This window comes from Chelmon rostratus, chromosome 3 (assembly GCF_017976325.1).
Source record: "Chelmon rostratus isolate fCheRos1 chromosome 3, fCheRos1.pri, whole genome shotgun sequence".
NCBI lineage: Eukaryota > Metazoa > Chordata > Actinopteri > Chaetodontiformes > Chaetodontidae > Chelmon > Chelmon rostratus.
In genome coordinates, this window is record NC_055660.1 from 593,472 (window position 1) to 662,863 (window position 69,392).

Sequence of the window (69,392 nt, forward strand, 5' to 3'; positions counted from 1 at the left end):
CTGTGATTAACAACATCTTGCAGGGACGTTGTCACACAGAGGGCCCCCCCAAACTCCACACAAACATACTGTTGAGTTCGCTAAAATAGTCTGTGAATTTTTTATTATGTCCAAAACCTGTGTGAACTAAACCGTGCGTGAGGTGCATTCAGGGGGGAGTGAGGGTGGGCTCCAGCCCCAAGTGTTTTCTCACAAGCCCTGAATCTTTCAGCTGTTTAAAATAACTAACTTTTTGTAACTCCCCCTCTATCTTTGCTCTCCCCCTGTTCAAGCCTGCTGGCTCCTTTAGCTTTTTCTCTCTAAATATCATCTCATTGACCTCTAAGGGTTTATCACTCCCAGCTTCTTGCACTGACGACAGTTCCACTTTGTCACATATCAAACTCATTTTCTCAATGAATCCTGTTTGTTTGTGTTCATGTGCTTGTGATTTTTATTTCCCTGCGTCAGTTGAAAGACGTGTTTAAGTTTAAATCTGAACCATTCCCACATGTTCATGACATATCAAGCAAACGAGCTCCTGGACATCAGGTTCCAACCTGTTTACAGTCATTTATAATGTAATGTAATGGACTGTGGTTACAATTCCAGATATCATCTGTTGCTGTAATTTCTGGACTCGTGTTGCAGACAGATTCATCACTACACTTAAATTACTGCCATGTCCTGATTAATGAATTCATACAGCGAACAAAAGGACAAATAACTGTCTGTTTAAAAATCACCTCTCTCTCTCTCTCTCTCTCTCTCTCTATCTCTCTCTCTCGCTCTCTCTCTCACTCACTCTCTCTCTCTCTCTCTCTCTCTCTCTCTCTCTCTCTCTCGCTCTCTCTCGCTCTCTACCTGTGCGCATGCGTGATCGTGGAGGTGGGTGTCAGACGTCGTGAGTGTTTTTTCTAACTTCATTCTTTTTCTTTCTGTTTGGAGGTTTTTTTTTTGATGTGTTTGTCGGTGGTGGGTCGGTGGGGTCGGTTTGGTGGGGGGGGGGGTGGCAGTCAGTAAGGTGGAGCTGGTCAAGTTGATCCCGACTGTCGGCTGTTGGGTGGAGGAGGCCAGCTGTGCTGTTGGAGAGGGGGTGGGATTTCTTCCTCTCCTCTGACGGTTGAAAATGGTCTGGTGGTTGATGAAACTTTCCCCCCGTCCACCGGCTGGTGAACCCAGCAACGAAGATCATGATATCAAACGACCTCCCCACCCCCGTTCATAAAAAACGATGAGCTGGTGAAAGAGCGGTCGCGATCCGAGCAGCTGGTTTCCCCCATCAAGATGCTTCTGCTCGGCTGTAAATCACCAAAACTGAAGCACGTAGTCTGTCACAGGATACAGGTGTTCATGGTTCTCAAAGACAGCTGCAAAGACCTGAACCTGACCTTCAGGGTCGAAGGGTGCGGGGCGATGCGGCTCCGGGTCCGGCGGCCGGGCCGGCTGCTGTGTGGCCCGCGGGCCGGTCAGACTCGCTCGGTGTGTGTCAGTCTGCTGAGAAAAGACGGGAAACAGAGGCAGAAATGCAGGACAAGGAGCAGAGTGTAGATCAGGATCAAACTGAGACTGACAACACTGAAAAGAGAAGAAACGTTCAGACTAGTGAGAAATCAGAGAAAAAGAAAAGTAACAGAAATAAAGGAAACAGTTGTCAGGTGGTTGATAGTGTGATCAGTGAGGTGCTGATGGATGAACATATGTCAGATGATGTAAGTCTAACAAATAAACCTGGAAAAAGAAAAAACAGCAGTGACAAAGAACAGAGTGGAGCTCGAGCTAAAAGAGTGACAGAGGACCTGTCAGATAATGAGGAGGAATGTGAGTGGACGCCATCACAAGAGAATGAGTTCACTTTTTATCCTGCAGAAAAAGTGAGAAAGTTCCTGCAGGAAACTAAAGGCCAGAGAGCCGTTAAACCTGAACTTTACTTCCCTGATCTGAGAGGTGTCTCAGCTGAGGAAGGAGAGCGATGCGTTCAGGGAACAGGAGGTTTAGTGTCTCATTCTGCTTCATCTGCCAGACTCAAGCAGCTGACTGGAGAGGTTTTAACAGGACCGACCAGCAGGGCCGGTTTTTGCTGTGGGCAATGTGGGCGACCGCCCAGGGCGCAATCTCGCCAGTTTTCTAGTCTGCCGCTTATTTCCATGTCAAGTTAGTGGAGAGGGCGCCCTCACTGTCACGTCAACTTGCTGCTGAGAGTCATACAGGGTGTGTGTGTCTGTTCGGACGCCCGAAGGGGGGGGGGGGTCAACTTGCGACTGCAGAGGTTGGCCAGGGAGGGGGGGGTAGACTGATGCTGCCAGGCCACACAACACAAACTGCTTCCACATAAATTGTATTTCATCATTAACATAGACTCATATGTCTACACGTAACTGGAGAAACGGGCAAAAGAAGAAGGTCTGCAGATTTCTATGAGCGATGTGAGGGACGGTAGGCTATCGGCTAGTTATTAGCCTCTTGCTAATATATTGCTAAGCTACAGAAGACGACTGTATTTGATATTTAGCTTTGCTGAACTAGCAGCTATTAAAACTGAGGCATCATGTCACGCAGCTAATTTCACCCCCGGGCAACGAGTCTAGTTTGTGTTTGCAACACAACAAGCGCAAATTGACGCCACGTTCTGCGTTCACCTGAGTGTTCCAGCAACAACAAAACAAACAAAACAACAACAACACAGAAACACGTGAATTCATTGTATCCTGCTTTGTGTTTTAATGTTTGTACGTGTTCACGTCCTGGTTTACACACATACACTGTATTTGTACAAAGGGTAATTCACGTCACTGTCAAAGCAGAGTGATGTGGCGCCACCCTGTGGAATATTTACAATTAATCCAGATCAGACTTTAAAATCTAATCCACAGATGTCAAATAAGGTTATAATCAATATTTCAGAAAAATTCAAACTCATATTGGTGGGATATCTTCATTCATTCCTCCCAGTGGTTATTTCCAGGATGAAACGAGTTCAGGCCAGACTGCCTTCTTAAAACTGAGTAAATATAAAAATGAGCCAGGCCCCCCTCAAAGAGCCATAAATCCCATCTCTAACAGGGTGCTCTGGTGCTCTCTCTCTGGCATGTTGTCTTCGCTTGCCTTTGAAACTCAGGCAGGAACTCTCAGGTGTTTGTTTTCCAGGTTGGGCTTCAGCTGTTAAAATGTCGGCCTATGCAGATGATGTCATGATGATCACCAGCACTCAAAGGGACATTCTGGAAAAGAATGTGGGTGTTTTAACAGAATCTCCTCTGCTAAGGTGAACTGGGGAAAAAGTGAAGCTTGATGGTGGGAAATAAACTGCTGGACAGTTTAGTTTTACCAGGAGGGCTGACTGGGGGAAAAAAGAGGACCACTGGCCCGGGTATTGCTGAAGGAGTGCAGTGGTCTGGGCCTTCATGACTCGCTCTTCCTGATGGATTTGAGGAATCTGAAGTTCCAGGCTCTGCCTCCTTTCTACCGTGGCGTCTTCACTGTGTGGAAAAAGCTGGTAAAGGAAAGGACAGCAGAAAATGACTCTCTGCACTGGTTGCTGCAGGAACCAGTGGTGCATGGCGAACGGTTGGACACCCCCTCCTGGGCCGGGCCAGCTGTTACACACTTGTTCCGCAGAGCAGGGATCCTGACCTTTGGGTCTGTTGTGAACATTGCTGGACCTAAACTGGACAATGCAGCTGCTGTAGCAGCCGGCCTGGGAGTCAGATCTGTGAGGATCGTGAACAAGCAGTGGGTCTGCCTGCGTCTCTGTGCCACTGGATCAGAGACTTTCTCACCAACAGGCCTCAGGTGGTGAGAACAGGGAACACAACATCATCCCCTCTGGTCCTCAGCACGGGCACGCCACAGGGTTGTGTGCTCAGCCCGGCCCTCTTCACCATGTTTACTCACGACTGTGCTGCCATCCACCCCCCCAACACAGTCGAGAAGTTTGCTGACGACACTACAGTAGTGGGTCTCATCTCAGATAACAACGAGACCCACTACAGAGAGGAGATACACCAGCTCACCCAGTGGTGTTCAGCCAACAACCTGGTGCTGCAATGAAAATTTCATTGACATGTCAGATTCAATGACAATAAAGAATCTTCAGTTCTTGAAATTCTTGAACAAACTGCTGGAACACTGGAGACACCGTCTGACAGGACATGAGTGGACTCTGCTGAAGGACTACGGTGAAGGTGTGACTGTGCCTCACACTGATTGTAGGAGCCTAAATGCAGTTTATTAAGTAAGAATAATTTTTATTTAAAAATATGCAAATTTATAAGTAAGATAACTAATAAAGATAAATAATTTCATGATACAGAAAGATTTAAATATTATTATATATGTACATTTCATTTATAGTGGATGAGTAAGATAGGACTCTTATTGTGATATTTAGAAAACCCATCAGTTAACCTGGTTGCCATGGGAACGGGGTCAGCTCCGGGGTCAGCAGGAACAGAAAGGAGACTGGAGCGATATAGTGTTTTGACCTCTCTGGCTACCTCTCTGCACAGAATTTCTTTACGACGTGGAAAGTTATATTTGTGTATGTTTTCAACGTTTTGTAATGTTGCTCTAAGTTTGCAAGTAAACAGTTAAAATCAAGAAGTGGACTCGTGGATTTATTTTGAAGTGTTTTGGATACGAGGGCGTCTGACGAGCGTCAAGCTAAAGCTTCAGTAAGGACAGTAAGGACCTACATTTTCAGTCAAAAAACTTGCTCTACACGGATTATTGGATGCCGACACTGGACTGGATGATTAAGGACAACGATAACAGGACACCCCTGCACGGATGCCGAGGTTTGTCATTCGAAAGAAGACGACAACTGTGAGTTGAAACTGCTACGGATTGGCCGTGTTGTTAAGATTAAAAGACGTCTATCTGTTGAATGACGAAGCGGAGCGCATTGGAAAGCTAAACGCTCAACAGTTTGCCAACTAATGTGAAAGATTTAAACTAACATGGAAGAGCCAGAACAGAAACGAGCTGTAAAAATGACCGAAAGGGGCATGGAAGATCGTAAAACCAGGCTGTTGAATGCACGCAAAGGCAAGCTAGCTCAGCTTACAAGCATAACTAAGCAACTTGAGGAATTAATGACAGACGATGCGAGCGTCGACCTCGTTAAGAACAAGCTGCGTGTCGACTTCGGTGGTTTGCAGACCGAATTTACAGACATAAACTACAGTTTGCAGCAATATATGAGCGAGGAGGAATTCTTGGAAAACCAAGCTAAATATTTTGAGCCCAAACAAGCCTCAATGAATGATTTCTTTTGGAAATGTGAAAATTGGATGAAAGAAGTTATGAGACGTGCTGAACAGGAATGTGGTGCAGAGCAAACTGATAACAGATCAGTGTGCACTAAAAGGTCTAGTTCAAGACATTCAACCATAAGGTCAGCTTCATCAATGAAAATAAAAACAGAGCTGCAGCGTGCATCACTTCAAGCTAAGGCAGCAGCTGTAATGAAAAAATTAGCCATTAAACAGGAGGAGGTAGAGCTTCAGGCAGAGTTGAAAGGAAAGGAAGCTGCCATCAAGGCTAAGAAAGAAATGCACGAAATTCAAACAAAATTAGCTGAATCGGATGCAAAATTGGAAGTTTTACAAAAATATGAAGAGGAGCAGGATGGTGTGAGCAGCTGTGAGTCTGATGCTTTAGATGACAAAGGAGCAGTGAAAACCTCTCCACCTGTATTGCCACAACATGCTGCGCCAGCACTGAATTATTCCCAATGTGATTCATTTAATCACAGCTTGCCTGTTAGACCAAAAGTAAACTTAACTGATGCAAGAAAGAATGAAAATGATGCAGTGGTACTGGATAGCTTGTGCCAAGCCATGACACAACAGGCTAATGTCACAGAGTACTTAGTGAAGAATCACAAGGCATCTCTGCTTCCTGATCTCACTATTAAAACATTCAAAGGAGACCCACTGGAATATAAATCATTTATTAGATCCATTGAACATGGCATTGAAAGCCGTACTGAGGATGAGCGTGACCGTCTGCAGTTTTTGCTGCAGTACACAAGTGGACAGCCACACGAGTTAGTGAAGAGCTGCATTCACATGCCACCTTCAACAGGATATGCCAAAGCAAAGCAAATGTTGCAAGAATATTTCGGTGATGACTACAAGATTGCAGAGGCATACTTGAAGGAAGCCATGGACTGGCAGACAATCAAACCAGAAGATGGCGCTGCACTGCAGTCATTCGCATTGTTCTTGACTGGTTGCTCCAACACAATGGCAGATATTAGCTATATGGAGGATTTGGACAATGCAGCTTGCATTAAGGCATTAGCTAGCAAGCTACCCTACAAGCTGAAAGAATCCTGGAGAAAGTACGCCTGCGACCTGCAAGAAAAAACAAAGACAAGAGTTAAATTTAAGGACTTTGTTGAATTTGTGAACAAACAAGTCAAGTACTTACTACACCCTCTCTATGGGAACATTAAAGACAACACCACCAACACAAAAGATTCTGTTCGGCAGAAACCAAAGGCACAAGAGAAAGACATGGCTAAATCCAAGAAGGTTTTTACAACATCTGTTGCATCATCAGCAGAAAACAAAGACAAGAAGGAAAATGAAAGCTCAACATCTACCAAAACAAAATCAGTGGATGCCAATGGAAAACCATGTCTTTACTGCAGTGGAGAACATCACAGTCTCGCAGTCTGCAAAGGATTTAAGAAGAAGCCACATAAGGAAAAGCTTGAGTTTTTGAGAAGTAAAGGGCTGTGCTTTGCATGCTTGAAACATGGCCATATGAGTAGCAGCTGCACAGAGAAGGCTCAATGTCAAGTATGTGCTCGTCCACATCCGACGCTGCTGCACATCACGTTTAAAGAGTCAAAGGAAGAAACGACGAAAGGCAAAGAAGAGCAAGCTGTCACCAACGCTCTTGCTCAAGCATCTGAACTATGCAGTGTCACCGGGGCCGGTAAAGAAGATTGCTTCCTGTCCATAGTTCTGGTACAAGTCAAGGCACAGAAAGGAACCAAGATAGTGACCACGTACGCGTTTTTGGACTCAGGCAGCTCCGCCACTTTTGCTACGGAGTCACTAATAAATGAACTGAACCTGAATGGACGCCACACAAGCATCTCCTTGCGAACCATGGGGAATGAGTCTGTGGTGAACACGCGCATAGTGACAGGACTGGAAATCAGTAACCTGGAAGGTGACCAGTTTATTGAACTTTCAGAGGTGTATTCTCAGAAGGCCATTCCTGTGACGAGGGATAATATCCCGCGCCAAGAGGATGTCAGCAAGTGGCCTCACCTAAAGGAGGTGAAGCTTCCCGCTGTTGAAGCAGAAGTAGGGCTACTAATCGGAGCTAACATTCCCAAGGCCATGGAACCACTTCAGGTGGTGAGCAGCATGAATGACGGGCCATATGCTGTGAGAACAGCGTTACAGCGGCTGGACAGTCAACGGACCTCTTAAAGGAGGAAATGATGGACTGAGAGCTAGGTCACCGGCAGTAACAGCTAACCAAATCTCAGTAGCCAGGCTAGAAGAGCTTTGGCATCAGCAATTCAAGCTGGACTTTCCCGACGCGGGACAGAGTGAAGACATTGAAATGTCAAGAGAAGACCATCAGTTTATGAACATGGTGTCTCAGTCTGCACAACTGAAAGATGGTCACTACAGTGTTTGCCTTCCACTGAGAAACAAATTGCTGTGCATGCCAAACAACAGATCAGTAGCAGAGCAACGTGCACTAAACTTAAGAAAAAGATTCACTAAAGACGCAGACTATCATGCAGAGTATGTTGCATTTATGGAGGACATTGTCAAGAAAGGCTACGCAGTTCAAGTCAACAGTGCTGAATGCGAACCGACTGAAGGAAGAACATGGTATCTGCCCCATCATGGAGTCAGACACCCAGTCAAGCGCAAGCTGCGTGTTGTCTTTGATTGTGCAGCAAGTTTTGGAGGAACATCGCTGAATCAGCAACTTCTACAGGGACCAGACCTGACAAGTTCGCTGGTTGGGGTCCTCACGCGGTTCAGGCAAGAAAGCATTGCACTTATGGCAGACGTGGAAGCCATGTTTTACCAAGTGGCAGTGAAAGAAGAGGATACAAATCTACTCAGATTTCTCTGGTGGCCGGAAGGAAATCATGAGGAAGAGCTTGCCGAATTCAAGATGAAGGTGCACAACTTTGGTGCGACCTCATCGCCAAGTGTTGCAACCTACGCCATGCAGAAGTGTGCAGCCGATTTCGAGGATGAATTCGGGCATGAAGCCGCCACCACAGTGAAGAAAAACTTCTATGTAGATGACTGCCTCAAGTCAGTAGCTGATGAGGACACAGCAGTCACTCTGTGTTCCAACTTACGAGGCATGCTGGCAAGAGGTGGTTTTCGGCTAACCAAATGGGCAAGCAATAGCAGGAAGTTGCTCAACTCGATTCCTGACGATGAGCGAGCACAAGGATTTCAAGATCTCGACTTAAACATGGACAGTTTACCAATGGAGCGAGCGCTGGGTATCCAGTGGTGTGCTGAGACGGACCAGTTTAAGGTCAAGATCAAGCTCAAAGAGCGTCCGCACACCAGGAGAGGCCTGCTTTCCTTCCTGAGCTCCATCTTTGACCCTCTGGGATTCATAGCCCCAGTGGTACTGCCCGCCAAGAGAATTCTGCAAGGTCTGTGCCGGCAAAGGTACAGCTGGGATGACCGCCTATCAGAGGATGTCATAAAGGAATGGACAAAGTGGACGTCGGACTTGCAGCAGCTAGAGGGCTTTGGCATTGACAGATGCATCAAAATGGAGGCGTTTGGTACACTAGTCTTCGCTCAGCTACACCACTTTGCTGACGCAAGTGAAGACGCCTATGGAACAACAAGCTACCTTGTACTACGCTCCTCAGAAGGTGAGACGCAGTCCACTCTGATGATGGCAAAGGCACGGGTAGCGCCCTTGAAATCCCCGACCATACCAAGGATGGAGTTAACTGCGGCCTCGGTTGCAGTAAAGATGGACAAGCTGCTGAAGAAAGAGCTTGAAATGGAACTCCATGACTCAGTATATTGGACAGATAGCACAGTTGTGCTCAAGTACCTGAACAGTGAAAGCTCCAGATTCAAGACTTTCGTGGCCAATAGGGTGTCAGCCATCCTGCAGCACTCTCGAGCTTCACAGTGGAGGTATATCAATACCAGCCTGAATCCAGCAGATCATGTGTCCCGAGGTCAGTCTGTTGAAGCATTCTTGAAGTGCGAAAGCTGGCTTTCTGGACCAGATTTCCTTTGCTGCGAGGAAGACCAGTGGCCAAAGAATCCAGATCCTGGAATGATAAATGTGGATGACCCGGAGGTCAAAAGAATTCAGTCTCATGCCATACAAGTGCAAGACTTCAAGGACCCGCTGGATCAGCTGATGCTGTACTACTCATCCTGGATGAAGCTGAGGTGCACTGTAGCCTGGTACCTGAAATTGAAAGATCTGCTGAAAGAACTGAATGCAAGCAAAAACAAGGAACCAAGCTTGTCAAGCGAGGAAAGAACGGACAGATTTAAGAAAGAATACAAGGGAACCAGACTTACCTGTGAAGATTTGACGAAAGCAGAGACCGAAATTCTAAGATACGAACAAAAGAAAGGATTCCAAAAAGACCTGGAAATGCTAAAACAGCAACAAAGGGTGAAGAAAAGTAGTTCGCTTCACAAGCTGAACCCAGTGCTACCAGATGGACTCATAAGAGTGGGAGGTAGGCTGAGCCGCGCAGCGATGCCAGACGACTGCAAGCAGCAAGTTATCTTGCCAAAGGACTCGCATGTCACAAGGCTCATTCTTAGACACATTCATGATGTAACAGCACATGCAGGAAGGAATCACGTGCTGGCTCAGTTGCGGCAGAGATTCTGGATCCCTGGAGCAAATGGAGCCATCAGGAGAATGTTGTCTAAGTGTATCGTCTGCAAGAAGCTGCATGGCACAGCTGGCAAGCAACTTATGGCAGATTTACCAACATGCAGAGTTCTGCCTGACGATCCTCCATTCACGCGAGTTGGTGTTGACTACTTCGGCCCATTCCTGGTGAAAAGAGGAAGAGGACACGTAAAAAGATATGGTGTAATTTTTACGTGTCTCGCAGTTCGAGCAGTGCACTTGGAAGTTGCGTCCTCGCTTGACACTGATGCATGTCTGAACGCAATCAGAAGATTCATATCAAGAAGAGGACAAGTCCGAGAAATGTATTCAGACAACGGGACGAACTTCAGAGCAGCTGAAAGCGAGATGAGGAAAATGATAAGCGAGTGGAACACAAGCAAGATTGAAAGGCACCTGCAACAGAAAGGTGTACAGTGGCACTTTAACCCTCCGACAGGTTCCCACCACGGAGGAACCTGGGAGCGACTCATCCGCTCTGTGAGAATGGTTCTGAATGCCACAGTGAAGGAGCAGATAATGGATGAGGAAAGCTTCCATACCCTGTTGTGTGAAGCGGAGGCCATCATAAACAGTAGGCCCATTACCAAGGCGTCTTCTGACATCAATGATTTAGAGGCCTTAACCCCTAATCACCTTCTGTTACTGAAAGTCAAGCCTGAGTTGCCTCCAGGAGTGTTCAGCAAGGACGATCAGTACACGACCCGAAGATGGAAACAGGTCCAGTACCTCTCGGACATATTCTGGAAGCGCTGGTGCACGGAGTATCTCATGCAACTCCAAGAGCGCCAACGATGGTCAACGCTGGAGAGGAACTTCTGCGTCGGTGACGTGGTGCTGATTGTCGACGACACGTCTCCCAGAAACTCCTGGCCGCTTGGGAGGATCACAGAGGCTTTTACAGACCGGAGAGGTTTCGTTCGGCAGGTGAAGGTCAAGACCCAGACCAACGAGCTCTTGCGCCCAATAACCAAGCTGTGCCTGCTGCAAGAGTCGGAGATGGATTAATGGACTTTCACATATCCTTTTCGTTGGTGATAGAGTGATAAAGTTATGCACTTCAGTTAAGATGTTTAGTTTATTTAGTTTTGGCTTACTTTAGCTTTAAGTAAGATAATGCAAAGAGTGTGTTGTTAGGCTCCTTGTGATTTAAGTTTGAACAATTGTTTCAAGGCATTGATAACAATTAGGGGCCGGAAATGTAGGAGCCTAAATGCAGTTTATTAAGTAAGAATAATTTTTATTTAAAAATATGCAAATTTATAAGTAAGATAACTAATAAAGATAAATAATTTCATGATACAGAAAGATTTAAATATTATTATATATGTACATTTCATTTATAGTGGATGAGTAAGATAGGACTCTTATTGTGATATTTAGAAAACCCATCAGTTAACCTGGTTGCCATGGGAACGGGGTCAGCTCCGGGGTCAGCAGGAACAGAAAGGAGACTGGAGCGATATAGTTTTTTGACCTCTCTGGCTACCTCTCTGCACAGAATTTCTTTACGACGTGGAAAGTTATATTTGTGTATGTTTTCAACGTTTTGTAATGTTGCTCTAAGTTTGCAAGTAAACAGTTAAAATCAAGAAGTGGACTCGTGGATTTATTTTGAAGTGTTTTGGATACGAGGGAGTCGGACGAGCGTCAAGCTAAAGCTTCAGTAAGGACAGTAAGGACCTACACTGATCATCCGTTTCCTTGTTCAGGTGTTTGTCCCAGGTTTGATGGATGTGTTGGCTCTTTTTTGGTTGACAAAAATCATATTTTTTAAATAAGTAAGACACAAAAAGTAAAGATTTGTACAAGATGACGGAAAAATGTCTGAATAAAAGCAAATGATGGTGAAAGCCAGAATAATGTTTGACTTTAATTATTATAAAGAGATGAAAGATGTCGATCAGTTCAGTGAAAAGTGGACTCACAGTGATGTTTTGTGCTCTGTGAAAGAAAACCAGGTTTTCTTCTCTGAGGAGCTGAACTGATATATTTATTGATTTATTGATTTATTTATTTATTCATGTAGTTTGAGTTTTTATTCATTTATTTGTGTTTTGAGGATGTTTGTTGTGTTTTTTTGTTTGTCCTCTTCTTCTTTTTGTAAATAGCTCGTTAAAGAACTAATGGAATAAGTTCTCTGTCTGTCTCTCTCTCTCTCTCTGTCTCTGTCTGTCTCTGTCTCTCTCTCTGTCTCTCTCAGACTGATGGAGTGTTGGGATGCTGCTGTTTCTCACCTGAGCTGGACTCTGATTGTTGGGGGCGTGGCCTTCCTGCTGCACCAGAGGCGGGCACACACGCCGTATGGCCGCTACGTGCCGGCGGAGGGTCGCCGCTGTCCGGCCAGACTGGGCTGGTTCCTGCAGGAGGTCCCGGCCTTCCTGCTGCCACTGCTGCTGCTGCTCGCTGACGAAGCGAAGGCCGAGCCGGGGATGAGTGGACGCAGGACCGGGAGGACGCTACTGCTCTGCACCTTCATGCTACACTACTTCCACAGGTCAGAGGTCAATAACAAGAAAATAATAAAAGATGTAAACTACAGAGTAAACAGCACCATGTTTGAAGTACAAAGTCACATGAAATGTAGTACAAGTACCTTGACACTGAAGTGCTTAATTCCTTCATTTACGAGAAGCTTTGTCCAATGCAAAGTCAGCAACAACCAAAATCATGAGTAATAGTGTTTATTCAACAGCTGTAACCCGATAACAGCTGGTCTGGCTCGTTTATTGTCTTAGACTGTGTCACTTCACAGTTTATTTACCAGCCGCCATTTTATTTTAGTGTCCAAGTTCTGATCGAGTGTATAAAAGTTTTCCAGATAAACATTTTCTCTGAAATCACTATTTACAATATGTTGCTCTACATTTACTGCTGCTAATGTTGTGCCTCTACAGCTGTGATGTTAGCTTCCGTCTGTCTGTTAGCATGATATCATGACTTGGGACCTGTTAGCTTTAGCCACAGTCTGTTAGCGTGATATCATGACTTGGACCTGTTAGCTTTCGTCTGTCTGTTAGCATGATATCATGACTTAGGACCTGTTAGCTTTAGTCACAGTCTGTTAGCGTGATATCATGACTTGGGACCTGTTAGCTTTAGCCACAGTCTGTTAGCATGATATCATGACTTGGGACCTGTTAGCTTTAGCCACAGTCTGTTAGCGTGATATCATGACTTGGACCTGTTAGCTTTCGTCTGTCTGTTAGCATGATATCATGACTTAGGACCTGTTAGCTTTAGCCACAGTCTGTTAGCATGATATCATGACTTGGACCTGTTAGCTTTAGTCTGTCTGTTAGCATGATATCATGACTTAGGACCTGTTAGCTTTAGCCACAGTCTGTTAGCATGATATCATGACTTAGGACCTGTTAGCTTTAGCCACAGTCTGTTAGCGTGATATCATGACATAGGACCTGTTAGTTTTAGCCACAGTCTGTTAGCGTGATGTCATGACTTAGGACCTGTTAGCTTTAGCCACAGTCTGTTAGCGTGATATCATGACTTGGGACCTGTTAGCTTTAGCCTGTCTGTTAGCATGATATCATGACTTGGATCTGTTAGCTTTAGCCACAGTCTAAGGTGCATATTTAAGACTTGTTGATAGGATTCTGGTTTTAAAGTCAGCTAGAAACATCCAAAAATCAGCTGGAGAGTTTGCAGTCAACTCACGGCGCTAACATGGAAACAGAAAATCATCCACTGAGTAATAAATGAGTAAGAGACAATGGATGCTATGCTCTCTTCTGTGATGTTTTTCAGGTGGACTTTATATTTGTTCTGTAGTTGTCTGTATTCCTAAAAAGCAAGCAAAGCTTTTCCTGCAGCGTCCATCTCAGTTTTCCGACTTGTTGCGCTGGAACGAGGTCATCTCGGGTGTCTCCAGCTGTGACTGGTGATGTGTGGAGGGAGGGGGGGCCGGACAGCGGGCTCATTCAGATCGTCGTCGTGGAGCATGATGGTTTCCTGCAGCCGGTGACGTCCTGCGGGCCTCGCCGGCGCAGGCTGAAAACTTGTTCGACAAACAAAAATTAACTGTAGCCTGTAGACATTAAAAATCAGTTTAACAAAGCAGCATCGATCCAACCTGAGGAACATTCTCCATCATCAGACGAGTTCTCCAAACAAGCTCAAGACGTTTAAACGCTGTCCTGTTCATTTGACATCACTGACCAATGCTGAACAGTTAGATTACCAAAAACGTTAACATGAGTGAAAGTCAAGACCACAGGGGGGTCAGATGTCCATAAAACCGTCAGCGTTTCTCTGATGAACACGTCGGGTGGGCAGATCTGCCAGGCCGAGCCTATGTGGTACCGCGCTGGAAACCATGACCAGCCAAGTCCCGACAGTGTCTTTCATCAATGTTCACTGGTGCTGAACCCAGGAGCTCAACAGTGAAACGGTCAAAGTTCAAAGGAAAATTCAGTATACGTCAGTTTTCAGACAGGGTGAAATCCACAAGATCACACAGTCCAAGTCCAAAGAGGCTCAGGCAGGATTTCCAACATCCAAAAAACAGGCGAGCAGGTTCGGAACAGCCAGAGGCCAAACAGGGACCGCTGGACAGGTTGATACAAGCACATGAGACAATGTGGCAGGAACCCAGTGCAGTGGACCGGTTTAAATACTGAGAGACTGATGAGGGAACGAGCACCAGGTGAGGAGGTGGCCGGGGACACCAGGTGAGGAGGATGAGCTGACTGCATGTCATGACAGGGATCTGAAAAGACAGCAGAGTCACCTCCTCCAAAATAGATAGATAGATATACTTTATTTATCCCAAGCTGGGAAAACCAAATGAAAACAAACGGACAAATAAAACAGATGAGGGACGTGAGAACAGGTGTGGGGTTGGGTGGAGCAGCGAGGTGATGGGGCGGGCACCTGGTGGATAACCACAAGCTGATGTCTGTGTTAGAGAACAGCAGCAGCGTACAGATGACATGTTTATATCAAACATCAGGAACTTCCACTCAGTCACACCTGTTGTTCACCTGTACAACAGAAAACAGCAGGTACTCCCCCGTTGAACACATCTGCTTTACTTCCTGTGTCAACACTGGGGAGGACTATAATCCTCCCCACCACATTCTTCTTCTGTCACTGTAAATGTGCACAGTTTCTGTTCTTTACTCTTCGTAAACAAAGCTCCTTCATCCACGACTTGAGCGTCGGGTAAATCTGAACATCCACCTCTCAGAGAGGAAGAGATGAAGACGATGTCAGAACATCTTGATCTTGTTATTATTAACATCTAACTGACGGCGTCTCTCTGGACCAGGATCAGTTCCTTTCTTCATCCTGCTAGTCAGCTGATTTCCTCCAACTCAGTAACTGACTCCATGGATGAGCTGTGCATCCCTTCAGTGAGCCTCGCCTGGCACTGACAGGACTAACAGAGAACTGAATCCCTGCTTTCCAGGAAACAGAAAGTGGGAGTTTCATGGTGAAGGTGGTGTCGATGGCTAACAGACAAACAGGATGTAACTCGAGTCTTTTCTTTAGGACTTTCATCTACGGCTTCCTGACCAGAGGACGACCCGTCCCGCTGTCCATCGTCCTCTACGCCGCCATCTTCTGCTCGCTCAATGGCTTCCTGCAGGGACACCACCTGCTGCACTGCGCACAGTTTGAAGACACCTGGCTGACGGACGCTCGCATGGCTGCAGGTGCGTCATCACAGCAGGTTTACGATCCGACCGTCAGTTTGGATTATTTACATTTTCTAAAACATAGATGTACCCATGAGCCTCAGCATGAGTGTGGAAGTGAACTGGCTCAAACATCTGAGTGTTTGGTCCGTTAATGGTGAGCTGAAGCTGAAGAAGACGCTGTGTAGAAGTGACAGAATGTGCAGCTCTGTGATTGGCTGTTTCTTTTTATGTCCACAGGCTTCTCAGATATTTTGGACAGAGTTGTCACCTGAATTTATCCAGACTTGGTAGACATATGATCAGGACTCTAGACTGGGGGCTGACCAGTACAGCCATAGCTTCTTACTGGTGCTCAGAGTCCTGCTGCGGGGGAACTCATACGGATTTATTCCACATTTTCTTTTTCCACGCTGAGAGTCCTCAGTCATGCTAACAGACTCAACAGTGCTTTGAGCTAAATGCTAACATCAGCATGCTAGCATGCTCACAGCGGCAATGCTAACTGGCTGATGTTTAGTAGGTATAATGTTTACCATGTTCAGCCTCTTAGTTTAGCATGTTAGCATGTGTAACAGTGAGGAAGAATGGCACACCAACACAGGATTTGCTCTCGCTCTTGCACTGCCTTTGTTCTGGAGCTGGTAAAGAAAATTTAACACAAAGCACACAGTGGTCATCAACAGCGCAGCTGCAACATTTGAAAGCTGTGCAACAAAAATGACAAAAGTCATGAAACAGTACGAACATTACGGCCAGGAAAAAGCCGGCTGGTGCATGGCTAGCTAACTAGCATCAGCTACATTCAACCACGATGATACTCGTGAATAAAGTTAAAATATGTACACAGAAGTACCTCTAACTTTCACACTACACGCGAGTATTGTTTATAGTCATGTTGTATGTGACGGACAGTTGCAGAAACAATTGTAAAAATTAAACAAAGAATTAACAATCGCAACATCGCTCACATGCACCCACCTCCAGCCTGGATATATTTCCTATGCCAGTCAACGACAGTGCGCATGAGGAAACCCTATTTGTGCTGTTACACAATTAATCCACCAGGTGGCTCCAGAACTATGTACAGGGCAAGCGAATACATTTTGAAGAAAGTCATTATGGTTATTTTAAACTCTGTTACACATGCTGACAATAGACAATAATCAGTAAGCACAAAGTCCAGCTGAGGCTGATGGGAACGTCGTTAGTTCTGCAGGTATTTGTCATAAAATGTATTGGACATGTTCAAAAGTTGACCTGATGGTGGCGCTATATGAAAAGTATGTAAGACATGTACTGTAAGTCTCCAGTGAACTGGACTCCACCTGTGATAGTCTCACGTTGTTTGGAGGACGGATGGAGGGGTAGTGACGGTTCCTGTCGCTCCTCGGGAGAGACATGTTGGTTTATTCGTTTACAGTAAGAAGTTTGCATGTAGACACCAGCATGTTTACCAAGGATGAATTCTTTGTTTTCTTGGGTGTTAACAGCTGTTTCTCCGCTATCCACCATTAGTTTAATTGTTTTTGTGCAATGCATTGTGGGAGAATAGTGTCCATCAACATCCCACTGGAAACCTGCTCAGGCTGAATCTGGATTTGGGACAAAGAAAATGTTTGTCCTTGCTGAACATCTTCAGCGTCAGACTTTGACTGAGAGTAAATGGTGCATTTTGCACCATCAGACTTTCTGTTACTCAAAGTGTGGGAACCAGACGTACCGGCCGTTATTCATGTATGTATGTGTGTGTGTTATGCCTGCAGCACCCATGAGCAGCTGTGTGATATACTGTGTGACTACACCAGCTCCTGACCTCAGTGTCATGCTGCCATCTACTGTTGAAAAAGTGGCACAGCGAGTGCGTCACCATGGTTTAAACACCAGATTACTCATCTAAAAAAGATACGGAGGGAAGGAAACAGATGTCAACTGGACTTATTCAGCACAATAAAAGCAAACAAGAAGGGAGCACTCAGCAGAATGCAGACCTTCACCAGGTGTGTCCGCAGGCGTGAGGCCAGGTAACAGGGACTGCAGGCCGGTCTGTGTGCATCAGAGTGGTGGAATGAAGGGGATGATATGCAGGCTACATTAGCAAGGTGCAACCAGAGTAGACAGGCTATACGAAGACACAATGTCCAACAAAAGAATCCAGAAAACCAGCCTGGACCACCACGTACCAGTCCAGCAGGATCATAAATGTTGTGGATCATGTTGTTGATCATGTTGTTGATCATGTAGTGGATCATGTAGTGGATCATGTAGTGGATCATGTTGTTGATCATGTTGTGGATCATGTTGTTGATCATGTTGTGGATCATGTTGTTGATCATGCTGTGGATCATGTTGGATCATGTTGTGGATCATGCAGTGGATCGTGTAGTAGATCATGTTGGATCACGTAGTGGATCATGTTGTTGATCATGTTGTGGATCACGTTGTGGATCATGTTGTGGATCATGTTGTTGATCATGTTGTTGATCATGTAGTGGATCATGTAGTGGATCATGTTGGATCATGTAGTGGATCATGTTGGATCATGTTGGATCATGTTGTGGATCATGTAGTGGATCATGTAGTGGATCATGTTGGATCGTGTAGTGGATCATGTAGTGGATCATGTTGTTGATCATGTTGTGGATCATGTAGTGGATCATGTTGTGGATCATGTTGTGGATCATGTAGTGGATCATGTTGTGGATCATGTAGTGGATCATGTTGTTGATCATGTTGTGGATCATGTAGTGGATCATGTTGTGGATCATGTTGTAGATCATGTAGTGGATCATGTTGTGGATCATGTTGCAGCTGTAGGATGTTTTGAAACAGACGTTTCTGTCTAATGATTCCTGTTTGTTTGTCACTCAGGTTTTCTTCTGTTTGTGGTTGGAATGACCATCAACATCCACAGTGACCACATCCTGCGCAACCTGAGGAAAGCTGGAGAGACTGTCTACAGGATCCCCCATGGTACCACAGATCCTGATCCACACCAGATCATGATTCAGTCCAGATCCTTATTCAATCAAGATCCCAGTTCACACCAGATCTTGACCCATATCAGATGTCTGTTCAAATCAGATCCTGATTCATACCAACTTCTGACCAAAACCAGATGCTGATTCACATCAGATCCTAGTTCAATCCTATCCTGATCAACGTTTGATTCTCTTCGTGTTTCTCTCAGGGGGGATGTTTGACTTTGTGTCTGGAGCTAATTTCTTTGGGGAGATTGTGGAGTGGTGTGGCTACGCTGTAGCTGCTTGGTCTTTGCCCACCTTCGCCTTCGCTTTCTTCACCGTCTGCTCCATCGGGCCCAGAGCCTGCCAGCACCACAGGTACCTTTACAATCTGATTGGTTCCCAGCACGGCAGGTAGCCACTCATCTCTGGTTGTGTTAAACTGCACCTAAACTGAATTTATATAAACTGGAGGAGATAAACCCACAATCCTTTTTGCTTGATTTGGGTTTTTTTTACCTTTTTATTTCTGAAGGCAGGGCTGACATTATCTACTTTCTTAAATCAGTGATTGGACCTTTTATCTCATTATTTCCCAGAGAAGCAGGTAACATCTTCAGATTCCTTGTGTTCTCGTGTGTTCGGTTTACTGTCATATGACGAGAAAATCCTGATATTTGAAGATCTGAAACATTTTCCTTGCAAAATTACTGAAGCAATTAACCAGTTTTCAAAATGGTTGGCGATTTATTTTCTATTCTGATTAATTGTTTTGGCTCTACTGAATATGGACCTCAGCATGTCCTTCCTGTCTGTCTTGCAGAGACTACCAGCAGAGGTTTGAGGACTACCCTCGCTCCAGGAAAGCTCTCATTCCTTTCATACTGTGAGGATGGAAGAGTGTTTAACAGCTGATTAGCTTTAATTAAACGATGTATGACTCAACTTGGAGGAGCTCAAGAAGAATCTTCAGTGGGAGCTCATTAATAATAATTATGTTGTTCCTGTTTGTGCTCATGATGATCTCTGTAATAATTAAAGCCAACGTTCATAAACAGAAATTAAAAATGAAAACAAAGATGAAACATATAAGATGGCTCGTTTTTAAAATGTAATAAAAGGGTTAAACTGAAATGCTCATCAGGTGAATAATGCAGTCATACTCAGAGGCGTTCATCAACACGAAAACATAACAAAACGAGATGAAAAGTCAGAGCATCACCAAAGTTACTAGAATGAATCCAGAGCAGGAAGCTACGACATCTACCGCTACTGAAAGTGTGATTAGAATAAAGTGTCACATTTTCTGTAGTTAAATCTGAAACTTAAGTGGAAATAACAGAACAGGAACAAACAACAAACTGGACTGGACCACCAACACTGATGTCCTGTACAGGAAGGACCAAAGTCGTCTCCATCTGCTGAGAAGACTGAGGTCCTTTGGAGTCTGTAGGACATTACTGAGGACTTTCTATGACTCTGTGGTTGACTCTGCAGTCTGTTACTCAGTGGTCTGCTGGGGCTGTGGAAGCTCTGAGAGGGACAGAAAGAGACCTGGTTCTGTCCTGGACTGCCCTCTGGACACCACTGAGGATGTAGGTGAGAGGAGGATGTTAGCCAAGCTGACATCAATCATTGACAACCCCTCCCACCCCCTGCATGACACAGTGGGGGCCCTCAGCAGCTCCTTCAGTAACAGACTGCTGCATCCACCCTGTAAGAAGGAACCACAGGTCCTTCATCCCATCAGCTGTCAGAGTTCAGCTCCAGCATCAGTTCATGCAGCTCTGGGTCCATGTTCAGACTGATCATGTGTGATTTATGTTCACTTCAGCCTGCAGTCACAAACACCACCAGTGAAATGTTCGGACACACCGTCTGACTCAATGGTTTTTCTTTATTTCTGGTATTTTCAACATTGTAGACATCAAAACTATGAAGGAACACATATGGAATTACAGTTGAGGACAAAATGATTACCCCCCCTGTGAAATCTTAAGTTTCTTCGAGATTTTCCCAAGTGCCTTTAACCAGAGCAGCACATTTTTAACACAGCCTTTTTAGACATCCTACTTTTATTTTGGATGCTTACATTATTTTATTTTGCACACAGAAATGAAAATATTCCACAAAACACAAAAACTACCAGGTCAAAATGATTACCCCCCCCCCTCCCTCTCTGTCTCTGACACTTCTTTTGAGGAATCCCAGCCCATTCTTCTTTGGCAAGTCTCTCAAGTTCCTCCGGATGTGATGGTCTTCTGTCGGGACATTTTTCACCCCACATATTTTCAGTTGGATTGAAGTGAGGGCTTTGTGCAGGCCATTCGATTACATTCACCGTGGTCTTCTGGAGAGAGTTCTTCACCAAGAGAGATGTATGTTTAGGATCGTTGTCATGTTGGAAGATGAAGCGAGGACTCCTACCCAGTTTTACTGCTGACTGCTTCAGGTTTTCTTTCAAAATCTCCACATATTTTTCTTTATTCATGACTCCTTCCACCTTGACAAGATTGCAGTTCCAGACGCTCTGAAGCACCCCCACAGCATAACACTCCCACCACCGTGTTTCACTGTGGGGACGGTGTTCTTTGGGTTCAACGCCTGTCCCTTTTTTCTTCAACCGTACACAGTGTCTCTATGGCCAAAGAGCTCATATGCATATATATATATTTTTTCTATTGTGATACATATATATTTATCACTGTGCAATAGAGCAAACACTGTACTTATTTATCTGTACCCACCATGTGCATTTTTTTCAAAGCTATGTGCAATTCTCTTCAAATTTTTCCACTGGCAAAACGTTTTTTATAATTCTTTATACATATAGCCAATATATAGTCTGCTTCTATTTTGAATTTTTTATTCTGTTGTTATTCCTGATTTTCCCAGCCTCTCTGACAGCAGAAGACAAGCCTACCTGTTATCATAGAAAATTAAGGTTTTTTTAATCAAACTGGTCGTCGGGTGCAAACATTTACTTCATAAACACGAATACATGACTGACAAGTGAAAACAATAGAATCAAATGTTTAATCTACGCCCGTGCTTTTATTTTGTAGTATATCCATACAAACCGGATGCAAGAGCGACGCTGGGACGTTTTTTCTACGTAGCCTAGAACAGAATCGACGTACGCCAGATATCTTGCGTAAATATCCACAACAAACATGGCGGACGGTAAGTTAATTGTTGACCATTGATCTCGTTTTTCGCTGTTTTTACTGTAATTCTGCTTATTTTCTCCGCGTTTCCGGTTGATTTAATGATTTGATGGCTCAGTTCAAACCACAGAGATCGATTTTACCCGCTAATGTGGTTTATTAGCAGATACAGAACGTAAATATGATGCTAAGCTAATTTACCGCCGCTTTCAATGCGGTGCAGCTCGACCAACATCAGTGTGAAGATTTTAATGAAGAATAAACGTTATTGTTTCTTGTTTCCGTCACTAACATCGAATACTACTCAAAGGCGGACAGATGAACGGAACAAAATGGAGCGAAATTCATCAGTTGGTTTTGTGTTGTTATCGTCCTCTGTTAGCGGCCAAGACTCAAACTCGAATGAATAAACTTATTCGTCATTTTTCTTCTGCTAAGTTTACTAGTATAATTCATATATTCGTGTTACTCCGCTGCCCTGAAACGAGTTTCTTTGAACCAAATTCTGTTCAAACATCAGCGAATTTATCGGTTCCTTATTCATCGATGCTAATAACTGAAATAACAACGACATTAACACGATCAGTGTGCAGAAGTGAAATAAAGGTCATTTACAGATCGGTCTGATCTGCTGGTAAATACGGCATGATGTAGGTCAAACAGCAACATTTATTACAATCTGAACAAATCCTTCATGCTGCAGTTTTGGAGTTTCTTTTAACCAAACCTCATTTGAAAATCAGTCAATTTAAGGCCGTAAAGTTTAGGCTGATTCCCGTGATTCTGTACAGAGTTAGCAGGGGAATAAACGGTATCTGCTACTGAAAGGGTCGACAATGAATCTGTTCTGTGACAGCTTTGATAACCAGTTAAACACTCAAACACTTGAACCTTTGTTCTTTTGGGACTAATGCAGTACTCTGTCAGTCTCTCTGGCCTCTGGAAGAACTTCTCGTCCTCGTCACGTTGTTCATGTAGCAGCCGTTCATCTTCATCCTGAAGAGAAAATGTGAAAACACAAGTAAAAAAAACAAGGTGCTCGTTTGTCTTTCAGATCACACAGATGCAGATCAGTCCATGGAGGGACACACACCTGTGAGTAATACACAGTGACACACCGTAATACACAGTGATACACAGTAAAACTGCACCATGTACACAGTACCGTACTGTCATTAAAGGAGCAGTCCAACATTCAGATATCAGTTCATCTCTGTCCAGTAAGTGTTTAGCCTAGCTTAGCACAAAGACTGGGAGCAGAGGGAAAGCGTTAGCCTAGACGTTGTAATAAATCAGCAGCCAGGTTCAGGCTGGTTTCATCCTGTGAAGCTGGACTGATGCTTCGATTCAGCCAGAGATTAAACGATCAGTCGTTAATCTGACGGCTGTGAAAGCAGGCGAAGCTTTTCACTCAGTTTTTAAGACAAACTGTTTAAAGTTCAGATGTGACAGTAAATCACAGTAAAGCACGCTGTGATAAATGTTTTCACTGTTCTCTGATGTTGATTGTTGCTGAATGAAATGATTCTTTTGTAGAAGAGGAGTTTAAGTCTCTGATCGATCGATCGATCGATAAGAAGGTTTGCTGTGTTACACTCGGTGTTTGTGAACCTTTAAAGACACAAAGTCAAACACTCAAATCCTCCTGCAGGTGTCTGAAAACCCTCACGCAGAGTACGGCCTGACGGAAAACATCCAGGTAACACACACACACACACACAGAGTACACTGTGTCATGACACGGTTGACACTGACTCCCAGCATGCTTTGCTGCTGCTCCTCAGAGGACGGTGGAGAACGAGAAGGCGAGCGCAGAGAAGATCTCGAAGCAGAAGGTGGACCTACAGGCGCTGCCGACCAGAGCGTACCTGGACCAGACGGTGGTCCCGATCCTGCTGCAGGGCCTGTCGGTGCTCGCCAAGGAACGGTCAGACCCTCCACACACACACACACACACAACTTAATGAACAGTGAAGACACTGAAGGCAGGTTGGTGATCAGTAAATAGATGTGAGGCTGCGTGCTGCCTTACAGGCATCACTCAGGGTTTAAAAGCACTTTTCTCTCTCACCGTGTTTTCCAGTTTAGAAAATGATTTCATTTTTATTTGTACTTACATGAACATTAGAGGCCGTAAAGGACCAGGAGCAGATACATTATCATAAAGCATCAATGCTGCACCCTTGTCTGTCTCATGTTAGCATTAGCATTAGCAGCTGACTCGCTGCGTGGGCTCATTTTGAGACGAGAAGCTAAAACGACGTCGAGATGTTTTATCTAGAGGACGATTCAGATGTTTGACTGTCGACATCAATCCTGAACAGATTCGTTCCTTCTGACACAGAAAGATGGCCGACTGAAAGTAACGCTAGCTTAGCTTTTCTAAACGTGGTCCTGCGTGTTTTTATAGTTTGTCTCAGCTGTTTCTTTGACGCTTCCTGTGAACCATCAGACAACATTACTGACAGCTGAGCAACAGACGGATAAATCAACTTCCTAACTGATAGATCATCTCATTGGCTGCTGGGGGAAACTGTTTGACCAATCAGGAACTACAGTCTGTGATTCTGCAGCTCGTTGAATCAAACGTAATAAATCAGTAATGAGTTAATTTGTTCATCTTTTGTTATTTAGTTGTTAGTTGGTGACAGACACTCATCCCAGTTGTCGTTTTCAGATGCTTTTTAGTCTCGTGGTTGTTTTTGTTGACACAATGATGAATCCAGTGTTTTCTGCCGCTGGTCCAAACTTTGATTTTTCTCTTCCAGACCTCCGAACCCCATCGAGTATCTGGCAGCGTTCCTGCTGAAGAACAAATCCCAGTTTGAGGAGAGGAATTAAACGGAAAGCATTTCTCACAGTGGAAACTCGTTTCCGCTCGTTTTTGTTCATGAACTGCTCGACTGTTGTTTTTGTTTTTTTAATCCAGAATAAACATGTTGATGTCAAACAGGAGCTTTGGGATTTTATTCTGAAAGGATCATCCTGCACTGTTCGTCCTGTCAGAGATACAATTACTGTCTTTCTTTCTGACTGAGATGTTGCATGTTTAGATTAGCTTAGCACAAAGACTGGAGATGGGGGAAACTGCTAGCCTGACTCTACACCACCTAAATCACCAGTCACACAAACCCTCTTTGTATGTTTAGTGTGTGAGAAGAGAGACAGTTCCAAACTTAAATAACACCAACACCTTATGAGTTCACCGACTGTTGGTGGAGATCTGTACTGGAACTATTTCATGAAGACCAGTAATGTTTAAACCAAAGTGCTGATATTTACTGAATATCATTTCTGATGTTGATGACTGTGTGGCGCCCTCTGGTGGTTGAAGATTTAGATTAAGTAGATCAGCATCACAATCAAGCTGCACACTGATTTATAAATAAAACGGGCAACGTGATCGCCGGAGCGAGATTAATGTCGCCTGATTTTAGCAGTTTTCAGTTTCTTCAGCTGCTAAATGCAGACTGAACCAAAACCAGGACAGTTCATTCAAATGACCGGACATTGTTCAGCTCATTACAGCAGTTTAACAGTTTGACTTTATTGCACAGCATGAGAAATAAAACAGCAAGTATCAGTTCAAATACTGAATCAGCCCCCAGTTCACCCAAATCACCCCATCCCTCCTTACCCAGAATCCCCTGCAGGTGTTACCTGTTACCAGAGTCAGTTCCAATCAAAATCACCTGAAACACTGAGGAAGATCCACCTGAAACTCAGACCTGACAGCCGTCCTGCTGAAAGCCGATTGGCTGAACGTGGTCGTCGCTCCTGAAAAGCGTTTTTCCCTGCAGGGTCACTGAACACTGGAAAAGGTTCATTTGTGATTTGGCTGAAAGGAAACTTTAACTAGCAGAAATCTGTCTAAAACAGAAAAAAAGAAAATCAATAAATGTGATGATTATTTTCTTGATTAAACTAGAAAATGTCAGAAACAGTGAAAAACGAGACGAATTGAGCCCAAACAAAGACGCTTCATTTACTTTACTAAGCTTCATGAACAGAAGTTCTCATTATTAAATATCTGTCAGTCCAGTGATCAATTAATCAGCCAACCGCTGCAACTCCTGTAAACGGTTCTTTAAATCTCAGATTAATGTTCTTTAAACCGGGATCAGATCCGTTAACGATGCCGTTAACCGTTAACGAACATTCTGACGACACGTTTTATTCCTTTAGGTGTAACCAATGCTGGTTCTGTTTAAACCAGGGCTGAATTTCTTAGTTTAGACCCGGTTTAAGTTGAATTAAACCTTCATTAACTCTAATCTTAGTTTAAATGAGTCCTTGTTGGAGACGTCTGTCCTCCGTCTGCCTTTTTTAAAAAATAAGAAGCTTCTGTGAGAAAAATCCACCTTAAAAAACTGTAAAACATCCAACTGTGTTTCGAATAAAAACATCTCATCACCAACGTTAAATGTACAAACTGTTGATCCACTGAAGAAATGTTCAGCTTCATCTCACGCTCAACAGTTTGTCTTTTAACTTCCTGTCTGCACAGGAAGTGGGAATGTGTTGAGTAGTCTGACTCCTGCTGCTCTTCATCAGCTTTACCTGCATTTCATCGAACACGTGAGGTTTCAGCTGATATTTGTGTTTTTCTAACGTGTCAACAGAACAACATGTTTTAATGTGTTTTAATAAAATCTGACCAGCTCAGACGTCCTGAACTAAACTCTGAAACCTGCTTAGAAAACAACATCAATGTTGAAGTTTTCATGTTGATGTGGTTCAATAGTGTCACGTCGACCTCACAAACGTTTTACTGTTTCATGCTGTGATTATTAATTAATAGTTAATTATGTAGTTTGGAAGTTTATAAATCAGCTTAACAAATCAAAAAGCTTCGGGGTTAAACATTAATAATCTGCATCTGTACGGATCAGAACTCAACATGGAAACACAAAGCTGCTCTTCTGACGCAGGATTAGCTCGTTCAGCTAGCTGGAAGCTAGTTAACTCTGTAGCTAATCAACCACTTCACCTGTGGTGGATGTGGTGTCAGGTCACGTGACCTCATTCACGTGGATGCGTCTGTGTGAACCAATCAGGACCGATGCCTCCGACTTGTGTTTACTGAAGCCGGCAACACTGACAGGAAGTTAAAAGACAAAACAGGAAATGGAGTGAACAAAAACATCTGCTGCACGAGATAAATTGGCCCTGCAGAACCGGAGAATCTTTACAGGAATGTTTGACTGACAGGTGTGTCAACCAATCACACGCTGCGGATGTTACGCCCCCTCAGAAACCGAAACAGACATGATGAGTTACAGGTTCTAAGGCGGATCTTTACACTATTAGTCAGCAGGTGATCAGAAACACACCTGAGCAAAAACAGCCAGGTATCCTGCTGCCACCATCACCATCTGAACCCACGCAGCTTCTTCTGTCTGCATTACATCACTTCCTGTGGTTTGGTGAATGCACCACGTTCCCCAAACAGACTGAGAGACTCATAGAAGACCTGCACGTGAAGTAGTCTTTGTGCGTGCATCATCAGACGGCAGCGGTCCTGCAGGATCACGAGGAAGAGGAGGGGGCGTGGCTTTCTGTCAGATGTAAAACTGGTGAGCAGCCAGGTTGTCCATGAAGGGCTGAACCAGGAAGTCTGTGGAGAAGTAGAAGACCAAGCCGAAGGTGATGGAGATGGGCAGCGCCGGCAGAGCCTTCTTAAAGATGGCCAACAGCAGCAGAGTCAGGCACAGACCCTAGGACAGGTGCAGAACAGGTGTGTTACAGGTGTGTCTCATACAGAGAACGGGTGTGTCTCATACAGAGAACAGGTGTGTTTCATACAGAGAACAGGTGTGTCTCATACAGAGAACAGGTGTGTTTCATACAGAGAACAGGTGTGTTGCAGGTGTGCCTCATACAGAGAACAGGTGTGTTGCAGGTGTGTCTCATACAGAGAACAGGTGTGTTACAGGTGTGCCTCATACAGAGAACAGGTGTGTCTCATACAGAGAACAGGTGTGTTACAGGTGTGTCTCATACAGAGAACAGGTGTGTCTCATACAGAGAACGGGTGTGTCTCATACAGAGAACAGGTGTGTTTCATACAGAGAACAGGTGTGTTGCAGGTGTGCCTCATACAGAGAACAGGTGTGTTACAGGTGTGCCTCATACAGAGAACAGGTGTGTCTCATACAGAGAACAGGTGTGTTACAGGTGTGTCTCATACAGAGAACAGGTGTGTTGCAGGTGTGTCTCATACAGAGAACAGGTGTGTTGCAGGTGTGTCTCATACAGAGAACAGGTGTGTTACAGGTGTGCCTCATACAGAGAACAGGTGTGTCTCATACAGAGAACAGGTGTGTCTCATACAGAGAACAGGTGTGTTACAGGTAAATTCTGACAGACTTGAGGCCTGATTGTATTAAGTGTTTTCAGATTTGGGGGGTTTGTGTCTTCTCAGAGGTGCTGCTGCTGCAGGTTTTTGGGAACTTCAGACTCTGACGAGTTGACGTGGATTTCTTGTTACTGATGTAGTTTGAGGATTTTAGGAAGTTCCTTTAGATTTTGGGGATTGTTTGTGTGAATTCTTTCATTTGAGGAGTTACTGATGTTGATTTTGGAAACTTTCTCTTTTTGAAAGTTGCGTAGATTTTAGGAATCTGTGGGGTTTTTTAGGAGGTTGCTAATCGAGAGCAAACAGACATCAGAGCTTCGTCGGCAGCGGAGTCTCTTTCATGAAGGAGGTCTGACGACGTGCTGTGGGCTTAAAACTAGAACTCACGATAAGAATGGCGACGAAGCAGGCGAGCGTCGTGTTCCAGTCTCCGCCGGTCGCTGCAGCCTTTCCAACCAGAACGCTGTAAAAGATGAAATCGCCGAGGCCGAGCTTCACCCCTCCTGCAGACACACATTGAACGTCTCACAGAGACCAAACACTCAGCGCCGGACTTAAACTGCAGACTGATCTGAACTCACTGTCCTCCTCCAGGTCGTCTTCTGGAAACGGCCGGGACTGTCGACTCTCAGGCTCCGCCCCCCCGCTGCTCTGCTCCGCCTCCTCGTCTGAAAAATAAATGGCGGCAGGGCGACGTCATGAATACGATGAACTGATCGTAAACAGCAACACGGAGATAATTTCTTCACTTCAATAATTAACTCAATACATTTTATATCGTGGCTGATTCGCACTAAATGTTAAAATAATTTCATAGTGAAACCAGTGATTTATTCCACTGAGACTGTCAGAGTTTACTGATTTTTATTAATTTTGATGGTTTAATTTGACATTTAAAGACTAGTTTTGTCATTTAAAAAAAGAGTGAGTGAAGTGATCAATTACTGAAAACACTTCATATTGTAGATCATTAAAACAAACAAGGGGTGGACAAAATAAAAGAAATACATTCGAATCTAATGCAACAGCATAAACGACCGTTAGCTTTAATCATCAGATTGTGTCCACCCCCTCATTTCCCATGATTCCTTGCTTGTTATGTTGGACCTGTTTCCTGTCCGGAGTGCTGAGCGTCCATCGGACTCGCCATCCCCACCGTCCACATCATGGCAGCTGAACACAAACAAACAAATAAAAACAGGAAATATTTCTCTGTCACAGCCGAGCCGCAGCGTTCTCTGGATCAACTACAATAACTTCACTGATCCTCTGACTTCAATCCAGCGCCACCATCAGGTCAGCATAAAGAACTGATGACATCCAGCCTCAGCTGGACTCACTGCTAATTAGCTAATGTTAGCATGCTAACATGCCAAACTAATATGGTGAACATGGTTAACATTATGCCTGCTTAGCATCAGCACGTTAGCAGTGTGGTTGTGAGCATGTTAGCATGCTGATGTTAGTATTTAGCTCAGTACAGCCTCACAGAGCTGTTAGCATGACTGCTAACTCTTAATGTTGTTAAAAAACTTGCAGGTTAAAAAGAATTCTTAAACTCGATTGGTTCCTTTTATCAATCAATGCAGAAGTTGTCCAATGGACTGTTGAATGGACTCACAGGAGTAGATGAGGGCGGGGAAGATGGGCTCGTTGCGTTCCTGAGCCGTCTCCACCAACATCCTGAGAGGACCTTTAGGTGACAGGACAGCCACCAGGTCTGCAACAACACAAGCCACCAGAGCAAAGCATGATGGGAAACAAGCATCTGTGAGAGCCTGTAACTCAGGCTGAAGTATCGGTGTTATCAGCCGATACGTTCTCATCGTTGATAAATCAGTGCCAGCCGGTACGTTGGGAAAAGAAAATCTGTTCATTGAACTTACAACTAAATTTTAAAATTAATTTATTTCCTTTATTTCAGCTTCAGCACAGGAAGAGATGAATGTCTATAAACAACAACGGTCATGTGACAGACCTCATGCTAACTATGCTAATGCTAATTTCATACTGAAAGAAGGTTATCAGTGCTAGTGGAGAAGCTCAGTAGTGCTATTGCTAGCTCGACCTGACCCATCGGTCATGTGACATCATCGCTGACCTGTCCATGTCAAAATGAACACGGTTAGCGAGGCTGTCAGCAGGTAGCCCAGAGGTGCCTTCAGCAGCCGCCATCGCATGTCACATGACCTTCGCCTTCACATTGAGAAAGTTTTTGTTCTTAAAGGCTTAACTAACGAGCACGCCAAAGTTTGAATGTCCTGAAAACTGCGATGAAATACTCCTCCAGGTACGTCCATGATGTGTCGGAGCAGCCTCCAGCTCTCAGCGGCGACTCACCATAGATGGAGATGGCTCCCAGGATGACCCACGCCGACCACTCGGGCAGGTATTTGATGAAGACGAGGGCCATGAGGGCGCTGATGAGGATCAGGTAGGCCTGCTGCAGCTGGAGGGGGCCCTTCCAGTGGATACAGATCATCCCCACCGCCCCAAAGTTCCAGATGATCACCCCCACCGTCGGGTAGTCCACCGCCAGGTTGTACGTCTTAAACACTTCCCTGGGACAGAAGAAGAACAGCATGATGCACCTGCGTCGTTACACTCACTGAGTTCTGTTTGAGGCGAGAATGTCTGCGGTCGACGTATAAATAAAGTTATTACACAAAGTTAAATACCAGAGAGCAGGACTCACCCCAGGTACATGAAGCTGAACCAGAAGAGCAGCATGAGGGAGGACAGGATGAGCCAGCCGTGGATGAACTGAACAACCAAACACATCACATGTCACCACACCTGCTGAGGAGCCGGCGCCCTCTGGCAGCAGAAGGTTCAACTGCAGCTACACACAGGCTGCAGGTCAGACACGTTCAGGGTTCATCACCTCACAGGACGTTTGGCGTCGTTCGACGGTAAACAAAGAACTTTAACAGCTGATTTCAGCCTGCTGTGATTTTCAACAGTAAAAAATGTTTCAGCCGTCTGATGAAGATGTGAAGAGTTTTGTTAGTGATCGATTCGACACTGATGAAGAGTGTGTGAACTCTTCGTCATCTGTTCCTCTCACATCGAGACAAACGCTGAGTCAGTTTGAGCTCATTAATCAGCTGCTTTTTATCGCTGTGAATGTCTCAAGCTGTGTTTTATCAGGTTCAAGACTTGTCTCAGTGTCTCGACACAGAAGTTTGGCTTTGTTTAGCTGCTGCTGGTGTTTGGTCATGTGACTGTGGTCATGTGACTGTGGTCATGTGACTGTGTTGTGTGATGTTGAATTACTGACACATGCAGATGCTACTGGATGTTCACTGCTTCCATTAAAGCCGGCTGACCTTGTAGCAGCGATACTTGTAGAGGACGACCAGGAAGATGGTCATGACCACGATGACGCTGATCATGATGATGGTGTTGAGGACGGAGTTGAGGAGCCGGCGGCCGACAGACGGGGTGTTCTCCGTGAACGGCGTGTAGATCCTGCGGGGATAAACACTGTTAGCTGTGAGCGCAGCGGTCCGACATGTGACGGCTGAAGCGTGGACTCACAGCTGCTGGTCGGTCTTCTCGGTGTAGAAGCTGACCGACTTGATGGTGGCGACCACCACCACCATGCAGAGGGTGACGGGGATGAACAGCATGATGACGTGCTTGGCTCCGTACTTCAGAGTCAGCTCCTCGTCGTCTGCGTCCACCTCCGGGTCTGAGCCGCCGCCGCCGCCGCCGTCCACGGCAGCCGGACCCGCTCTCCTGCTTACCCCGGGCTGGACCAGCAGAGGGCGACATTCAGTGTCAGGGCACCAGGAAATACATCAGGCCAATCAGAACATTTCAAGCTTTAACCACTGAGGACAAACCGCCTTTTGTTTGGCGTCCTCTCTGACGGCTGACATGAGACGGCGCTGTGTAATAAATGAAAACCTTTACCCTTTTGGACGCCGTGTCGTTGGGGGGGTTGAGGTCTGGATCCGGTCTGTAGGATGGAACCACCGGATTCTCAGACGGGACCAACGCTGTTCTCTCGTTATAGGAGTCGTCGTCACTGTCGGAGGCGTTCATGGCTGCTCCACACAGCACCCACTACAAAAAACATCACACAGTGACCAGACCATGAGACATCAGGCCCCCGGTCACAGACACGAGAAAGACCCCGACCCCGACCCCGACCCCTCCTGTGTGAGCGAGACCCCTGACTGGGTTTCACCTCTCAGGCTACAAACAGCCCCCCGCCCCACTCTGTGATGGGCAGACGAATCTGCAGCCTGAGAGCAAACTCCTGAAAAGTTTTTGGATGAAGAAATCCATGAAATGTTTATCTTTCTCCAGTTTGAGCTAACATGCTTTTTAAGAAACTGAACGTTTGCAGCTGTGAAACACATGAAAACATCAAGCTGACATCTCCTCTCCTGCAGCCGACACCCACCCCTTCCACCCCCACCGCGAGATCCTGTGACCGTCTGCTGGTCAGTGATCAGCTGTTACAGCTCACAGATGATCCAGCAGGATTCATTCAGCTCATTATTAATATTCAGCTGTATGAAATGTAAGCAGCTTCACACGGCACAGCACGCTGAGGCTCATGGGATATGTAGTTGTTGAGGCTCTGCAGCTGATGATTGGTTTCATCATTGATGACTCCGCCTATCACATCAGAAATGTTTACGACACATTAACATTACACACACTGCTGTCCGGTTTCATCTGTAACGATGCATCGACTTTTATCACTGGTTTAGTGAGCAAAGAGGAGAAACCAGGTGAACAACCGTATCCATGGCAACCAGCAGCCTCCTCCATATTGGTTCTGAGGTACTTTACACAACTGCATACTTTTACTTCCCTTCTACTTCAGAAGGAAACGTTTGTTATTCTCCTGTAGCTCTAAAACAGCTTGTTACTGCAAAGATGATTACGATCAATAGAACACGACGATGACAGCGATCAATACAACATGATGACTTATTCTACACTAAACACACATTCATTCAAACGACCTTCAGCAGACTGTCCGGACGTATAAGCAAGTATCAGGACTTTTCCTTTTCACTCACGTTTGGTCAAAATACCAACTGTTTAAGTACAGGTGAAGAGGAGGCACCTGAAGGCCTCATGACTGAGTTCGGCCCCCAAAACCATTAAATCCGGCCCTGCAGCAGACTTTTAAACGTCACGCGAACAAAAGCCTCACCAGCCCACATTTACTGAGCTGAAACTTCATCATTTCTACAGGCCGAGCAGCGAACTGATTCACACTGAAGTCACATTTAATCCTCCGTGTGGACGCTGCACCTTCTGTCGGTCTGTCTGTCCAGGTGTCCCCAGACAACAGGAACGTGACTGCAGGTAAAAACACTTCAAACGAAGCCGTCAGTGTCACCTGAGCGGCCCAACGCGGAGACTTTACCTCGATTTAAGCCGCAGAAGACAGAAAACTGGGCCGCCCCGAAAGTAAACACCGACCGACAACCCGGAAGACGCCTGTCAGCTGACCCGCATACCACGTGATCGCCGTCCACGTCACGAGATCACGAGGCGTGCCGAGCTCCATTCATTTTACGTCCAGCGATGTGATCGAAACCGTTGTTCTTACAGTTCGTGTATAGAATCTGGACTCACTCTGTAATCTGATCGAACCCTCTGCTGTTTGATCGATAACCTCAGTGATCGACTGATCACCTCTGAAGCAGATCAGTGAACGCGCCTGCAGGTGCTTCAGCTCCAGCTGCTTCATTCAGCCCTGGTTTCCAGATTCAGGCGTTTCTTTGTACCGATGTGTGATTTGTCATGTACATGTACTGCACATATCAATAAGTAATGAATAAAAGTATTCTACTGCGACATTTTCTGTGCAGTATCATTAATGCTGGAGTCACTTTGTCCACCAGGTGCAATCTGTATAAAGTCTGTGAAATTCTACAGATTTTTGGCAGTATATTTTTATGGCAATTTTCTTATACTTCTTTGTGGCAATATATATATATTTTTTTTTTTTCAGCATATTTTTCCTCAGACATAAGCCCTTTTTCTAAAATGCACACATGTAGAGTCGCTTTTATTTTGTATTTTGTATTTCTCTACTTCTGTTGCTATTTTTTTTTTTCAGCTGCTATTACCTGCTGCTGTAATACCCAGATTTCCCCGCTGGGGATTAATAAAGTCTGTTTTATGTTATCCCACACCTGTTACACCTGATCAACTGCCCAAATCCTGATCTGATAGAATATGAAGCATCGCTGCAGATTAAACCAGCCAACAGGATAGAAAGTAGTTCAGATGAGCTCAACCTGAAACATCTACAGCAGTAAAATGCAGCATCTACATGACAGTGATTTAAGTGTATAAATGACTGTAAACAGGTTGGAACCTGATGTCCAGGAGCTCGTTTGCTTGATATGTCATGAACATGTGGGAATGGTTCAGATTTAAACTTAAACACGTCTTTCAACTGACGCAGGGAAATAAAAATCACAAGCACATGAACACAAACAAACAGGATTCATTGAGAAAATGAGTTTGATATGTGACAAAGTGGAACTGTCGTCAGTGCAAGAAGCTGGGAGTGATAAACCCTTAGAGGTCAATGAGATGATATTTAGAGAGAAAAAGCTAAAGGAGCCAGCAGGCTTGAACAGGGGGAGAGCAAAGATAGAGGGGGAGTTACAAAAAGTTAGTGTTTTTAAACAGCTGAAAGATTCAGGGCTTGTGAGAAAACACTTGGGGCTGGAGCCCACCCTCACTCCCCCCTGAATGCACCTCACGCACGGTTTAGTTCACACAGGTTTTGGACATAATAAAAAATTCACAGACTATTTTAGCGAACTCAACAGTATGTTTGTGTGGAGTTTGGGGGGGCCCTCTGTGTGACAACGTCCCTGCAAGATGTTGTTAATCACAGAGAATTAGAGGATGAAAGTCCTGAGAATCAGCTCTAACAGTCGTTAACCAGTGAAGGGATGTGAAATGGTCACCATTAGCTGAGCAAGTGTTGTTTATCACAGCGTGATAGATCTAAAATTTCCCACTGAGAAACTGAGCTTCTAAAGGCCACTTTAGTTTTACACTCTTATATATATAAATATACTTGTGTATAATGTGCACATATATAATTGATTCTATTTTGTATTCCTTTTTATCGTCTGTTTTTCTTTTCTCTGTGTCTCCTTCTGTATTCTTGCTGTTATCTCCACATAATTTCCCAGCGTGAGATCAATAAACACTGATGAACCTCACGGTCGGGTGACGTGTTGTTACCAGCCCAGTCGGCAGAATAAAATGTCGGAATTGTACGTTCCCGATTTGCTAAATTTCTACGTTTTATACATGTCACCTCAGTGACGTAGACCAGATTACCAGTACATGTGTATGAGGTGAGTTTCTACACTGTTCAAGCTGTGTTTGGGTCATTTTAAGCCCAAACCTCATCTTTTCTTAACCCTGCCCAGGTGGGTTTTGTGCCCAAACTGAACCAGACCTCAACCACAGCACTCTCACAACATCAGAATGGAAAGTGAAATGAAAAGTTTGAATGTAAAGTCATGTAAACATAATGTTTCAGTGTATGTGTGGTTTGCAGGGATGCACATTTACTGTGGCGACTGGGTTGGCTCTTTCATTAACATGAACACAGACACTGTTGTTCATTTTGACTCAGTCCCACACCCACCGTCCTGCTGCAACAAACAAGCTAGAACACCAAAAGGGGATTAATCCGCCGTTGAAAATAGTCTCCAACAAATACTCTACTCTGTTGTATATTTGTAATTTGAGAAGTAACCAGTAGCTGAAGCATCAGACAAATGTACTGCAGTGAGAAGTCAAATATGAGCCTCTGAGATGTATAGGAGTAGAAGTATAAAGCAGCACAAAATACTCAAGTAAAGTACGAGTACCTTGAATTTGTTTACTTGAGTGCAGCACTTGAGTAAAGGTAGTCTTAGTTACATTGCACCACACAGGACTCGTCACTGGTTTTTAACCATCGAGGGAGGGAAACCAGGGAAATCAACTGGGTTGGTTGAAAATGTTCATATTAGTCCAAAGAACAGGACCAAGCTTTCAGTCCATCCGACAGCATTTAGTAATATGAAATTCCCCACAGAGACGAACAGAAAAGTCTTTGTTGAACACACTGAAGGAATGTAAACTTCCTGAAGGACTCTTCTAAACAAGCAACATTCAATACAAGCAGCCGGTCTGGCAGCATCGTCTGAAGAGCAGCTATAGAATCAAACACTAGAGGGAGACATCGCAGCATCAACAGCCACCTCCTCCTCAGCCAGCCACCTCCTCCTCAGCCAGCCACCTCCTCCTCAGACAGCCACCTCCTCCTCAGCCAGCCACCTCCTCCTCAGACAGCCACCTCCTCCTCAGCCAGCCACCTCCTCCTCAGCCAGCCTCACAGCTGCATGAAATCATATACCACCCAGCTGTTTAAACAGGGCAAATCCTAACATTAGATTCCAGTCCCTGTGCCACTTCCTGCATGTTTTACAGTAGTTAAGGGTCACCACATAGATCTGAGGGGTCGTCATGATTAATGGGAAGAATTTCTGATACACAAAATGTTGATTTGTTGGACATTCGATGGTCTAATTTGACCTCTTCGGGCCTTGAACCCTTACTAAAATGCAACCATGTGAAATTTTTAGAGAAAAGTTTCAGAACCATCTGAAACACGACGAGGAGATACGACAATGAGCAGCTCCTGTAATTGACCATTTGTAGTGACGCCTTTTACCAGATCAGACTGCTCCTGTCCAAACAGGACTTGAGTCTTGTTTCTATCGATAATAAGTCATAAACAGTGTTTGATGACAGACAGCAGCACCTCAACTTCATAGCCACCATAATGTCTTACAGTTGTTTTTTCTCTGTATATCTTTATTTATTTTACACATTTTTGTTTTATATAGTCCTTTGTATTAAATGTATATAAATATATACTCAGCTTTTATTTTGTATTTTGTATTTCTCTATTTCTGTAGCCATTTTTTTTCCAACTCATATTACCTGCTACCTGCAATACCTGAATTCCCCCGGCTGGGGATGAATGAAGCCTTATCTTGTCTTATCCCATCATAGAGGCAGAGACATGCATTTATTTTTAATTGTTTGTTTATTTGTTTATTTCTGGTTGTTTATTTATTCTTTTGATTTTCTTTGAGGCCTAATTAATTAATTAATTAATTCTTGTTTTTTTTTGTCGGGGGAAACCTGAGCACCAGGAGTAAACCCACACTGCACACATATTAGAACAAATTGGAGGTCTGTCTGTGTGCTGTCCTCCTCCTTCTCCTCCTTTTCCTTCTTCTTCACCTCTTTCTTGTCTTCTTCACTTGTGGTGTTCTCCTCCGTTGTCTGTCTTGAAGAACCTGAAGCGACCCTTCTTCTCCTTCTTCAGGCAAAGGTCTTGCGGAGCATTTTTTTCATCCTCCATCTGGTTGAGTCTCATCTCCCAGCCTTGTTCTTTCTCAGCCAGCTTTTCTGTGAACTTCTTTTGCAGATTGTTGCATTTGATCTGCCAAGCTTTCTCACTCTCACTCTGGTGTTGCATGGTGACTCTCAGATGGACTTTCTTCTGTTGGTGCTTTGCTTCCAACACCAGAATGGTGGAGGGACAGTGGCGCTGCTGTTGTCTGACCTGAGACAAACAACCAGCAACCTCCTCCACCCTGCTCTTCCAAGAAGCCTTCTTCTTCTCCTCCTTCTTCTTCTCCTCCATTCCAGTCTTGAAGAAGTTGAGGAACCTGAAGCAACCCTTCTTCTTCTTCTCCTTCAGGTAAAGGTTTAGGAGAGCATTCGTCTCATCCTCCAGAGCATTCTTCTCATCCTTCATCTGGTTGAGTCTCAGTTCTTTCTCAGCCAGCTTTTCTGTGAACTTCTTTTGCACATTGTTGCATTTGATCTGCCAAGCTTTCTCACTCTCACTCAGGTGTTGCGTGGTGACTCTCTCGACTTCCTTCAGTCGCTTCTTTTCTTCTCTCACCTGCTTGACTGCAGTCTCCCAGCTCTGTTCTTTCTTGGCCAGCTCCTCTCTGAACTCCTCCTGCAGATCGTTATATTTGGTCTGCCAAGATTTGTCGTTCTGGAGAAGTTCAGCTCTGTTGTTGGACAGGTTGTCTGTGGCCTCTGTGAGCTTGAGAGAGAGAGAGTCTCTCTCTGTCTTGAGAGCCAGGATTTCCTCGTCTCTCTGCAAGAGCTTCTTCTCCACTCGGTTTACTGTCACCTGTAGTTTATTCTTCAGCGCGAAGTTCTTGTAGTTCTCCATTTTCATCCTGAAGAGCTCCGCGCTTTGCTCTTTGGCCTTCTCTGCCAGCTCCGTATTTGATTGGAGACTGTTCCCTTTGAACTCCAACTGTAGGTCGCTGTATTTGACCTGCCAATCTGTGTTGTTCTGGAGGTGCGTGTTGGCCATCAGACAGAGCTCCTCCAGTCGCTTCTTTTCTTCTTCCAGCTCTTTGACTCTCATCTCCCAGCTCTGTTCTTTCTTGGCCAGCTCCTCTGTGAACTCCTCCTGCAGATCGTTATATTTGGTCTCACAAGATTTGTCGTCCTGGAGAAGTTCAGCTCTGTTGCTGGACAGGTTGTCTGTGGCCTCTTTGAGCTTGAGCGAGAGAGAGTCTCTCTCTGTCTTGAGAGCCAGGATTTCCTCGTCTCTCTGGCAGAGCTTCGTCTCCACTTCATTCTGAAGCACAACGCTGTTGTCGTTCTCCAGCTTCATCCTGAAGAGCTCAGTGGAGATCTGAGACTCATGCTCTGTGATGGTCTCATAGATCCTCTTGTGTTCAGCTTCGAATTCCCTCTCTCTCGTCTCCCAGCTCTGTTCTTTCTTGGCCAGCTCCTCTCTGAACTCCTCCTGCAGATCGTTATATTTGGTCTCACAAGCTTTGTCGTTCTGGAGAAGTTCAGCTCTGTTGCTGGACAGGTTGTCTGTAGCCTCTGTGAGCTTGAGAGAGAGAGAGTCTCTCTCTGTCTTGAGAGCCAGGATTTCCTTGTCTCTCTGCAAGAGCTTCTTCTCCACTCGGTTTACTGTCACCTGCAGTTTATTCTTCAGCGCGAAGTTCTTGTAGTTCTCCATTTTCATCCTGAAGAGCTCCGCGCTTTGCTCTTTGGCCTTCTCTGCCAGCTCCGTATTTGATTGGAGACTGTTCCCTTTGAACTCCAACTGTAGGTCGCTGTATTTGACCTGCCAATCTGTGTTGTTCTGGAGGTGCGCGTTGGCCATCAGACAGAGCTCCTCCAGTCGCATCTTTTCTTCTTCCAGCTCTTTTACTCTCGTCTCCCAGCTCTGTTCTGTCTTGGCCAGCTCCTCTCTGAACTCCTCCTGCAGATCGTTATATTTGGTCTCACAAGCTTTGTCGTTCTGGAGAAGTTCAGCTCTGTTGGCGGACAGGTTGTCTGTGGCCTCTGCGAGCTTGAGAGAGAGAGAGTCTCTCTCTGTCTTGAGAGCCAGGATTTCCTCGTCTCTCTGCAAGAGCTTCTTCTCCACTCGGTTTACTGTCACCTGCAGTTTATTCTTCAGCGCGAAGTTCTTGTAGTTCTCCATTTTCATCCTGAAGAGCTCCACGCTTTGCTCTTTGGCCTTCTCTGCCAGCTCCGTATTTGATTGGTTCCCTTTGAAGTCCAACTGTAGGTCGCTGTATTTGACCTGCCAATCTGTGTTGTTCTGGAGGTGCGTGTTGGCCATCAGACAGAGCTCCTCCAGTCGCTTCTTTTCTTCTTCCAGCTCTTTGACTCTCATCTCCCAGCTCTGTTCTTTCTTGGCCAGCTCCTCTCTGAACTCCTCCTGCAGATCGTTGTCTGCAGTGGATGACATTTCTCTTAAGGACATCATACTTGTCTGTTGTACACTAGCTGTCTGTTGTGGACTGCCGTTGTCTGTTGTGGACATCATTTGTCTTGTCTTATGTAGTTGATCCTCTGTGACTGCGGTACGATACAATGTTCTTCTGTTGGTCTCTGAAATGAATTGACTGCTGTGCATCACTCCACAGGTGCATTCATAGCAGACTGGATCCAAGACACACGTTGTTGGCTTTGATCTTTAAGCCACGCCCCTTTTGGCTTTGATCGTTAAGCCACACCTTGTTGGCTTCGACCTTTAAGCCCCGCCCCCTTTGGCTTCGATCTTTAAGCCACGCCCTTGTTGGGTTTGATCTTCAAGACAAACTTGATTTTTGTTTTTTTTTTAATAACTTTATGAAGACCAAAAGACAAAAGCGCTGACAGTGACAGAACAACACAAGGAAGACAAAAACAACATTAATAACAGTGAATACACACAGGCCAGTTCACTGAATGTTGCAGCAAAGGTTGTCTTCATCTCCGTTTGCAGTTCAGCACCGGACAGCGCCGAGTCCGCGACTCTCTGCCCCCCTGCGGCACCAACAGCTCTGTGAACGAACAAATACGGTTGCAGTGTACTGATTAATCCAATCAGCCCGTATCAACATACACATGATAAAGCTGTGATACAGCTGTGCCTAAAACTGCCGCTGGTTAAACCGAGGCTACGTGACAGAGTCGAGACACATCTCCGCCATCTATTCCATGCACAGTTTGTGAACTTTCCACTTCACCGTTTTGAGGGTGGACCGACAGCCCTGCACAACTGAGCCACACAGTTCGTCTGCACGTACCAAAAAGCACCGGAGCGACAGTATAATAATCTAGTTATGGTTACTGATGAATTTGGGGTGATGTGTTCCTGTAATAATCATCTTACCTTGCGCATTTGTCCGCGCTGAACACCGCACACCTGCTGTCACATCATCCACCCGCCACTTCTTCTTCTGACGTTCATTCAATAAACAAAAAACAAAGTCCGTTTTATCGAGATAACAAGAAATTATCTTATTAGAACGAGATAATATCTCGTTATATCGAGAAAACGGCTTGTAAAAAAACAAAACAAAAACAAAAACCTGTCCGCTCCAGGAGGATGTCTCTTAGCTCCTCTAGCAATGTGAGGAGACGTTGGGTGTTGTCAGACCCAAGGACAGCATGCCGATGGACAAGCCCCTCCGAACCCATGGCTGCACAGAGAGTAATATTAAATTGGTTTAGAGGATTGGCTTTTGTGTTAAAGCATTTGAGAAAAACTGTAATGCAGCAGGAATATTAATCCACAAACATCAGATATGATCGAGAAACACTGACAGGAACAGTTTACTGCTGCAGCAACACTTTGACTTTAAGTTACATACTTTTACTTCAGTGAGGTTGAAATGCAGGACTTAAGCTTGTAGTGGAGTATTCCCACAGTGTTATATTTTTATTTATTTATTTTTGTTTGTACTTTTACTGCATTAAAGGATCTGAACAGTTCTTCCACCACTGGCTGCATGTCAGTGGCACCCTGAAACCTACCAGGACTCTAGACGTGAATCAAACAGTTTATTCATCAATTAGTCAAATAACAGAAAATTAATCAGCAATGTTGTCACTGGAGTCATTTTTAAAAGTCCTTTTCAAGAAAAAAATGCCAAAAATCGACATTCCAGCTTCTCACCTGTGAATATTTTCTGGTTTCACAGTTTTCTTTGACATATTTTACTGACGGAGATTCTTCAGTTTATTCACTGAACCTTTTAAAACGATTAAAGAAAATAACTGTCGGGCCTCCCGCGGCCTCAGCACAGGGTTTCTGAGGATCTAACAATGTGAACCAGAGAGGACTAGAACACAAATCCACAACAAAACAGCACAAACAACAACAAGACCGAGCCGCAGGCTGGAGGAGCCGACAGGTGACTTGATCCCGGGACGTGGTAAGATCCGGTCCAGCAGGTGGCGGCCGCGTGCTGCTCTGTGCTCCCTCATGACCGCGAAGAAGAAGCGGCGCGTTAATCTGAACCGAGCGGCTCTCTGGGCTGAACCGGACCGGTGTGCCGTGATATGGACGCGCATGAGTCCGTGGGGCCGAAGCGGCAGGAGGCGGACCGGCAGCTCCGCGGATTCGCTGAGCAGAGCTGCCGCCGGTGACGGTGCCGGTGCCGTGATGCTGGCCGTGCTTTCGTTCGTGTCCTACCCGCTGCTGGCCGTGTTGTCCCTGATCCGGTCGCTCCTCCGCTGGCTGTGGAGACGGACCGCGGCCGCTGTGAGATCCGGGCCCCGAGCCACTGCCGCCCCGCCGCTGCCGCTCCACGCCGCCAGGCTCGACAGCGGCCCGGGGCTCGGGAGCGGGAGCCCGGAGCGAGGCGAGCGGGTCAGGAGGCACCACGGCCGGGCCTTCGAGTTCATCTCTGCGGCGCTGAGGATCGATGAGGACGAGCGAGGTACCCGACGTTCATGGCAGCTTCCTAATTAGACCTTCGGTTGCTGTTCAACACTGATTTTCCTTTAGAAAACCGGTGATTTAAGCGCTGTTTCGCTCACTGAACATTGCGTCTGTTGTAAAGTTAATATTGAAATAGTCGCTGCTTCCTGGATGTGATTCATGCCGAGTGAAGAACTGACCCTTCGGGTTTATTGATCAGCACAGTCAGCGCGTCTTACGGCCGCCGTGCGCGCTGCTGACAGCACAGGTGGAACCGGAGGATTTCTGTATGGAGTTTGGTGTGAGAAGGTTTCTGGCTCTCCGGTGTCTGAGCACGCAGCAGCCGCGGTTTTGAGATCAGGAAACAGACCGTATCGATACTGATTGATCATTGATCGGCTGGAGGCTGCCGGCCTGTCAGCAGGGCTCCTGTGTGTAAACTGACAGGTTAAAGCAGAATGTTGTGTTTCAGGTGTATCTGTCCACAGGCCCCACAGTATTGGCAGGAGTTCCTCATATTAGAGGACTGTGAGTTTCTTTGTTAAACAGCTGTAAATGTTCCTCTGAACAGTTTGACTGTCAGTAATTGAGCCACAGTTATTAAATGTGAGGGTGGGGTCTGATTCTCTCTGGGTTTCAGCTGAGCTGCAGCAGTCAGTTAATGAGATGTGACAGCGGATCAGGATCCAGCAGATCAATACATCTGACCCGATCAGGCAGAGTGTCTGGCTGCCACAGACATACTGATGCCAGGCTAGCTGTTTCCACCTGTTTCCAGTTTTTATGCTAAGCTAAGCTAACTGGCTGCTGACTTCATATTTAGCCTTCGGACAGGGGTGAGGATGGTACTGATCTTATTCCGGTCTGTATTGGCCAGCCGTCGTGGCCTCTTCACAATAAAAGCCTCGCAGGAAACGGCTCATTAGCTGCTCATCGCTGTTCCCGCGCTCTTATTCTGGGATGTGAAGAGAAGATAAAACTGTTCATCTGCGAGTCGACTCAGTGACCAGTCGCAGCTTTGCTGTGTTCATTTCGGATGAGTGATGTCAGAGTGTGTGCTCATTTTCATTGGCTGACGTGTTGGCAGGTGACAAGCAGCAGGCGGTGGGCTGGTACCGGCGAGGGATCACAGAGCTGGAGAAAGGACTCGCCATCCAGATCTCAGGAAGCGGTGAGTTCAGTTTGGACTGCAGAGACAAACAAACGTCAGCAGGAAGGAGACATGAAACGAATCCAGAAGAACAAAAACTACATTTTCCACGTTCAGTGTCAAAAGATGTTGTTCTTCTGGGTTAGAACGTGTCACCCGGCTGCAGTCGCTGTCCGTCGTTTCACCTCCTCGTCTTCGTTTAGCTCCTCGTTTGTCCGAATGAAAAGCTGTGTTTTCTGCCCCCTACAGGAGAGAAATGTGAGCGCGACAGACGGCTGCAGAACAAGATGGCCGCCAACCTGCTCATGGCCAAAGGCCGGCTGCAGTCTTTAGGTAGGACCCCAGGTGTCAGCGTCCATGTCTGTCCCGTTTGTGTCTCTTTGTGGTTGTTTTGTGTCTTTTTATAGAATAAAATATGTCTCTTAGCAGATGTTCTGGAGCTTTCCATCATATCACATGATCTTCATCTGATGATGTTTCTCTTTTGTTGTGAAACTGTCGTACTGAGTCCTTTGAGGACTTCTGGTCCAGGCTCGGAGGTTCAGGCGGTCTCTCTGAACTACCTTGTCAGAGGTCTTTCTCTGAACCAGTTTTGGTTTCTGGCTCTTTTGTGACCTGTGTTTCTCTCTCTCTTTGCTCTTGTTGTTTTAGTCGCGGTGCTCTCAGGATCCAGGACTCAGACAGACCTCTCCACTGTCAGCACTAACCCCGCCTACCACACTGCCCACCTGTGCTCAGGTACGTCTGCGTGCTTCAGAGAGGGCCACAACACACAGCGCATCCACAGTGGTGCAAATCCGTCTGAAAGAAACCTGAAAATGAAACGTTCAGACTGATTAAAGTCACTTTTATACATAATTCAAGTCGTCGAAACTCTGAATAAACAGCAACAAACCAAAGTGTCTGAACATACAAACACTGACAACAACATCTACAGCAACATTTAAACGACCGTCTGTCCAAAGTCTGACACCAAACTGTCCTCACTGGAGACTTTCAGTGTGGATCCTCCAGACCAGCAGACAGCAGCTGTCCTGCCACTATCTGACAGGACACATGTGGACAGTGTACACCTGCACACCTTCGTCTGCTGTGAAAATGTGACTAAAGGTCAAAGAGATTCGGTTTTCTCATTTACTCGTAACTGTGTGTGTGTGTGTGTGTGTGTGTGTGTGTGTGTGGGGTCAGCAGGTGGCGCTGTCTCTAGAAAGAGAGACTGTTTAAATCCAGGACCATCCAGCAGACCGAAGCACTTCCCAAAGACATCCTCCTCCTCGGCGGGCCTCCATCGCTCACAGCGCCCCCCCGCCCTCAGTCACAGTAAGGTGTGTTTCATCGGTTCTGTCAGAGGGACTCGGGGCTCAGGTGAGTTTGTGGGTCCTCCTGTATCGTCACGCAGCGATCAAACCTTTCCCGTTGGACTCGTCCTGCAGGGCAGAACAAGTCGTCACAGTGTTAAAGTCAACTCCCCGACATCGACACCACAGAAGAAGAAAGACACAAAGACCCTGAAGAACGTCGACGGAAAGCTCGCCAACCTCATCCTCAACGATATCGTCGACAGGTGAGAGGCGCTAACGAGCTGCGAAATGTTTCGCTGATCCACTGAGCCGAGCCAGTACTAAGAGGGGGAGCGAAGGCGCTGCTGACCTCTGATTGGTTGGAGGGACTCCTCACCTGTCTAGCATGGAGCGACCACAGTCGCCTCCTCGATCCTGTCTGTGCTGAACACGACCTCTGCCAGCTGAAGTGAAGCTATGCTGTTATTGGTTGTTGGTATTGATTGTGTATCTGTTTTGGATTATCGGGTGTATTGATGGTGCGTTTCAGCGGCTCGTCCGTGAGGTTCGGAGACGTTGCCGGGCAGGATTTGGCGAAGCAGGCGCTGCAGGAGATCGTCATCCTGCCGGCGTTGAGGCCGGAGGTGAGTTCAGCAGCCGTCAGAGAAACGAAGCTTTTCTTTAGTTTAAATGTCTGCTGACAGTTTCTTCTTCTGCAGTTTTCCGTCTGTCAGCAGATTCTCTTCTTCTCTAGTTGTTTACAGGACTGCGTACTCCGGCCAGAGGACTTCTTCTGTTCGGTCCGCCCGGCAACGGCAAGACGATGCTGGTGAGTCTGAGAGACAAGAAGAAGAGATGATGATCTGTGTTTGTTTTCTGTTTTTTTCCTCTCACGTGTTAATTTCAGTGTTAATTTTCTGTTTTGTTTGATAAATTATGACTGAAAACAAATAAAACGGCTCATCATGAAGCTGAGTTACATGAATCACACGTCAGGTTCAGTCCTGAAAACAGTCAGATGATGTGACTGTGACGGGAATGCTAATGTCAGCATGCTAACAAGCACACGGTGACAATGCTAACATGCTAATTTTTAACATGTAAATTGCTCACCATCTTAGTTCAGATCCTTAGCAGGCTAACATTAGCATCTTATAAACCGCGATTATATTACATCATCAAATTTTTAAAACACCAGACTTCACGTGAGACGACAGAGAAACACCTGGCAACAGACAGGTGAGGAGAGAGACAGACAGACAGACAGACAGGTGAGGAGAGAGACAGACAGACAGACAGACAGGCGAGGAGAGAGACAGACAGACAGACAGACAGGTGAGGAGACAGACAGGTGAGGAGAGAGACAGACAGACAGACAGGTGAGGAGAGAGACAGACAGACAGGTGAGGAGAGAGACGGACGGACAAGCAGACAGGTGAGGAGAGAGACAGACAGACAGACAGACAGGTGAGGAGACAGACAGGTGAGGAGAGAGATGGACAGACAGACAGGTGAGGAGAGAGACGGACGGACAAGCAGACAGGTGAGGAGAGAGACAGACAGACAGACAGACAGACAGACAGGTGAGGAGAGAGACGGACAAACAGACAGGTGAGGAGAGAGACGGACTGACAAGCAGACAGGTGAAAGTTGACACCTGTGCTGTGTGATCTGCTGCAGATTTAAACTGTGGAGGCTGTTTTAAAAACGCTGTGTTTATCTGGATGGAGGCTGAAACTTTTACAAATGTAACTCTTAGCTTAGCATGTTAGCATGCTAACATTTGCTAATTGGCATTAAACTCAAAGCACACCTGTCCAGTCACTTCCTGTCCACTGATTAGACTAATGGGCGTGATGCATCAGAGGAGACGACCAGGTGGAGCAGCGTTTGACCCTCACCTGTTCTGTCTCTGTTCACGTTCTGCGAGTTTTCTCGGAGGTCGAGACAAACATGGACGCCTCCCCTCAGCCAAACACTGCAGGCCAGTGTAGTTTAACCCAGACTGACCTGATGTCATGATGATGTCACCATCTCGATGACGTGAACATTCAGACGGAACGTTTCCGTTGTTTCATCCAGCCGCCGTGACATGAACGCGGCATTAAAACCATGAAGATAACGTTTACTGTCGAGTCAAATTACAGCCGTCAGCGAGGACAGAGCAGCACCCACACCTGTCAGGACTTTTAGTTTCCTGACGCTTTCATCCCCTCCAGGCTAAAGCTGTGGCAGCTGAGTCCAACGCCACCTTCTTCAACATCAGCGCCGCCAGTTTAACCTCCAAATACGTGAGTTACTCTGATACAGTTCGTACCTGCCGCGGTGGGAAACCGCCGACCTTCACCACAACGGCTTCTCTGTTTGTGTGCAGGTGGGTGAGGGGGAGAAACTGGTCCGAGCTCTGTTCTCTGTGGCCAGAGAGCTGCAGCCCTCCATCATCTTCATCGGTAACTCTCACTCTACATCAGTGGCTCTCGATCTGTGGGCCCACATGAGCGGGGGGGCGAGTGGTGGTAGCAGACGTTGCAACGCTCAGCCGAATGAGGCTGACGTAGCGATGCTAGCTTAGCTCAGCTCAGCTCAGGTAGCATCGATGACGATATTTGACGGTTTTGTTGTTTGTGCTCAGATGAAGTGGACAGTCTGCTGTGTGAGCGGAGGGAGGGCGAGCACGACGCCAGCCGACGCCTCAAGACCGAGTTCCTCGTCGAGTTTGACGGAGTAATATGTTGAATTGTTCACAAATGAATGAGTTCGTGCCTCCGCGTTAACCGGAGGACTCATCGGCAAACACTGATGGATCATCGCTTGTTCCAGGTCCAGTCAGGAGGAGACGAGCGCGTGCTGGTGATGGGAGCCACCAACAGGCCTCAGGAGCTGGACGAGGCTGTTCTCAGGTCAGCCGCCTGTTTTTCACCAATCTCACCACGATGTTTGTGTCTCTGTAGTCGTTTTGTGTTCCTCTGGATATTAGGCCTAGACTCACTTTACAAAATGTTATAGGAAACCGTTTCAGGTTCAGCTTCTGTTTTACTGATAATAGTTTTGAATTAATCGAGTAAATGAATTTGACTTTGGAAGCTGTGCGTCAGCGCCCCCTGCTGTTCTGTCGATGGCAGCACTCAGCTTGGCTTTCGTTGATTCTTTGCAGGCGCTTCGCTAAACGTGTGTATGTAGCTCTGCCAGCCGAGGAGGTGAGTTCGGCCTTCAGTTAGCGGTGTCAGACGTACAGATGTTGGCGGTCGGCCTGAGTGATGAGACGCTGCTCTCCTTCCTTCTCAGACTCGCTTCAAGCTGCTGAAGAACCTGTTGGAGAAACACGGAAACCCGCTGAGTCACAGAGAGCTCAGCCAGCTGGCCAGGTGACCACTCATCAAACAAATCATGTCGAGTCATTGTTTCACAGATTAGGATATTGACCAGTGAGCGACGGAGACGCGTCCCCACATCTCTGTGGAAAGTCAGGCTGCTCTTTCCATCCAGCAGAGGGCAGCGACACACACTGTTTACAACAAGAAGAGACCGCCTGAACCTTGTTTGTCTGTCTCTGATTGGTTTAGAATGACAGAGGGCTACTCGGGCAGTGACCTCACCTCTCTGGCTAAAGACGCCTCCCTGGGACCAATCAGAGGTGAGACCTTAAAGGATAACTTTAGTTTTTTACAACCTGGACCTTATTTGTAGCATTAAATACGACCATTTACTCCCCCAGACAACTTTGGTGGCATTTGGAGTCGTTTTGAAGAAATTAGCCCCAGAGGAGCGGCGCGTATATCCGTATAATGCGAGTACTCGGGGTATCCATGCGCAGCCTCTATATAACACATAATCTGCAGAAACTCGTTCATATTCTAATATTTAGTTATGATGTGCTGGTGCTATTCCCCTTGAGAACCTGCGAACGTAACGCAGCTAACTGTCGAAAAAACAGCACAAATCTGAACCGAGTTTATAAGAAGTGTGTTTCCTCATTTGTAATCAGGGTTGTTTCGTGTTCCGGCCCTGAAGGCGTGGAATGACGGTCAGATGGGGGCGCTCACTGATTTGTCACAGTGTTAAATGTTTGTTTGGTCTGTCTGAGAGAATATTCCAGACGTGCGGTCGTTGATTATTCGGGCCTGTTTTCATGAAGCGTGTCCGTGTGTTTCGGCAGAGTTGCATCCGGAACAAGTGAGGAACGTGGAGGCCAGTGAGGTGAGTTCACCGGCTGGTGATCGACCGATCGCTGATCAGGTATTGATTGAAATGATTCTCTCGCTCCCCAAACGTCCTGAAACCCCTGAGGCTTCAGCTGCAGGAAACAGTTTATGTTTCAGGGCTGAAGCTTCAGTCTGAACAGGTGCAAGACAAGCTCACCTGTAGCACGCGCCATTAGTAGTGACAACGTGTCACTGTCAGGTGATCACCTTGTATCTCCAGTTTTTAGGAAAGAAACACGAAGGAACAAAGAAGTGAAACAACAGAAAACAACAGAAGATAGAGATGGAGTTAATCTAATTCTAAAATGTAAAGGCTAAAGCTAGCGGTTCCTCAGATTCATGTGGTGAGTTCAAAGTTCAGTGATTCCCTCGGAGGGTTAGTGAGTGGGGGGTAGAAAGTCTCCAGAATGGAAATGCTGAGCAGCAGCTCAGGGAGTAAACTCTGGTTTTCTCCGCAGGTCCGAAACATTTGTTTCAGAGACTTCGTGGAGTCTCTGAAGAAGATCAAGAGCAGCGTCGGTCCACAGACTCTGGAGCTCTACGTCCGCTGGAACAGAGACTACGGAGACACGACGGCCGTCTGAGCCGCAGACCAACAGACAAACCTCGAGTTTAATCAGCAGAGTGTTAGCACCGTCTCATGTCTCTGGTTCCTCACCTGGACTCTGATGTCCAAAGATCTTCTTTTAAATAACTGAACTGTTTGTAGTGATTCAGTGTTTTGGTACGACTCGTGTTCAGGCTACATTAAACTCACATGAACTTGACAACTTTGGGTTCTTTTATTAAAATAAGCTGATTTCTGAAATGTCGTGTAAACGAGAAACCGGGTGGAATGTCACCTCTAACCACAAAAAGCTGAGCTAACTGATAGCGCTAGCTAATGTTACAGCACGAACGTGGCGTCCATGAGTAGCATCACTTCTGCGCAGTGATGCGGTTGGTGGGCGTAGTCCTGTAGAAATAGTTCCTACATAAAGCTGCTCACAAGGTCTGTGGAGGATCTTGAGTAAAGTGGATTGAAACGCTGCTGTAGAGTTTTTCAAATTCAAATTCAGCCCATGAATCAGTATCTGAGGTTTTTCCTTTGTCTTTATTTAAACTGCATTCATGTTCTGGTTTATTTTGTTCATGTTTGTCGTGTTTGAAGCACATCGAGTTCAGTCTGAACCACGAAGGATCAAAACCCTCCTGAGACTGTGGAGTGTTTAAGCCAACAGCTGCTGGACTGCATCTGTAGGTGTATGCTAATCTATGCTAACGGCGCTCTCCCTCCCCTCCTGCTGCTTTGAAGCTCCCCTCCCCCTGTAGGCTAACGAGCCACCTTCCTCCACAGCGCTGAACACGGCTGCTCATCTTCAGCCGCATGAAACGCATGTTAAAGTTTAATTCACCACTTCGGTCAGGAACAGGGACCGCTGCTGCAGTCACTTACGCTTCTTTTAGCTTTAGCTGTTTTGACTGTTTTCTTAAAGACTTAATTCTTTATTAATCACACGTGTTCAGTGTCACAGTCACGATGTTTCGCAGCTTTAATGATGTTTTTTGTTGTTTACTGCAACGACCAGATTAGAGGCCAAACACCGTCTGTGACGAACCTTCACGTCTGTTTCCGGTCCAAACACATCCTGACGAAGTGTTGACCCTCGCTCCATCCTCGCTGTGAACCACTGAGCCTTTCAGTCATGATGATGATGATGATCACCTGTTACCAATCAGCCTGTTTACCTGTGGAATGATCCAAACAGGTGTTTTTGGAGCGTTCCACATCTTTCCCAGTCTTTAGTTGCTCCTGATCTGGAGCCGGGTGTCTCCTCACGTCGCCCCTCAAACAGCAGCAGTGAAAAGAGCGTCCGGTCCTTGAACGCAGCACTGAGGGGGGAGTCAGTGGAGCTCAGTAATTGGGCTAATTTGATTCATCCTGATGCATTTCCAGAGCATCCTCTCATGACTTTTTAATGTGCTCTTCCCATAAAAAGCTTAGCCTAGTTAGAAGTTGGGTCATTAAGATCAGAGTGTGTTCACTGCTGCTCTAAAAAGAGACAACCGCGAGTCTGTATTGATGAGTGATCGGTGGCCTGATCAGATCAGACTGCTGCAGCTCAGCCAGTTAAACATTCAATGAGTCCAAACTGGTTTCTGTCTGCTGCTGACGTCCAACATGTGTCAGAGGAAGAGTTTTCAAAACGTGGGATCATTTATAGGTTTCTAAAAGAAGAGCAAATAAAAAAACAGTACTGCATATAGTACTACACAGGAGCTGTAGTGGTACTAGTAGTAGAAGTGATAAAAGCAGTGGCAGCTGTAACAGCAGAAGTGTGACTACGAGCTGTTTGCTAACATTTGCTTCCCTTCCAGAGCGAGGCAGTCAGCTTCAGTCTTCACTGAGTCTGATTCTGGCTAGTTCCATTACCGCAGCAGTAATCCTGGTACAAGGGACAGTAGAAGCAGTAGAAATAATACTAGTGACAGCAGAAGTAATTGGAGTACAAGTAAGAGTATCATTAAAATTCATGGTAATTGTACTGATGTGACAGTAGGAATAAGATACTGGGAGAATATGTTTAGCTTGTGTTGAGGCTGAGGAGGAAGACTTCAGATGTTGCTCATTCTTTAACATGTGGAGCTTCAGGTTGAGGTCGAGGACAGACGTTCTTTAGAAGAGACAGGGACAGATTCACCGTCTGTACTGTTAAAGGTCGGTGCAGGCCATATATATATATATGTCAGAAAAAAAGTATGTATGTATCTATATATTTATATAAACTGCCAGGAATTCTGTAGACTTTCACAGACTGTACACAAAGTTAACATGGAGGATAAAGTGACAACAGCATTAATGATACTGCACAGGAATAATTATGTATACGTCACAGTAGAATACTATTATGTACTGATACGTACAGTACTCAATGAGAGTGGAAAAGAGCAGTACTGCAAGGTACAAGGTGTTTGATAGATCACACATCGCTGTAACAACGCTGGAGTCAAACACTCTGACTGTTGGTATGAAGGACCTGCGCTCCTCTACATCGTGTGTGTGTGTGTGTGTGTGTGATGCAGAAACAAGGTCATGCTGCTGAGGCTCAGGAAATATTGTCTTGGGTGGAAGGAGGAGAAGCTTTGCTTTACAGTATCTCTCACTCGTACAGAGGGGAGGAGAGAGAGAGAGAGAGACAGACAGACAGACAGGGAGGGAGGGAGGGACAGTTGGATGTAAAATTGTTGCCGTACTGAAATCACCGCCTGCAGCTGGAAAGCGAGGACGACTCCTCAGTCGATCCAGATGAGTTTCAGACTGATGATGTTTCAGCTTTCTGTTCGCTGCTGTGGAGGAAACAGGAAGAGACGAGGACACTTTGGACTCGAGATCACTCTCTGCTTCTTTCTCGGGAACATCTGGATTTCTCGACACATTTTTTGTTGAAGCTTATTTTGAAAAAACTAAACGAGAAACTTCCTCCCTCACGGCTCAAAGACGACCTGCTGAGAGGACCAGCAGAGGAGCAAAGTGTTGTGGATCACTGGCGATCACTGTGGATCATCATTAAGCTTGATCCTGACTGACTTCAGCCCAGAGGTGGACCTGCTGGATCAGGATTCCAGAGCTACAAACGATGCATCGATTCCGTCATGATCGTCTGTATTTTGTTCTACTTGAATTTGGACACTAAAACAACAGCAAGTCCAAGAGAACCAGTCCACAGCTGGATCATCGATCCAGTTTGAAACAAGTGATTCAAGTTTATGGACCATCCGATGTGGACCCTGACCATAGAAAACATGATGTGCTTCACTGAAGTTTTGAAGCCTAGATTTTGGTTTTCCTCACTTACTAGAACTGGGATGAGGAAGCTGTCAGTCAAACAAAGACATAGTCTGGAACAGTCCTTCCCAGCCAGCCCGAAAATAGAAAATATATATAAAGAAGTATTGATTCAGCTCTAACACCTGAACGCCAGGAAAATCTGGAAGAGTCCTGGTGATTTGGCGACACCTGTGGTTACTGATGGTAACAGAAAGTGCAATTTAATACTACAAGTCCCAGAATTCTTGGGGCAGCAAAACAAACTATTGTCAGATTAATAAAGAAGTGAGGCAGTAATTAACCTTTTTCCATCATTCTGTGAGCAGCTTTGATCTGATGTAATGCTGCAGCAGGAGTCTGCTGACAGCAGGAGTCTGCAGACAGCAGGAGTCTGCTGACAGCAGGAGTCTGCTGACAGCAGGAGTCTGCAGACAGCAGGACGCAGTGAAAGTGACAGGAGTTTGTTACCTGGCTCAGAAGTTGAAGGTGTGCAGCCTGCAGCTCTTCATCTATCAGCTCACTGTGGCTGCTCCTTCTTCTTCCATCACTTCAAACCGATTCGCTGTCAAACCATGCAGAAAATGGCTGTTGTCTTTTTTTGTAGACACATTTTTGATGAACAATAGCGGTCAGTACCAACTCACTAACAAACGCACCGTATTTCCTGTGACTACTTCATAATAAAAGTCAACTTATGTTTCGCCAGTTAAATGCTTTTAGTATGAAGCTGCAGGAGCAGGAAATGTTTGGTTTAATACAGCATTTCTTTTGGGAACTTTGCCGCAGACGCTCGGTTCTCATACTGCATATATAGAAATAATTCTAGTAATACTTTTATCATTGGGTCATCTCAATCTTGGACTCAAACACTGCTTTATAACCTCACTCGTCAATGGATACAAACATTTGAAATTATAAATTTAACTATTGTAAGAAAAACTTTGTTGAGTTTTCTGGGAGCAGCATCTAGTGGTCATTAGAAGAACTGCAGCCGAACAGAGTCGAGCACTGAGGCGTTTGTTTGTCTCAGGTCATTTCACCTGGTTTAAAAACTCAACCTGTGTTCAGACCAGTGATGGTTCCCCCACGACCCGCTGCTAACAGGCCCCACATCTGCCTGACGGCGGTCCTCATCATGACCAGCCTGGCGCTGGTGGACGCCTACCTGGTGGAGCAGAATCCTGGTCCCAGGAGGATCGGTGTGTGCGTCACTGTGCTGGCTGGGGACGTGTGTTTCCTCATCGTGCTGCGATACATCGCCGTCTGGGCTGCGTCTGAGGTGCACACGGCCCGGCGAGGCTACGCCATGATCCTCTGGTTCTTCTACATATTCATCCTGGAGATCAAGGTCTACTTTGTGTATCAGAACTACAAGTTGCAGGATGTGAATGAAGACGCAGAGACAGACACCAGTGTGTCCAGGAGAGCTCTTACACTGCTGTTGTCTGTCTGCATGCCGACGGTCTTCCTCACACTGGCGGCGATAGATCATTTGGAGTACTTACGGCCGTATAAGAAAAGAGAGGAGATAAGGAGTCGGCTCTTCTGGGTGGTGGTGGACCTCCTGGACGTTGTAGACATTCAGGCCAGCCTGTGGGAGCTTCAGAGGGAAGCGCTCCCCCTGTGGGTGGAGGGACTGATGTTCTTTTACTGCTACATCCTCCTCCTGGTGCTGCCCTGCGTCTCCCTGAGCGAGATCAGCATGCAGGGGGTGAACATCGTCCCACACAAAATGATGCTCTACCCCATCCTCAGTCTCGCCAGCATCAACGTCATCACCCTCTTGATTCGTGGAGGAAACCTGCTGCTTTATGGAGATATTCGAGTGTCTGGGATCATGATGGGAAAGAACGTGGTCGCTGTAGTCGTGAAGAGCTGCAGTCTGGTCCAGTACAGAAAATATCTGCCGGCTTCTCCTCCCGCAGGTCGAGGAGCCGAGATGCAGAAGAACTCTCTGGCTGATGTTCGGATGTCGAACACCCCGCCGGTGGTGCTGCCCAGAGTCGTGATCGAGGACTTCACCACCATACCAGAGGAAGAGGAGGGTGACGACAGATGTGAGCAAACATGAGCGAGGACGAGACAAATGTAACCCCCCACCCACAATGAAACAAGACCCACACTATGAGCAACAAGGGGCCAGGATCCATTTACAGGATCACAATGAGAACCTTTCTCAGAAAGTTCTAGTATTTCTGTGCAGCTTTTTTCCAGTTCAGTCCAGAGACCACCAGGAGTACTGAGGCGTTCACAGTGAGCGGCTACTCTGAGCAGATGCAATGAAAGACAAGCACCAAACATGACAGACACCTTCCAACATTCGGTTACCTGTCTGGGTCCCAGTGACTCCACCCACCACCGATGGAAACACCTTTGAACACCACCAGCAGTGAGCAGCAGACTGTCGTTGACTCACTTTACATGAGGAGCAAAGCTAAACAACGTGAAGGCGGGAAGAAGAAAGAGAAGCCTCAAAATCAGCGTCCGAATGACGAGAGGCCATGAACCATCTGCCACAGAACCTGATCTGACTCAGTCTAAATAAGCCACCAAACCAACTTATCTATTATTATTATTAAGACAGGACGAGGGTTTTTATTTCACATGTTCTTCACCTTCTCCAGTTTGTTTAGGAATCAATGTGTGTTAACCACCTGACTCTTGTAGACACTGAAGGGTCTGGACCTGCTGGTTGGAACGTCCACTTACTCAAACTTAAACTCAGATGAAACTCTGTGTACTTCTGGTCACATGTCTCATCTGCTGATTTGAGTTTTGACCAGTTTGAACTTTGGGAAATACGTTTAAACAGATGTTCACATTGATGCAGCTCTCACATCTGTCCAGTTAATCTAAGTTTATATGTTGTGGTTTAAACCTCGTTTGTCTTCAGAGAGAAAACAGGCGATGGTGTTTTTTAAGAGTTTAAATATATTTTATTCTGAAGTGGACAGCAGAGAGTGACAGGAAGTGAGGGGACAGGAAGTGAGGGAACAAGAAGCGAGGGGACAGGAAGCAAGGAATGATTTATGACATGACTCAAATAAGAGAGTCTCAGTATAAACTCAGTTCTAAACACCTCAGAGGATTTGGCTGCTGGATGAGACTGCAGTACAGCAGTTGGACCACAAGGTGGCATCAGAGGCCTGCGTGTCACATGATGCATTTAGATCAATTTATAATTCAAAACTGATTATTGTGATGCTAATAGTAGCATGTAAGAGTCAGGTGAACGTCTCTTTGAGATTAAAATCTGCTTCAGGAGGTCAAAGTGGATCCTGAAAGCGTCAACAAATACAAACATGTGTGTTTCCATAGAGACCGTTAATAAAACAAGAGCTTATTCATCTTCTCTACATCTGTCAATGATGACTTCAAATGATGTCATCATGATCTAACTCCTGCACAGTATATGTCATTGATTGATTGATTGATTGATATATAAGAATGTTTTTTTCCCGATGTTTTGGTCTATTTAAATGAGACTGTTCATAACGTGTTGAACGAACATGAATATTATTAAAATTACATTTTTGTTTTTGAGTTTTTGAGCAGATTTCTGCATTCTGAAATTCCAACAAATGAGTTTTCACTGGAGGACAGTTAGTGACAGACATCATCAATCAATCTGTCTCTCTCTCCCTGTCTGTCTGTCTTTGTCCCTCTCTCTCTCTGTCTCTCTCTCTCTTTCTTAGTCTCTCTGTCTTCCTGTCTGTCTCTCTGTCTTTGTCTCCCTGTCTCCCTCCCTGTCTGTCTGTCTGTCTGTCTGTTGGTCAGTGATGGTCAGGTGATGTTATTTGCTGTCTTGCAGCACACACATGTTGGACCTGTTGCTGATGTCCGAGTGGACATGTTGTCTTTGAACGCAGCTCAGTGTTGGGTGACTGAGCCTCGTGCGGTGGACAGACCGGTGGACAGAGCGGTGGACACAGTGAAGTCTGTTGGCCAGTCATGTGAAGACAAAGCAGAGGACAGGTACCTCTGAGCTGCAGGTGTAGCCTACAGAAAGTGAGCAGATCTGGTCTCCATCACTGCTCCACAGTCCCGTTGTGTTCCCCTCCGCTGTGACTGATTCTGGATCAGTGAACCTCTCCGGTGTTCCTCCTCTTTTCACCCCTCCAGCCCTCGGCCCCGCCCCGCTCTCTCGCAGCCGGACTTGAGGATCAGCAGCGGGCATCACAGCGCCCTGCGAGCGGGAGACGCGACGATGGCGTCGCCCGTGGACAGAGGAGGAGTCCGGGGGAGCACTTTACTCCCGGACCCGGACCCCTCCGCCGTGTCCGGTGCTGCCGGAGAACCCGACGGCCGCGTCCCGGTGCCGATGAACCTGTTTGCGACCTGGGAGATCGACCGGTCCTCTCCGAGCTGCGTCCCCAGGTAACAGGATTAATGTTCGGGCGGAGAGGAAGAAGGTGCTGCGCCGCGTTCAGGGAGCTCCGAGAAACCGGGATGTCCGCGTGTGTGTGCGTGTGCGCGTGTGTGAGAGAGCAGTGTCTTTGTTAGTCTTACATCCTTTATTGTTGTTGTTGTTGTTTTATATCTGATGCTCTAACGGACAAATCAAATCACCAACAACATAAAGACAAGCAGCCAGGTGTGAGGAGTCACGTGTTTGTTGCTGTGGAGGGAAACTGGGTTATAAGATGGTCCTATGTATTAACTGTGTCAGTATTTATTAATATCTGTCAGCTGCAAGTTAAAATCAGTGGAAGGGATCTTTATTGATCGCTGATGACATGGTCTCACCTGGCAGCAGGTTTCTGTTGGTGTTTCAGCTTCAGACTTGATAACACAGCTCTGATAATATTTATTGATTACTGATTACACACCTGAAGGACGGTTTCCTGAGTAGTATCTGAGTATCTGAGTCACACAGACAGGCCACAAGGTTCATTTTTCCTCTGGACCTCTCTGCTGCCTCTCATGGCCTTCATCCACAGATGGAGTTTAATTCAGTCACTACCTTAATGAATGAATCCTTAACTTTATGAATACACACTTTGATTGTCCTCATAGTAAATGTTAGCAGAAACTTTCTGTTAATGTCATATAATAATGAGTTGAGGTAATTCTGTCTGTGGCGTTCAGTCTGATCTGAGGTCAGTTTGTTGTTGTCCAGTCCTGGAAAGTCAGTAGTTTCTTGTCTGTGAACTTCAGTTCCAGCAGTGGTCAACAGTGATTGGCTGAGCCCAGCAGGTGTGGAGAGAAACAGGTGAGACTGGATCCTGTAGCTGTTGTAATTGTCTGGGACAATGTCTCCCATCTCTTCCAGTCAAAGACTGGTTTCCAGATGTTTTGGTGTCTCTGCAGAAGATGAAGACGTCAAATTAAAGCTTTGATTTTGGTCATTGGAACTTTCCTCCTGTCCACCATCAAAAGGTCTGACAGGTCGCACACTGTTCAGTGTGGACACTGTCCAGTGTGGACACTGTCCAGTGTGGACACTGTCCAGTGTGGACAGTCAAAGAGACGAGCAATAAAGTCGCCTCCGTCAACCTGCAGCGTCTCCGGTGGGACGCACGCCAGCAGAACTGTGAGGACATTTAATGATGGCAGAGAGGCAGGAGATGACGGAACTGGGACCCAAAACCATGACACCGACCCTTAATTAGTGGGGTCTTAATTAGTGGGGTCTGTAGCAACCAAAAACGTAATAACGGCCAATAATGTAATTACTACCAATAACATAATAATTTTGGCAATTTTAAATGTAATAAAACCAATAATGTAATAAAACCTTTGAGCCAATAACGTAATAACTTTTGGCTGGTTATTACATTAATGGCCTAGTATTTAAAAACCCTTTGAAAATGTAATAACTGGTGCTGATAATGTAATAATATTATATATGACTGCAGTTCTTGGGAATAATAAACTTTTTTGTGCAGTTCACTGAATTAAAATAAGTACAGTGGACAAATTAAAATTTATATTGATCAGATAAAAATGATATTTGATCCTGTGAGATCCTGTGATGTCATCCAGGTGTTTAACAGAGGGTTTAGCACAACTCTATGATGTAACAGCCTATAGATCACATCTGGACTGTGAGGAACTGGAGCTGTTTTATAAAATATATGTTTATATTGTTGATATATATCTCATCAATTAATATCCATCTAATGTAAGCTGATGGAGGATTTTCACTTCCACTCCAAACCTCTTCATTAGCTCTCTCTCTCTCTCTCTCAAAGTGTCTTTTAAGTATTAGTGTCTTTGAATCAAAGTGTCTTTTTATCAAAGTGTCTTTGAATCAAAGTGTCTTTTTATCAAAGTGTCTTTGAATCAAAGTGTCTTTTAAGTATTAGTGTCTTTGAATCAAAGTGTCTTTTAAGTATTAGTGTCTTTGAATCAAAGTGTCCTTGAATCAAAGTGTCTTTTAAGTATTAGTGTCTTTGAATCAAAGTGTCTTTGAATCAAAGTGTCTGAATCAAAGTGTCTTTGAATCAAAGTGTCTTTTAAGTATTAGTGTCTTTTAAGTATTAGTGTCTTTGAATCAAAGTGTCTTTGAATCAAAGTGTCTTTTAAGTATTAGTGTCTTTGAATCAAAGTGTCTTTGAATCAAAGTGTCTTTGAATCAAAGTGTCTTTTAAGTATTAGTGTCTTTTAAGTATTAGTGTCTTTGAATCAAAGTGTCTTTGAATCAAAGTGTCTTTTAAGTATTAGTGTCTTTGAATCAAAGTGTCTTTTTATCAAAGTGTCTTTGAATCAAAGTGTCTTTTAAGTATTAGTGTCTTTGAATCAAAGTGTCTTTTAAGTATTAGTGTCTTTGAATCAAAGTGTCTTTGAATCAAAGTGTCTTTTAAGTATTAGTGTCTTTTAAGTATTAGTGTCTTTGAATCAAAGTGTCTTTTAAGTATTAGTGTCTTTGAATCAAAGTGTCTTTGAATCAAAGTGTCTTTTAAGTATTAGTGTCTTTTAAGTATTAGTGTCTTTGAATCAAAGTGTCTTTTAAGTATTAGTGTCTTTGAATCAAAGTGTCTTTGAATCAAAGTGTCTGAATCAAAGTGTCTTTGAATCAAAGTGTCTTTTAAGTATTAGTGTCTTTGAATCAAAGTGTCTTTGAATCAAAGTGTCTTTTAAGTATTAGTGTCTTTGAATCAAAGTGTCTTTGAATCAAAGTGTCTTTTAAGTATTAGTGTCTTTGAATCAAAGTGTCTTTTAAGTATTAGTGTCTTTGAATCAAAGTGTCTTTGAATCAAAGTGTCTTTTAAGTATTAGTGTCTTTGAATCAAAGTGTCTTTGAATCAAAGTGTCTTTTAAGTATTAGTGTCTTTGAATCAAAGTGTCTTTTAAGTATTAGTGTCTTTTAAGTATTAGTGTCTTTGAATCAAAGTGTCTTTGAATCAAAGTGTCTTTTAAGTATTAGTGTCTCTGAATCAATCGAGAGAGAGAGAGCTAATGAAGAGGTTTGGAGTGGAAGTGAAAATCCTCCATCAGCTTACATTAGATGGATATTAATTGATGAGATATATATCAACAATATAAACATATATTTTATAAAACAGCTCCAGTTCCTCACAGTCCAGATGTGATCTATAGGCTGTTACATCATAGAGTTGTGCTAAACCCTCTGTTAAACACCTGGATGACATCACAGGATCTCACAGGATCAAATATCATTTTTATCTGATCAATATAAATCTTAAATTTGTCCACTGTACTTATTTTAATTCAGTGAACTGCACAAAAAAGTTTATTATTCCCAAGAACTGCAGTCATATATAATATTATTACATTATCAGCACCAGTTATTACATTTTCAAGGGTTTTTAAATACTAGGCCATTAATGTAATAACCAGCCAAAAGTTATTACGTTATTGGCTCAAAGGTTTTATTACATAATTGGCAAGTTATTACATTATTGGCTGTTATTACGTTTTAGTGGAGTCTTAATTAGTGGGGTCCATATTAGTGGGGTCTTCAGACTGAATCTAAAACGACTTTAACATGAAGAGATTCAGTTCATTTTTACATTACTGACAATCGTTCGTCACATAAAAACACTCGATCGCTGTCATTTATTTGTTCTAACGAGTTGTTGTTTTCTTTGTCAGCTGAACCGCAATCACCTGATTCTGACTTTGCGGGAGCTCAGACAGTTCAGCGCAGGACGTGAAGCACAGAACGAGTTCAGAACTTCACCACGTTAAAAGTGGATTTATAAACAGACAGGAAGGAGCTGCTCTGCTTCACCCACGTTTGTCCTCGTCCTGAAAAGGTCAAACAGTGAAGCTGCTGCTCTTCGCTCGTCACACACAACAAACTACATCTCCCAGAATGCTTAGAGAGAGCTGGAAGACTCTGACCTGACTCCGCTGACCCTGCATCAGCAGCACCATAATGGACTTAAGATCAGAGACAGATCACACAGGGTCAGAGAGACATGGACGATTGTGGACTCATGACATCGCTGATGACATCACATTACAGCAGCCAATCAAAACAAAGATGAACATATTAGCAATAATGATACAGGTGATGATTCGTTTTCTCTACCTGTCTGCTCCTGAGCAGATTAGCAGCAGTGTGACCGATGCGGGGGTTAACTAACGTGACCAATCAGGGTTAATCCTCTTAAGCGGTCGTGTTGACTCAGGAAACCTGTTGGTCTTCACAGCAAAGATTCAGGAACAGCTACACTGGAATTAGACATGTTCTTTTCTGTAACGTAGCATCATCAAGTAAATGTTGATCACACAGTGTACTGACACCTCCAGCGTTTAGACTGGTTCCCATTCACTCTTCCAGCAGGTACGATCACCTGTGGAAGGTAAATGAAGGCTGGCTGATGATCCAAACCTCCTGCGCCGTCTCTACCTGCGTTCATGTCTCCATTATAAACTGAATGAACTTATGATCTTTCTCCTGATGTTTCCTCCTCCTCCTCCTCCACCCCAACACCAACACCTGCTGGAGTTACTCAAATATAAAGTGACGGCAGTTTCACTTCACCTTCTTTCTTCTCTCTTATTTCCAAAGTGGCGTTCCTCATGGATCCACTTTGGGGCCACTTCTTTTCTGGAACAGAGTGACATGAAAACCACCTCGCGCTCTGTTTGTTCTCGTTCGCTGAAGAGCACATCAGACTTAGTCTCTCAGGACTTCCTGACTTCCTGTCTGTGGCTCTCAGCTCTCCAGCTGAAAGCTGCGTCACATAAATCCTGACACACAAGCTAACTGTGACCTTTGCACTTAAAGTTTTCCTCTGAAAACGAAGAACACATCATGAAACTGAGATTTTAAGAATTAATGGTGAATACCTTCAGAGAATGTTATGAAAGTATTTTAATTTAAAGAAAAGTCATAATATTACAGGTAAAAAATGAAATATTTCCAGAGTAAAGTCAGAATTTGAGTGACTGGTTCTACTGAACATGTAAACCTTGAACCCCAGTTTGAATTGTTTGTGGAATCAGTGAGATGTCGCCTCTTTCTCTGCATGCTGCGAACATTAGATGGGATCACAGAGCAGGTCAGCAGGTATTAGCAGGTATTAGCTCCTCTTGGCTGGTGTTGGCAGGAAGCTGAGGGGACGAGTCCCTGCATGATCCTCTAGTAATGAGATCCCAGGAGGAACAGGTCAACAGTCTCACATTTACTGCTCCTGCCGGATTCACCTGTGCTAAGACTCTACATCCTCCTCTGATGTAATTCTGGACTGAGAACAAAGTGGCTTATCGTTGTCTGTGTTTGAGTTTTAGCTGAAATCTGACTGCTGTCTTCAGACCTCAGCATATGAACGTCTGCCTTCAACACTTCAGCTTCAGCAGTTTGAGTCACCGTGAGGCTTCGCTCGAGGGATGCAGTCAGTCAGTGCGTTGCCATGGAATCTGGTCCAGGCTTTCTTTGTCTCCAGAGGATAACTCCTAATGACTTCTGTGACTTTTCATGTAGTGCCACCAGCAGGTCAGACTTTTCAATTATTCAGTGAAATATCTTGACATCTGCGCGGATGAATTGGCACAAAAGTTTACACAAACATTGGTGTTCATGGTCCCCAGAGGACGAGTTCCACGGATGGGTTACCAGCCAATGGGCCCCTGGGCACAGACCCCTCTGCACTACAGCAGGACATGCAGACTGAAAGAGACTCACAACAACTTCAAATCTGTGGTTTTACAAAATATTTCAGAAAATATTTTCAGAAACCGTTGAAGGAAGCTGAGCCGTGGACTCCAGAGAAGTTCTACTGTGAAACTGATTCACAAGCAAATTTGGTTAACAGATACTTAAACATAGTTCAGGATTTTAAAAAGTCTCTGAACGTCCTGAGTTTGAGTCCAGACGGGGGGACCTTTGCTGGGCCAGATTGGTGGTTTTGATTAATGTGTGTGTTGTTTCCAGGTTGTGCAGTCTGACTCTGAAGAGGCTGATGGTTTTGAAGGAGCTGGACAGAGAGCTCAACTCCGTCGTCATCGCTGTTAAAATCCAGGTAATCTTAACTGTTTCTTCAGCATCACAGTGATCCAGTGATTTCTGTACATCCATGTTACCCTGCTAACAGAAGCTGCTAACAGAAGCTGCTAACAGAAGATGCTAACAAGAGCTGCTACAGAAGATGCTAACAGGAGCTGCTAACAGGAACTGCTAACAGGAGCTGCTAACAGGACCTGCTAACAGGAGCTGCTACAGAAGATGCTAACAGGAACTGCTAACAGCTAATTCCGAAGACTGTTAATGACACAGTTTGACTAATTGAAAATAATTAAAGACTAAAAAAACGTCATCAATCACTGAATCCATGGCAACAGTATAATTCCTGATTACTGTAGTTCCAGAACTATGAGTATGATTATCGACAAAGAATACCGCCTGGATAGTTTGCATCTAAACATTCATCTGATCTGATCTGATCCTGCATCTGTCTTTGTGTCCGTCTCTCAGGGCTCGAAGCGGATTTTGAGATCCAACGAGTACCTTCTTCCTCCAGACGGCCTGATGGAAACAGACCTGGAGCTCACCTTCTCTCTGCAGGTCACATATTTAATCGTTTCTTACGACACCTTCAAAATATTACCAAATGAAAATCATCAATCTCTTTTTCATGCGGTTCATCTGTTCATCAGTTTGACCATCCTGCTCCCCAGAGGATGAATCCTACTGATTTCAATGACTCTGTCATTTAGTATCCTCACTTCCTGAAGCGAGACGTGAACCGTCTGCATGTGATGCTGCAGAGGAGGAAGAGGTACAAGAACCGAACCATCCTGGGCTACAAGACCCTCGCAGTGGGAGTCATCAACATGGCCGAGGTACGACAGGTAGCAGTAGGGCTGTGTTAGCCGGTCCAGAAATTCAGGTTCAGGTCAATACTTAATATTAGCATGTTAGTGTTGTCATTATAAGCATGTTAGCATGCTGATGTTAGCATTTGGCTCAAAGCTTCACTGGAGCCTCACAGAGCTGCTAGCATAAGTACACATTCTTGTTCTTGTTTAAATGCTACAATATAAATTCAGAGAGAGATTAATGAGAAATTAACAATCTAAAAAAGTTTTTGGTCATTAAAAGTTAAATCAGCCTCATTTAGCATGTAAATAAAACATCAAAGTCAGTCATTTCACAAACCATGTTACTGAGTTTTAGACGTTTAAATGTGTTTTATCCCTGTGTCATGGTCTGTTTGTCGCTTCCTGTTTTGGACTGTCGTGTCTTGTCGGATCTGTTAATGTGTTTTGTTCACTGGCGTCTAGTCTTGTTATGCGCTTCCTGTTTTATTGTGAAACCCGAACTTCCCTCTCATTTCAGACCCTTGACTTCCTGGTGTCCTTCCCGCCTGTCTGATTGTCTGCCTGATTGTTTCCACCTGTTCCTTGTTACCTCATGTGTATAGTCCTTTGCCCTGTGCCAGTTCGTCTTGTGAGTCTTGTAAACCTTGTGTACCCTGTCATGCGTCCATGCTTTCTGTTGCTTTCTGTTGCCTTCTGTTTGAACTTTGTAAAACCGAGCGTTTTGTTTTTGTCTTGTTTCTTGACCAAAAGACTTTGTTAATAAAAACCGCCTCAGAGCGTGACCTTTCCTTGGTGATTTGTTTCCTCCATTTGAGTCCTAAATTCCCTCGACCCCTGTGGCCCCGATACTCTGTGCAGCCATTGACTTCCATTTACTTCTGTGTAAAAACAATTGGCAGATGTTGAAACTTGGTCCAGTGTACAGATACAAAGAGATCAGTGCTGCATTCAGACAAACAGCCAGAGATACAAAACACACACACACACAAATCAGTCCAAACAGCTGTAAACAATATTAAAATGCGTCCTCTGACTGCTGTTAGTCTGACACATTTCCAGTGGAAAGTTAAACTGTAACAGAGACGCATTATTATTATTATTATCATCATCATCATCATCATCATTATTTTTATTATTATTATTATTATTATTATTTATTTTACTGAACATTTAAACCTCATCAGCCTACTGCAGTAATACATCCTGTGAAATTATCAGCATCACCTCTGTGTTGGTGTGTGGGCGGCTGTGTGTGTGTGTGTGTGTGTGTGTGTGTGTGTGTGTGTGTCCTGTCCCAGGTGATGCAGCATCCGACAGACGGAGCCCACATCCTCGGTCTCCATAGCAACCTGAAGGATGCTTCTGTGCGTTCAGCGGAGCTGAGCGTCCATTCTCTCTCCAGCCAGCCAATCGAACAGGAGGACACAAGCGGTCACCATGGTAACAAGACCAAGGCCTCAGGTAGGAAAACAGTGAACATGACCTTCGGTCTGTCTGAAAGCATCAGGTGTTCATCACAAACCGGCTCCTGATTGGTCGGAAGCAAAGTGCACACGAGTTCCCCCAGCATGTTTCAGAAACAGGAAGCAGCTTTTCTTTCGTGGTTTCTGGTAACGTTCAGGGCAGCGTGCTGTCGCCTGTAGTCCAGCGTCTGTGCACAGTGAAGCTTTAGACAGTCATCCTCTCCTCATTTCCAGTATTTACATACATGAAGTTCAGCTGCAGTTTTTCAACCAACAGCTGCAAAATGACCTGAAAGACACGTAAAATAACCGCAATGAAGTGCCAAATGATACGAAAGAGACGCAAATCTACTGAAATAACTGAAAGACGTGATAAATGACCGACTCACTGAATGAATGAGTGAGGTGAGCTTGTCGGGATGTTTCCGTTTCGGTTGCTGGCTGAGTTACAGGTGTGTCGTAGACGCAGCTTGATGATGGTTTGTGTGTTTGCGGGACAGATCGATCTCCTGACATGGAGAATTACTGGGAGGACGATGACGACAGCTTCTCCTCCGAACAGGAAGGAAGTGATGATGCAGTCCCCCCTCAGGTGACTGACAGCTCAGCACACCTGTCTCACAGCACCTGGACCAGCTGAATGGATGCCAGCCCTCATTACTGTTATTACTTTTTAAATGTCCGCATGTGAGAAGTCTGTTGGCTTATTAATCAGTGATCAGTCAATTAGAAATGGATTGATCAATCCTTTGATGAGAACTTTATTGAATCAGTTGTAATTTCAGTTATCAGCGCTAACATTAGCAGTCAGCTAAAAGCTTGGCTTAGCTAAAATCAATACAAATCCCTGCAGTTAGCATGTCAGTATGTTAGCAAACAAAGTTTCATCAGCTAATGTTAACCTAGTGACATTTGAGTGTTGCACTTAGCATGGCGTTAGCATGTTTACATGCTACAATTTGGCTAGTGCTGTTTGGATTTATGTTATCTTGCAACAGTTAGCATTTGACACTGCTCCACATGTCCTTGGTATTGTTATGCTTTTCAATGATATCATTACACATAGGCATGCTAACAACAACATATTATAACAACATATAACATGTTAGCATTCATCTCAAAGCTCACTGAAGCTGATGAAGATTCAGTCGTCTGTATTCTGGTATTCTGCCACGAGCTGGCGTGATGGATCATCGAGCGTCTGAGGACCATGAATGATATCAGAGTATTTCACTGTAAACCAAAGAGCTCTGCTAATGTGGCTAAACTAGCAAACGTGCTGTTTCCAGCTTGTCAGATGTTGAATGATGAATCTGCAACTGTATCACATCTATGACATTTCATCTCTTTTTTTAGGACATATATGATGATGATGATGATGTCCACGGAAAGATAAAAAAGTCGCACAGGAAAATCCAAAGAGCCTCTCTGACGCAGGTGAGGACCAATCAGAGCTTCTGATTTCCAGGAACACACCTGTGAGACTGTGTGTTGCTGATTCATGTCCTGCCGTAGAACATCAGTTATCTCACTGAAATGTTTGCTGTGTGAGATTTAACACTCAGCAGCATCGAAGGCGGCATGTCAGTGAAACATAATAACACAACAATGCAAAGTGCAGTATTTGATACCTCTCGCAGTTTGATCAGAGGAAACTACAAGCCGTCTCACCTGCGTCTCACTTTTCTTCTCTTTGTCTGTTTTCTGTCGTTCAGCAACCAAACTTCAAACAGAAGTTTGTGGCTCTTCTGAAAAGATTCAAAGTCAACGATGAGGTTTGTACCCAACACCGTGTCGTCTTCAGGAGAAAAAATGTGTCTGGAAGCATTTCAAGAATCATACTGACGATCACAGGCCACCCTGTCTAACGAGGGTGAATGCAGCCTGAAGGGAATACCTGCAGACTCTACTCAGGGCTGAAAAGGAACTGGCGACTTTGTGTTAAAGGATAACTGTCGTTTTTTTACAACCTGGACCTTATTTGTAGCATTAAATACGACCATTTACTCCCCCAGACAACTTTGGTGGCATTTGGAGTCGTTTTGAAGAAATTAGCCCCAGAGGAGCGGCGCGTATATCCGTATAATGCGAGTACTCGGGGCATCCATGCGCAGCCTCTATATAACACATAATCTGCGGAAACTCGTTCATATTCCAATATTTAGTTATGACATGCTGGTGCTATTCCCCTCTGAGCCGGCGGTCGGCTAGTTTAGCTGTAGTTTGGCACAGCTATCGTTCGTTATTGCGTATTCGTAGCCGACCGCCGCAGAGTCAGCCGTGTTGTGGCTGGCTGCTGCGTTATATAGAGGCTGTGCATGGATGCCCCGAGTACTCGCATTATACGGATATACGCGCCGCTCCTCTGGGGCTAATTTCTTCAAAACGACTCCAAATGCCACCAAAGTTGTCTGGGGGAGTAAATGGTCGTATTTAATGCTACAAATAAGGTCCAGGTTGTAAAAAACGAAAGTTATTCTTTAAGGATTATAAATATAAGGTTGGGTTTGTGCCTTATTATTATTATTTACTGAGCATTTCTGTCTCACAGCAGTGAAAATTATCTTGTTGCTTACTTTATGGGGACTTGCATTTTGTCCCCAAAACGAAGGCCGGTCCCCGCAGTGTGACTGTGTAAACACATTTATGTCCCCACAGCCTGAGTAATATACACAATACGTTAGTTATGTTAGTGCTGTGCTTGTTGGGACTTCCATTCATTGTGGAGAGTCTAACTCTAAGCTGAACCAGGACCTCAGAAATTACGTTTTGCCTCATTAGGGCCAGACTTCGGTCCCCATGAGGTCTACTGGTCTGACAAAGTTGGTGTTTATACTGTGAAATGTTCCCAGTTGGCAAAAGAAGGCACGCTGTTAATTCAGTTTTATTTTCTTGTTCTTTCACATATTCTGTTGTTCTTAGCATAGCATACCTGTTCTCGCAATGTTCTGCCTGTTTCAGCTGGTGTTCATTCGAGTGTTTGGTTTGACAGCCTTATAAGTAAGAAGGAGCATTTTGAAGTCAGTCGGCAGCCAATGCAGAGACATCAGTTCTGGTATTGTCTGATCCAACTCTTCAGATTTTGAAAGGACTCAGGAAGCTGTGATCTGGACCAGGACACCTTTTGTTGCTCTCTTATGTCGGTAGGTCAGGTAGTCTATTCTACATGTTGTGAAGGCACGTATGAGGATTTCTGATTCCGATAAAATTGATCATATTTGGGCCATTTTATGAAGGTAGAAGTCGGCAGTTTGTGTTATATACTCCATGTGTGGTTCAAATGTAAGACAGCGATCAAATACTATTCCCAGATTCTTACCTGTATGAGTCTGAGAATGTGAATCTATCTGGATCTATCCCTTGAAGTCTGTAATTTAACCAGCTGACTGTTTCAGGAAGGTAGATTTGTGTGTCATCAGCACAGCAGTGGAAAATTATGTTTTTTTTGAAGATGTGACCAGGGGCGGCAGGTAAACAAGAAACAAGTGTGGCCCGAGTACTGACCCCTGTGGAACACCGTATTATCCTTAGAGCAGGAAGACAGTCTTATTATTTGCAGCGTGTTGTGTTCTATTGCTCAGGTATGAGCAGAACCAAGAAAGTGCCAGCCCCTGGAGACCAGTAAGGTTGTCGAGACATTTTAGGAGGATGTGGTGGTCCCAGTCCCAAAGGCAGCACTCAGATCTAGTAACAGAAAGACAGATGAAAGATCAGAGTCCATTGCAGTTAATATGTTGTCATCTACCTCAGTTAGTACAGTTTCAGGGGAGTGTCTGGGTCGGAAACTGGACTGAAACTTATCAGGAAGGTCATTGCTGGATAGATGGTTAGTGAGTTGGCTTGAAACCACGATTTCTAAGAGTTAAGACATGAAGGGGAGATTTGAGATCAGTCTACGAATGTCAAGAGTTTGTGGGTCAAAGTCTATTTAATAAGGCTGTAACGGCAGCGGTTTTAAAAGCAGTGGGAAGAT

General features: G+C 45.1%; 6 protein-coding genes across 9 annotated transcripts in view; 5 read left to right on the plus strand and 1 right to left on the minus strand.

Moving 5' to 3' along the window:
• The first annotated feature begins 12,095 nt into the window (after positions 1–12,095).
• On the plus strand, positions 12,096–19,398 carry LOC121604584 (3-oxo-5-alpha-steroid 4-dehydrogenase 2-like). The gene is made up of 5 exons (XM_041934144.1): positions 12,096–12,385; positions 15,400–15,563; positions 18,417–18,518; positions 18,736–18,886; positions 19,332–19,398. The coding sequence occupies exons 1-5, from the start codon at positions 12,096–12,098 to the stop codon at positions 19,396–19,398; spliced, it is 774 nt and encodes a 257-aa protein (XP_041790078.1).
• A 2,240-nt stretch (positions 19,399–21,638) lies between these two features.
• Positions 21,639–24,630, plus strand: dpy30 (dpy-30 histone methyltransferase complex regulatory subunit). Its single transcript, XM_041933978.1, has 5 exons — positions 21,639–21,691; positions 22,730–22,770; positions 23,327–23,374; positions 23,460–23,602; positions 24,444–24,630. The coding sequence occupies exons 1-5, from the start codon at positions 21,682–21,684 to the stop codon at positions 24,514–24,516; spliced, it is 315 nt and encodes a 104-aa protein (XP_041789912.1). The 5' UTR covers positions 21,639–21,681; the 3' UTR covers positions 24,517–24,630.
• Positions 24,631–25,202: 572 nt separating this feature from the next.
• psen2 (presenilin 2) lies at positions 25,203–33,509 on the minus strand. The gene is made up of 11 exons (XM_041933082.1): positions 33,429–33,509; positions 31,952–32,104; positions 31,574–31,788; positions 31,363–31,504; positions 30,729–30,796; positions 30,374–30,594; positions 29,655–29,753; positions 29,141–29,206; positions 28,615–28,701; positions 28,421–28,536; positions 25,203–27,392 (listed from the first exon to the last, which is right to left on the minus strand). Exons 2-11 carry the CDS (start codon positions 32,081–32,083, stop codon positions 27,237–27,239), a joined length of 1,302 nt encoding a protein of 433 aa, XP_041789016.1. The 5' UTR covers positions 32,084–32,104; positions 33,429–33,509; the 3' UTR covers positions 25,203–27,236.
• Positions 33,510–41,872: 8,363 nt separating this feature from the next.
• On the plus strand, positions 41,873–49,647 carry spast (spastin). Of its 4 annotated transcripts, none has more exons than XM_041933196.1 (17): positions 41,873–42,300; positions 43,369–43,452; positions 43,681–43,764; positions 44,083–44,169; positions 44,620–44,756; positions 44,865–44,995; positions 45,262–45,355; positions 45,466–45,540; positions 46,931–47,002; positions 47,086–47,161; positions 47,344–47,435; positions 47,532–47,611; positions 47,866–47,908; positions 47,997–48,076; positions 48,275–48,345; positions 48,868–48,947; positions 49,372–49,647. In XM_041933196.1, exons 1-17 carry the CDS (start codon positions 41,931–41,933, stop codon positions 49,495–49,497), a joined length of 1,782 nt encoding a protein of 593 aa, XP_041789130.1. In that variant the 5' UTR covers positions 41,873–41,930; the 3' UTR covers positions 49,498–49,647. The 4 variants fall into 4 exon arrangements, with proteins under 4 accessions (XP_041789130.1, XP_041789133.1, XP_041789131.1 ...); XM_041933199.1 differs by having other exon boundaries at positions 48,868–48,908; XM_041933197.1 differs by having other exon boundaries at positions 44,623–44,756.
• Positions 49,648–53,796: 4,149 nt separating this feature from the next.
• On the plus strand, positions 53,797–54,792 carry LOC121604107 (transmembrane protein 121-like). Its single transcript, XM_041933516.1, has one exon. It carries the CDS (start codon positions 53,797–53,799, stop codon positions 54,790–54,792), a length of 996 nt encoding a protein of 331 aa, XP_041789450.1.
• A 2,250-nt stretch (positions 54,793–57,042) lies between these two features.
• si:ch211-126j24.1 (phosphofurin acidic cluster sorting protein 1) overlaps positions 57,043–69,392 on the plus strand; it is a 22,727-nt gene continuing 10,377 nt past the window's right edge. Inside the window, exons 1-7 of the mRNA XM_041933244.1 lie at positions 57,043–57,098; positions 63,070–63,157; positions 63,610–63,699; positions 65,255–65,417; positions 65,920–66,011; positions 66,776–66,856; positions 67,135–67,194. Of these exons, the coding sequence (XP_041789178.1) occupies positions 57,043–57,098; positions 63,070–63,157; positions 63,610–63,699; positions 65,255–65,417; positions 65,920–66,011; positions 66,776–66,856; positions 67,135–67,194 (630 nt within the window). The remainder of the gene's footprint in view (positions 57,099–63,069; positions 63,158–63,609; positions 63,700–65,254; positions 65,418–65,919; positions 66,012–66,775; positions 66,857–67,134; positions 67,195–69,392) is intronic.

What these genes read in the sequence shown, in the direction of transcription:
- LOC121604584 (XM_041934144.1), top strand. Translation starts at nt 12,096, where the DNA reads ATGGAGTGTTGGGATGCTGCTGTTTCTCACCTGAGCTGGACTCTGATT. An exon ending in ATGCTACACTACTTCCACAG is followed by an intron (nt 12,386 to 15,399) that starts GTCAGAGGTCAA and finishes TCTTTTCTTTAG; the next exon opens with GACTTTCATCTACGGCTTCC. An exon ending in GGACGCTCGCATGGCTGCAG is followed by an intron (nt 15,564 to 18,416) that starts GTGCGTCATCAC and finishes TTTGTCACTCAG; the next exon opens with GTTTTCTTCTGTTTGTGGTT.
- dpy30 (XM_041933978.1), top strand. An exon ending in GCCTGACGGAAAACATCCAG is followed by an intron (nt 23,375 to 23,459) that starts GTAACACACACA and finishes GCTGCTCCTCAG; the next exon opens with AGGACGGTGGAGAACGAGAA. An exon ending in TCGGTGCTCGCCAAGGAACG is followed by an intron (nt 23,603 to 24,443) that starts GTCAGACCCTCC and finishes TTTCTCTTCCAG; the next exon opens with ACCTCCGAACCCCATCGAGT.
- psen2 (XM_041933082.1), bottom strand. Translation starts at nt 32,083, where the DNA reads ATGAACGCCTCCGACAGTGACGACGACTCCTATAACGAGAGAACAGCG. An exon ending in CCCCGCCCTCATCTACTCCT is followed by an intron (nt 29,207 to 29,654) that starts GTGAGTCCATTC and finishes GTTTGTGTTCAG; the next exon opens with CTGCCATGATGTGGACGGTG. An exon ending in GCTTCGTCGCCATTCTTATC is followed by an intron (nt 27,393 to 28,420) that starts GTGAGTTCTAGT and finishes CACCTGTCCTAG; the next exon opens with GGTCTGTGCCTGACTCTGCT.
- spast (XM_041933196.1), top strand. Translation starts at nt 41,931, where the DNA reads ATGAGTCCGTGGGGCCGAAGCGGCAGGAGGCGGACCGGCAGCTCCGCG. An exon ending in TGCCGGCGTTGAGGCCGGAG is followed by an intron (nt 45,356 to 45,465) that starts GTGAGTTCAGCA and finishes CTTCTTCTCTAG; the next exon opens with TTGTTTACAGGACTGCGTAC. An exon ending in TAGCTCTGCCAGCCGAGGAG is followed by an intron (nt 47,909 to 47,996) that starts GTGAGTTCGGCC and finishes CTTCCTTCTCAG; the next exon opens with ACTCGCTTCAAGCTGCTGAA.
- LOC121604107 (XM_041933516.1), top strand. Translation starts at nt 53,797, where the DNA reads ATGGTTCCCCCACGACCCGCTGCTAACAGGCCCCACATCTGCCTGACG.